The 61,240-nt window shown below is 37.0% G+C and overlaps 2 protein-coding genes across 3 annotated transcripts; both read right to left on the minus strand.

The window, feature by feature from the left end:
* Positions 1–13,366: 13,366 nt before the first annotated feature.
* On the minus strand, positions 13,367–56,608 carry LOC149808303 (retinol dehydrogenase 13-like). Of its 2 annotated transcripts, XM_089975800.1 has the most exons (7): positions 56,410–56,608; positions 52,812–52,930; positions 46,472–46,627; positions 26,128–26,232; positions 23,294–23,506; positions 21,981–22,188; positions 13,367–20,083 (listed from the first exon to the last, which is right to left on the minus strand). In XM_089975800.1, the coding sequence occupies exons 1-7, from the start codon at positions 56,523–56,525 to the stop codon at positions 19,972–19,974; spliced, it is 1,029 nt and encodes a 342-aa protein (XP_089831926.1). In that variant the 5' UTR covers positions 56,526–56,608; the 3' UTR covers positions 13,367–19,971. The 2 variants fall into 2 exon arrangements, with proteins under 2 accessions (XP_089831926.1, XP_089831929.1); XM_089975803.1 differs by lacking the exon at positions 13,367–20,083 and having other exon boundaries at positions 21,977–22,188.
* Positions 56,609–56,856: 248 nt separating this feature from the next.
* LOC149808304 (uncharacterized) lies at positions 56,857–59,407 on the minus strand. Its single transcript, XM_089966736.1, has 3 exons — positions 59,119–59,407; positions 58,091–58,455; positions 56,857–56,862 (listed from the first exon to the last, which is right to left on the minus strand). The coding sequence occupies exons 1-3, from the start codon at positions 59,405–59,407 to the stop codon at positions 56,857–56,859; spliced, it is 660 nt and encodes a 219-aa protein (XP_089822862.1).
* Between the last annotated feature and the right edge of the window lie 1,833 nt (positions 59,408–61,240).

Below are 61,240 nucleotides of genomic sequence, written 5' to 3' on the forward strand. Positions count from 1 at the left end.
TCATTATAAAATAACTGAAGCAGAATTATTAAAATTTACACTACCAGGATTTGAAACCGGCGAATTGATAAGATCACTCAAGGATCTTATCACGGAAAGTTTTTCTGAATTACTTAATGCATGGAGAAAAATAGCCCCACCAACAACTTTTCTTAGATATAATAATGATCCACTCGGCGGTGGAAGACACGTATCTCCGGGAATCGTTAATATAACATCGACAATCGCGGTTAATCTAGTTTGTGACGTAATAGAAGGCAGTTATCAAATAGATCTTGGAAATTCAAATCAAGCTCAACAAGGATACATTTTATATACATTTACACCACAAGTTCCCCCTGGGGATTTGATCGTGCAAGTACCAACCAATCCTGTTTATTTACGCACGCATAATCAGTATTTGTCACGAATAAATTTCAAACTCACAGACCACCTTAATCGCTTAATTGACCTACGTGGAGAAGAGCTTGTGATAAATCTATATGTGAAGTCGTAGATCTTTGATCAAGAATCTTCGATTCTAAGTACCAACTAGCCCATCAAAATTGCAAATTTGATTGGTTTGCATGAATCTAAGTACCAACTAACCCATCAAAATTGCAAATTTGATTGATTTGCATAAATGTAAGTACCAACTAACCCATCAAAATTGCAAAATCGATCCTTTTACATAAATCTAAGTACCAACTAACCCATCAAAATTGCAATAATAATTCAGAATAAATATAATTTCAGAATAAATAATAATTCAGAATAAATATAATTTCAGAATAAATAATAATTCAGAATAAATAATAATTCAGAATAAATATAATCTCAGAATAAATAATAATTCAGAATAAATATAATTTCAGAATAAATATAAATTCAGAATAAATAATAATTCTGAATAAATATAATTTCAGAATAAATAATAATTCAGAATAAATAATAATTCAAAAATAAATAATAATTCAGAAATAAATAATAATTCAGAAAAAATAATAAATCTAAATACCAACTAACCCATCAGAATTATAAATTTGATTGATTTGCATAAATCTGAGTACCAACTAACCCATCAGAATTATAAATTTGATTGATTTGCATAAATCTGAGTACCAACTAACCCATCAAATTCAGAAATAAATAATAATTCAAAAATAAATATAATAATTCAGAATAAATAATAATTCAAAAATAAATAATAATTCAGAAATAAATAATAATTCAGAAAAAATAATAAATCTAAGCACCAACTAACCCATCAAAATTGCAAATTTGATTGATTTACATAAATCTGAGTACCAACTAACCCATCAAAATTGCAAAATTGATTGATTTGCATAAATCTGAGTACCAACTAACCCATCAGAATTATAAATTTGATTGATTTGCATAAATCTGAGTACCAACTAACCCATCAAAATTGCAAAATAAATAATAATTCAGAATAAATAATAATTCAGAATAAATATAATTTCAGAATAAATATAATTTCAGAATAAATAATAATTCAGAATAAATAATAATTCAGAATAAATATAATCTCAGAATAAATAATAATTCAGAATAAATAATAATTCAGAATAAATATAATCTCAGAATAAATAATAATTCAGAATAAATACTAATCTCAGAATAAATAATAATTCAGAATAAATATGATCTACACGTGGTCAGGCCAGTCATTTTCATTTTCATTTTGGATCGTTTCACCAACTAGGTTACTCGCTAGCATAAGTTTTCTCAATAGTCTTATGCGAGTACTAATTGTTTTCTTTTCCTCGTACTCGTGGGATAACAACGATCTAATTTTTTCTACTGCGGCAGAGAGAGGAATGAATTCCTTCACCTGATTATCTTCTACGGTAGCTAGCGACTGAAACATTGCCGATTGAATCCGTTTCATGAGCTTGTATTCAGATGATAGTGTGTGTATTCCCTGGTTTTTACGTTCTTGTAAAATCTCAAAATCAGAAACTATTTTTTCAGGATTTAGTTCATTAGATATATTAATCCCGTTTTCCTCTAGTATTTTGATAGCAACAATTACATCATTGATATTTTCATGGTTCATTATTTAGTATATAAATCTTTAAAATAAAAAAAAAATTATCCCAGAACCCCTATCGAGTCTTTAGCGAGTTCGTCGGGATGTTTCAAGGATGAATAGCTCCTATCGAGTGTATTAGCGAGCTCAGATTATGAATGAAGAGCCCCTATCGAGTGTATTAGCGAGCTCAGACGGCATAAACATATAACTTAATTAAGGAAATGAATATATACAATGATGAATGGATATGAATCTCTATTCGAGTCTTTTAGCAGGTTCAGTGAACGAAATGAAATGAATGAATGAAGAGGCCATTTTCTCCGCTGAGAACCCACCAAATAATCAACCCGTGGGTGGTACAAAACATGTATCAACCACCAGTTGATATATGGGTGGTGTTTCTCGCGGAGAGAGGCTGGCGGTGCCCCAATTAATTATAAAAATCGCTAATATGCGTAACCACCCGACCAATTGTCAGTCATGGGATTCGATCCTGGACCGCGAGCGTCACAGTCCAATACCATACTGACTGAGCTATCGAACCTTGTTACGAACATATGTTTCGGAAGTTAATATATAGCTAAGGAACCAATACAATTCTGAGTTCAAGAAATACGTTTTCACCAAACAAGTTATTTATAAAAGCTGGATTATTTACTATACCACGCCATCTAACTGTTAGATATTTTCATCCTTCCTGTGACTCAGTCCTCATTACGTCTGTTCAGTGGAGAAATATATTTACGAGATTTCCCACTCGTAAATCTGTATCGTGGTCATTGCTAATATTACTCGAACCACACACACGTACATAATTTCTGCACTGAACAAGGAAAATGCAACTGATTTTTAATACATGTATTTCTGTAATCGAGTAAATGCACGCAGGATCCTTGTACTGTTAACCCCACGATCGATACAGACTAGACGCTGGATTCTGCACTCAGTAAGCTGGCATATAAATGTCGGTATATGCTCTGTTGTTCTAAATGTTTCACGAATAGAACAGAAAAATACACGAACTGCATATTTTTGTAAGTTAGAAACCGAAATAATTATGACCATAAAATTACCTCCCTTCATGAGTCAAAAAATAAGTAGTGTATGGGGGAAATACTATGACATAAATTTAAAAAATTAATTCGAGGTGGTGATGATAGTTAACAATCCTGAAAGGTGATTTTCTGTTTATATTTTTTCGATAAAGCGGTTTTATATATATTTTCCGCTACTTTTTGTACTGAATGCGGGTTAATATCAAAATATTTCGCAGCAGCACACATCGAACGAAATATAATTACTTCGCCAGTTTCTGTGTTTGTGGAATTTACCGCCCTTCTAGAAACTGTCTTACATCTTCCTGTATTACCACGTGCACAGTTCACGCTGTGAGAGATAGCTTGTAAATTGGATAAATTATTGTTTTGAGCGTTCCCGTCAATGTGATCGATCACAAGACCGTCTTTGATCACTCCGAAGAAACATTCATACGTAAATCTATTACATAAATAATGTTTCTTTTCTCCCTCGCATGTGAACATTAGATAACCAGTATTATTAATATAACCAACTGGTCTCTTCAACCTGCAATTTCTGATGACACCATTAATATTTGATTCATAGTTTGTTATGACAGGATGTGGGATAAATTTACTTTGCTCCATTATAATAATATTATTTGTTTAAATCATTGTTTGTGTGAAATCTTGATATATAATCCTCCACGGATTTTATAGCATTTTCACTATTATTATTTTTTTTGTCATAATATCTTTTAAGTTCTCTGTATCGTTTACCACCGCACTTTCCGCATAATTCTGTTTTGCCTCGCACTCCAACACCACACTGCAGACATGGTATTGGTCCTAGACTCCCCCGCCGTATGCCCTGTAAGTGCATCCAACAAAATTCACCTCTACAGGATTTATTGCATCGATTTACTGAACCCACCATGAGCCATTTGCATTGAGACATTGTATACATATATTCTTTATTTAAATATTTGTTTGATATATATGAACGAATTCGATAGATTATCCCGAATAAAACCCTCAGGTGGAAATAGATTTAATCTTGACAGAATATCCTCAGACTTACCGATGAAATATTTGGTTGATCCGAAAAACAGAGGTTTGATTAATAAAATTCACGACTCCAAGAAAGAATTTCACACAGATGGTGCATCTCATGTCTGGTCAACGTTCAAGATTATACGCAACAAAAATATCGTTAACGCTATGATGAACGACAAACGAGCAGCAACTATCATTAACTATCTTGATAATCGCAAGTATCTTTTCAGAATAAAATTCGTCGTGTTGACAGAAACAGATGATTGGATTATCCGTGACAAATATGATCCTGTCCACGGCAATAAAAAAACTGTCGTACTAAGTAGAAATTCCAAACCAGGTCTATTGACTGGCATTGACAAACCGTATTATGAACGAGCATATCCCGTGACCGCGGTTATTTATGGAATCTATGTGTTAAATGAAAAACCCAGCGTTGATAAACTATCACCGATGAAACTTTCAAAAATAAATTGTGTGGCTGAACGAGTAACAGAATATTTTACAAATGCGGCCCGTGGAAACGGTCTAACGGATAAAAGACGTAAAATAATAAACACGTGGGGAGATATGGTTAAAGATACCGGTGCGTCTATCAAAGATGTAGCTGGGTTAGGAAAAATATTAAAATTTCCAATAACCTTAGCGACGATAACAGGGGAGATTTTGTATGAATCAAAATATAAATCAAAAGGAGCCTCAATTACAATTATTGATCATAACGCACACGCGTGGACTAACGCAGTAACAGTGTTTCCACGAAATCGAACTGTTAAATGTTATTCCGGAGGTATGTTTGATTTTATTAACGAAATAAGTAAAAACGATCCTGTGTCAGTATGGTTATTTCAGAGTTCTAACGACGAATCAGATATGAAATTTGATCAGTTTGTGAGACCAAATGGCGTTATTTATCGAACAGATCTTCTTCACGAGAAAATGAAAAATCTTGCACTGCAATATACTGATGACGCTGACGAATTATTGAGTAGCTGTTTTACTATTCCGTCAGTTGCGGCTCATTTTGCTAGAGAGAAAAATTCGTGGAAACCAACTCGGTTTGATTTTCTCAATGACATAGTATCTAGTTGTGTCGAATATGGACACGGCGGATTGTGGAATACTAAATACGATCACAGAGATGTTATTTCAGTTGATATGGTTGCGTGTTATCCCGGAAGTTTTCTTGGATACGGAGATTGTTCTGTGTATTTTGAGCGATTCGGTCATCCGACGCATGAAATGACGCGAGTATCAATAAATGGACCATTACCGGATTTTGACCTAACTGGATTCACTCGTATCGAGTCATTCGAAATGTCTAAAGGACTTCATCCAATTTGTTATGTTTGGTTTGGAAAACATTTTTCAGAAAAAATGTGGACACCAATAGTACTATTGCGGTATATGCTTGATTATACGATATTAACACGGTTGATTATAAGTGAAGCAATTATATCATATCGAAAACAAACCGAGGTTTGGTTACCACATTCGGACGAAACCGATTCGAAGGATCTTGGTAGAAAAATAATTGGCAAGTTTACACAAGGAGCGGCATATGATCACAGACGACATTGTGCAATATTGATCATGGACGATACTGAGTTAGATTTTATAATCGTTGATACAACGAAAACAAGAACACGTTTATAAGTCGAGAAACAGTTTTCTTGTCAAATGGAAATAAACTAGGTACAATTGTGAGCTACATGGACGGTGAGTCACCTCAGTATACTCATTTAAGATCATCGATGCTCGCGTATGTTTCAATAAATCTATTATCGATGATAAATAAGGTTTCTGCGCATGCCGTCAGAGTTGCTACTGATTCGTTTTATATAAATAAAAAACATTCAACACTGTTAGAAGGATTAAACACATCGTGGGGTTCGTGGAGAATAAAGAATGAATATATGCTCGATTATTCCGAATCCGCTGATGTTGCGGTTAAAGATATTTACTGTAAAAAATGTCAAACGTTGACAACTTCGTTGTTACCATCGGTATACGATCCAATAACCAGACACAAAACAGTTTATCTAAACGGACCTGGCGGTTCTGGTAAAACCACTCGAGCTATCGAACTATTTCAGAATTCAGATATGATTGTACTAACACCTACACATAGACTAGCGAGAGAGATGAAACAACGCGGTGTTAATTCCTGTACTTATCACAGCTTTTTTCGATGGAAGGGTGATGCATGGACATCTTTAAGGATGGGAGAGAAATACATTCCAAGGATCATAATATGGGATGAGATATGCACTGTACCGCTAGAAACATTAAAAACATTTCTTGATTGGTTGTTAACAAGAAATACTGCCGTGATAATGTGCGGCGATCATGGTCAACCACCACCCGTAGCTGGACCATCTCCACATGATTGGCTGAAAAATTTCGTTGACCACGCTGAAGAAGTATCTGATGATCATAGAGCACTTGATGCAGCGTTGAAGGAATTTAAAAAATTAATCAGACTACAACCGAATAAAATTCAGTGTGAAATAATGCGTGAAATAATTTCAGAAACACCCATGAAAGACTTTCTGCAAACGTGGCGACCAAACGATTTGATAGTTGCAAGCAGAAAGATAGTTCGTGATAAACTTCAACGGGAATTGTTTCAGTTACAACGAGAAAAGTTTCCAACGTTGTCAGTTCCGTTATGTTATCGACCAGCAGATACGCGACGGCAAAATATCGACGTTGATATACCAGGAGAGTCAAGAGGAAAACAGAATCTTGTATTGAATGATATTGTTGCAGTTGATGTTGATGTTGTTGAAGATGCTCTACGTGCTGATAAATCCCCGTGGACGCTTGGATACGCGATGACGATTCATTCATCTCAGGGATTAACTATTACTGATACAGTTGTTTGGATCGTTGATGATCACATCGAATGGTCGAACTTGGTTTATCTCGCAGTGTCTCGAGTTAGAAAAATATCTCAATTGAGACGAATCGTCATGGACTCGTCAGTGATTAGTGATGATATTGACGAATGTCAAAGCGATATAATAAGAAAAAAATTATCTGGTTATGAACAGTGCGATAAAAAAAATAAACGCAATTTTGATCTTTATGTTGATTTTATTAATGCGCTGAAACAACAACATAATAATCATTGCGCAAGTTGTAATTGTATAATGCTATGGCGGTATCTGAAAAATTTACCGTAGATAGAAAAAATAACAATCTTGGTCATACACGAGAAAATATAATGTTGACCTGTCTTGAATGTAATCGACGTAGAGGCGCTAGTGCTAGTTACGTGATCGCGGTGGTAGTTGTGTATCCGTGGGGATTATTTGTAGTTGTTCACGTGTAAATCCACGTTGAGGAGCATCTGAATCTAATCTGTAGATTGCAGGTCTACCTGAGGATCTTGTCACGGTGGATATTTTGTGTGTGGTAACACTCCAAATAGGATCAGTCGCTCTCGCTTTACCACCTTCAAGTTCACCAGGCTCATATAAATACCTGACTGTGACATCACCCAATATTTTCTGTTTTTCAACATCTTTTCGTTGTGTTGGTATATTTTTTTTCGTAATTGCGCTAGTGGGTTTCATGTTGGTCGTTCTAGTAATCTCATCATTTAATGCAGCTATCACGTTTGGTAATCTTGCCACCCATTCACGAGATCTCGTATCCTGAATAAATTCCTTCGCGTACTGATATCCAAATAACCGCTCGGCAAGTGTTCGATTAAATCGCTCAACAATTGCCTGATCACGATGAATTGCAGTATGTCCTCGTCATATTTTGGTATTATGTTGTTTCATCAACGATGATACTGGACCAAGAAATTCCTTGCCAGGATCAACCTGTAGTAGCTGTGGCCATCGTAGACCACCTTGTGATCCACCACCTCGTTGATAAATTCGTTTAAACGCGTCGGCTACCTCAGTTGCTGTTTTAGTCGTTAACGGTTCTGCATCTTTATATCTACTTGCAACATCAACAACAGTGAGCGCGTATTTGTACGTTTTTCTACGTACAGTATCATGTGGTAAAAACAGAATATCAGCTTGATGAACCTCATTAGGAACACTGACACTAAAATGAGCAAATCGAATTTGCTTAGGACGTGGTAGATAAATTTGCCATATTGCCTGCCTGGACAACCACGCTTTAGCAGTAGAATGTTTAACCGCTGCTGCATCAGCGAGTTTACCAATTGCTGCTTTACCCTTCCAGTATCCGATTGGTGAATAATAAATCGATTCCATTTATATATTACCAGCCCCTAGCGCTAATTTACCTTTCATCGCGGATCTTACTAACCAATTAGCTAATGACTCTCTAATATTTTTATTTTTTATGGAATTTAATGCATGAATTAATTTCACATCTGCAATATGTCTATCTTGTAGATTTTGACTTTTATAAGCTACATCATGAACATGACAAGCACGATCAATAGCGTTTACTGGTTCCTCGCCTGGTTTTGGTTGATCCTGATTATCAAGCCTGATATCGAGTCGAGTACCAGGACCACAATAATTATATCCTGGTAGATGTTTTTCTCCGCTGTATTTAGCCCATGGAGCACCTGGAAACTTTGACATCAAATTTGCAATATCACCACCGCGCTTATTAGATAAAAACGAAAATTTCTTTCTACCGCATATAGAACATTTTCCACCGTATGCTATTTTTTTATTTTTTGTTATAACTGTAGCTAAATCAGTAGTTGGAGTTTTAACTTTACAACGTAAGCAATATAAATTCATATATATTTTATACAACATGGATATAATTGATTTCTCAGCGACAAGAAAACAAGAACCTGTCAAGCACCATCCTGCGTTACCAAATTCCATCAGAATGATAATAATAGGACCATCTGGAAGTGGAAAGACACAGCTGTTACTTAACCTTATAATGAGATGGTTAAAATGGGATAAATTATATTTGGTAGCCCCGTCAGTTGATGATCAGCGATGTTATAATGTACTTAAGGATTTTAATGAAAACGCTAACGACGTTATCGAGTTTATAACCGATATTGATGAAGCACCATCAGTTGATTCCATAGATGGACTTATTAATAATTTAGTTGTATACGACGATGTGATGCTGGACAAACAATCAAACCCAGCCAGGATTTTTTCTCGAGGTAGACATAAAAATACCGACATTATTTATGTTACTCAACGATACACACAGATACCAAAAGTGATCAGAGATAACTGTAATATTTTAGTTGTGTTTAATGGCGTAGACACACATATGTTGCGAAATATTCATCAAACCTGGTGCAGCGGTGACATGGATATAATTAAATTCAGAAATTTCTTTTCACAGGGCAAGCTACTCCGCATGGGTTTATAACAATAAATTTACACGATCCTAGAACAAGATATCGTATTGGACTTGATAAAATATTTGGATAAATTAATAGCAGCAGAGGGGGTGATGACCTCAGTGAAGGCGTAATTGCGTAAACAGCATGCATAATAAACTAGAAAAAAATCACCAACGACAATGGAGTAATATTAATTAGAAAAATTCCAAGATTTTTCTCAGTAAAGTGTCGACGCTTTTTATTTTTCAATCGTTCGTAGGAGGGTTTATTTTCGACGTTTCGACGCCTTTCAGGCAAAGGTCTGTTCACCCCCTCTGCTGCTACAAAATATCCTTGAGCTTCCACAGAGACTTGATGACCAAAAAAGACAATCATGCATCTTTTCTGCAAAGGAACATGTCATCCTGTCCAAAACACATCAAGGCTTGCTACTACAAGATGCTCATACGACGCCCACAGCTCACACTTCACTTCTACAGTATATGACCTACACTCCAAAACCAATGCAGCCAAACTAGAAAGAGTCCATAAGCTGGCAAATATACTGGAGGACCTTCAGTGGGAAGACTTGAGAAGCAGACATCAACAGAACAAGGTCATCTTGATGTGCTGGATCATTCATCAACTGGTTGAAATACCAATAACAGGGTACTTGATCACCACAGAAGCATCAACCAGAGGCCATGCCAACAGCTATGGTGGCGCTCACCAGATAATATGTACTTTTGAGAGAGTGACGTATGTAAGGTGAAGTAGTTCGCATTTAAAACATGCACAGTGGAGAGAATGTTTGCATACCTCTATGCTACATTAATGTAATGTGGATGATATTTCTTTTGGATATTGTACTTTTGGAGATTTTACACGATTTAAGCACACTGCTAACTAAAATGACTGCTCCCTTGTGTTAAAAAATCAGTCTGAATCAGTCTAAAGTGCACTATACATAGCAGCTATTAAAATAGGGAAAATGAATTTTGCCAGACTAGACAATACCAGCTTCTGAAAGTGCAATGAATGAATTACCAAATATATAAAATGTAATAAAAGTTATCGGCTCTTTTTTATACAATTTACCTCTGAAGTTCAGGAAGTGAAAATGACCAAGCAGAGCTAGCACTTTTTTGAAAGGTGCACATTTGAAGTAAGGCCAAGCTGTATACTCTATAACCCATAGTACACCCATCAATCATACACCAAAATAAAGGGAATTAAAGGTTCTTTGCATTATACCTAAGATATACAAGGTCTTTTTTAAATAGCCAGTATAACCAGTGAGGAAAGCCGGGGACATTCTTTTTCTTTAAAATCCTAACCCTATGCAAAATGCGAAACTGTATAGCGCCACCTATAGGGTACAATTACTGTTCCGTGGACGTATGTTGGAGTTCCTTAATCCCGACAGGCATCCGTCTTCAGAACTGCTTGCCAGCGATAGCCATTACAATGCCTTCCACTTAAATATATAACGTCTACCATGGCGATTTCGGCCCCATGTCTTAGTGTGTGCTTTGTGTGTTATTTTAACCTGTTTTTAGCTTGTACATGAGCCTTCCTTCACACATGTACATAGTTCAACACAGTGCGACTATGCCTGCATATGTGCCTAGCACTTAATTGGAAGATGAAGATGTTCAAAACATAATGTTATCAAAACCTTTCACCTTCAACTTGATACTATGGATAAAATGTGACAGGTTGGTATTGTTTTGAGGCTAATTTTTTTAATTTTGTCTTTCTTTCAATCCATCAGTACAGGCCAATTCATGTCACTGATATGCACTCAAGTTAAGGTCCCTCAGAGTACCCATTAGATCAGCTCTTTGGACATAAAACTCAAGATGACTGCAAAACGAGTTAGCAGTTCAGATATCATAAACCTTTTAGTGAAAACTGCATGTAGATATAACTATCTCTTTAGAATGATTAGTAATTTGAAAAAATGTCTTTTGTGGCAGTCATATTGGATGTAAAAGGAATACCATTTTCATTTAGGGCTAACTTTAGTATTATTGTTAAAGAGTAAAAAAAAAAAAACGTTTTGTAAAATTCAACAAATAATTTATTTCCCTAGAATACAAAGTCAAAATTTAAAAAGAACTTAAAGTATGTTGAATTAAATCCCAAACAGTCCTAAAATTTCTATTCAGAAGTCCAAATGTATAGAATTCTAACTGAATTCCAGTGGTTTTCCAAATAAATTTGAATACTGAATTTGTTGATGTGCTTGTAGTCTCAAATGTGTTAATGTGCTAATGGCCTGGAATATGGCGACAGTCTTTTGATGTATCACAATAATGTAATAACAAATTTCCTCAACTGAATTCACTATCATTCCAAATCAATGTTTGTGTCCAAGAATATTATTAAGTACCTTGTAATTCCAGTGAATAATAATTTGAATAATTAAATACACCCAAATTAAAAGTGAACACAACAATAAGACAGATTCTACTTCGGATGTTAAGACAAAAATGAGTACTTTTTCAAGTAAACAACGCTGATATAAAAAGCCAAGACACAATAACAGTGCCAGGATGTAGGTCAGTCTCCTCTTCAAACCATTCAAAGTTGTCAGCAAGTTTAGGAATTTCCAAGTGAAAAACTAATATCCTACATTCAAACAGAAGCAAACATGTTTACCACAATTAAAAATCTGAATATTTAATGTATAATCATAGAGACATATTAGATATGTATTACGTTGTTTACAAAATAAATATCACTGGTCAGGTAGGCCATCAACTTGAATTTGGACAAAGGTGAATTGCAAAATCTATACATACCGGTACTTAACATATAATTATTGAGAAAAACTAACAGGCAATACAGATTAATATATATATATATATATATATATATATATATATATATATATATATATATATATATAACAGATGTCAGATAAGTACCATTTTTGTACAAGACCAACAGAGTATCATATTAAGTATATAAGTGAAAACCCCATGTTGATATGACCAGCTGTTTGAGATGAGTAGCAATAACAAGATTTTAAAAATGACTGCCATAGTGGTCATATTGGATATCCAAAGGATTCTCCAACAGGCACCATTTCCATTTAGAACAAGCATTAAGAAGTAGTGATAACAAGATTATCAAGATGGATACCATGGTGGCTATATTGACTGTCAGATCATCACCATTTTCATTTAGGACCAACTATCTATTATACAAAGTCTTGTAATGAAAACCTGATGTTGATGTAACCATCCATTCAGGTACAGTAGAGACAAGAGTTTCAGGATGCTATAGGGGATGCCTGAGGAGCACCATTATTATCAACAAACAACCAGGCATCATAATTAGTCACTTAGTTAAAGTCCCATCTCAATATAAGAATTGATTCAGTCATGACAAAATTTACACCAGCATGACAACCATATTGGATATCTGAGAGGTACCCTTTTCATTTACCAACAACTAAATAAAAAGTCTTTCAGTGAAAACCCCAATTTAATATGACCGTCAGTTCAAAAGAAATAGTGATGACAAGATTTTCAAGATGACTGCCATGGTTGCCATACAGTGTGTTCAATAGGCACCATTTTCATTTATGACCAACTAGACCATGGGATAAATGTATTTGTAAAGTTCCATGGCAATCCTCCGAGTAGTTTAAGAGGAGCAGCTGTAATAAACCTGGGCATCAGGTGATAGAGTGGACGCAAGGCCACTGGATAAGGTATTCTGGTCAATGACTATTAAAGCAAAGGTTAAATCCTTCATGTATATATCAAATACTTGATGTTGGGAGTAAGTTTTAAGTTTGATAGGCTACAGTGCACATTTTCTGTATGTATCCTGCCTTTTATACATAAAAGTGTTGAATTTTCAAACATTGTGACATTATTCACTCATGTTTGTTTGTGATTCATATATTCAATAAAATAAATAAAAAATGGAACATACAAAACCAGATCAATGGTAAATTACCACATCAAATATTTTATTGTTATGCCTAGGAAAAGTGTTACATAGTAACATCTATTTCCTTCTTAGATCTATAATATGTACAAGCACAAAGTTACCACCTGTCAGTATGACGAAAAAGCAATATCAACATGCAAAATACAATCATGATATAGTACTGCATCCAACATAATTTATATTGATAAATGATTTCCGTATGGTATACACTGAATACAAGTCTACTTGTGCACATGTTCGTACCTGAAAACCACTTGTTCCCAACCTTGTTTTGCTGTGGCCCTAAACTGGCCACCAACATCACCTCCCTACCCTTGAGCTAATGTTTTAAAACAAATCTGGATCACCCTTTGCATCATACTGAAGGGCTCCATGACCTTGATCTGGGTTGCCAACTGAGGCTGGGCACCCTTATTTGGGTTGCCAGCTGAGGTTGGGCACCCTTATTTGGGTTGCCAGCTGAGGTTGGGCACCCTTATTTGGGTTGCCAGCTGAGGGTGGACACCCTGATTTGGGTTGCCAGATGAGGCTAGGCACCATTATTTGGTTTGCCAGCTGAAGCTGGGCACCCTGGTTTGGATTGGCACCCTGATTTGGTTTGCCACCTGAAGATAGGAACCACTGATATATGTAACTGAACAAAACACTATAAAAAAGCTATCTTGATTAATGAATCTTCTTTAAATATCATCTTCCCTTCCATAATAATATTAACCTATTATGTTAACCTAATATAGTTAGGGATATAACATTAGGGTTAATATAGTCAGGGATATAACATTAGGGTTAATATAGTCAGGTATATAACATTAGGGTTAACATAGGGATATAACATTAGGGTTAACATAGTCAGGGATATAACATTAGGGTTAACATAGGGATATAGCATTAGAGTTAATATAGTCAAAGCAAAGCTGTATTAAGAACATGATCTTACATGACATGGACATTCACAGTCAGTACATGACATGGACATTCAATCAGTACATGACATGGACATTCACAGAGTCAGTACATGACATGGACTTTCACAGTCAGTACATGACATGGACTTTCACAGTCAGTACATGACATGGACATTCACAGTCAGTACATGACATGGACATTCACAGTCAGTACATGACATGGACTTTCACAGTCAGTACATGACATGGACATTCACAGTCAGTACAGGACATGGACATTCACAGTCAGTACATGACATGGACATTCACAGTCAGTACATGACATAGACATTCACAGTCAGTACAGGACATGGACATTCACAGTCAGTACATGACATGGACATTCACAGTCAGTACATGACATGGACTTTCACAGTCAGTACATGACATGGACATTCACAGTCAGTACATGACATGGACATTCACAGTCAGTACATGACATGGACTTTCACAGTCAGTACATGACATGGACATTCACAGTCAGTACAGGACATGGACATTCACAGTCAGTACATGACATGGACATTCACAGTCAGTACATGACATGGACCTTCACAGTCAGTACATGACATGGACATTCAGTCAGTACATGACATGGACATTCACAGTCAGTACATGACATCCACACAGTACATGACATGGACATTCAGCCAGTACATGACATGGACATTCACAGTCAGTACATGAAATGAACACTCAGTCGGTACATGACATGGACATTCACAGTCAGTACATGACATGAACATTCAGTCAGTACATGACATGGACATTCATGCAGTCAGTACATGACATGAACATTCAGTCAATACATGATATGGACATTCACAGGCACAAGTCACATAGCACCTAAATATATAAGACCTCTCCCTCTCTCAAAGCTCAGGTACACCCAGCTATATACTTCATCAAAGTGTAGAAGACAATGGCACTAATCAAGATGTTCCGATTTCTTTCAAACATAATGTAAGTCAGTTAACAGTACCATACAAAATTATATTCTGTGTGAATTGATATGATTAGGAATCTTATTCTATATGTACACACACACACACACAGGTGGGTGTTTGCATGTGTGCATACACGTGTGTGCATATGTATATATGTTTTGTGTAGTAATATTCAGGAGTAGTAGTGATTGCAACGATTTTGTGGTGGCCATATTGGATGTCAGATCGGGACAATTTTTATTTACAACCAACATTGCAAGAAGTCTTCTGGTGAAAACATAACATCAATATGACTTTCTGTTCAAGTCATGTTGTGTTAACAAGATTTTTAAAATCAGCATGGTATTGTTCTTTTAGGACGAGCTAGGCATCATGGATCTTTAGTGAAAATCCCATCCTGATACAACCCTCCATCCAGAAGCAGCCTGGTGGTGATATTAGATGTCCAATTTGCACCAATTTCACTGAGGATGAAACAGACTTCATTAGAAGTCTTTTAGTTGAAATCCAATATTGATAAGACCTCTCTTTCAGGTGGAGAACTAATAACAAGATTTTCAAGATGGCCATTGTTGTGGCCATATAGGACATCAGATTGGCACCATTTTCATTTAGGACCAAATATACATCATTAGAAATTTTATAGTGTAAACCTCATTTGATGGACCATCTATTCAGGTGGAATAGTAATAAAAATATTTTCAACATGGCCACCATGGCAGTTATTTTTGACATCAGAGTGGCAACACTTTCATTCAGGAACAACTAGACGTCACAAGTTTTTAGTGAAGACCCAATGCTAATAGGACTATCCCTTTATGAGAAATAGCAAAAGGATATTCAAGATGGTTGCCATATTAAACAACAGATCAGCGCCATTTTCATGGGACCAACTAGACACCATAATAAGTCTGTCAGTGGAAACCCCATGTTGATAAGCTTATCTATTCAGGAAGGAGTAGCTATAATGAGATTTTCAAGATGGCTGCCATATTAGACAGAGATCAGCACCTCTTCCATTTAAGACCGACTAGATATGACAAGTGATTTAGTGAAAACTATATGTTGATATGTCAGTTGATTCGGATGGAGTAGTGATAAGTATTCCAAAAACAGCTACTCTTGTTAACATTTTGGATGTCCCAGCAGCACCCTTTTCATTTAGGACCAACTAGATCAAAAGATTAAAGTGTGTGTAATGTTTCAAGGCAATTCCATTTGGAGGAAGAGTGATAACAAACTTGTGCTAACAGGTGGATGGACGCCAGATGACCGACAACAAATCATTCTTCTGGTCTATGATCAGTAGAGCCAAAAAAACCAAATCATATCACAAGGTCTGAAGTCTGTATGTTAAGGTAATGAAAGAGAGAATATGCACAACAAAGTCATCAGAGTGAGAAAAATAGTTCCTTGTTGCCTAACTTCACCTGGGTGGTTCAAAATGATGTATGAAATACTTTCTTACAAGTTAAACAGAGATATCATGCTTGAAGCTGGAGGTAGTTGCAGGAAAACAAAGCCATTACAATGGGGTTAAGCTAACTGTAGACACCATGCTGGGTGTACAGCTTCACAAATGCTGTAACAACTTTAGATATTTCACTTGTGTGAATAATGGATGACACTTGCTTTGCAGGTCTGCCACACACTTTATTCCAATTTCTTGAGAGAAAATGCATGTTAATGGTGATGTAAGCAAAAGATAACTGCATAAATAATGAAACAATGTAGGATATTTTTCAAAACACACCTGTCAATGTTGAATATTTTTCAAGAACGCCTGATGTTTAGAAACTAAGGACAACCTCTTTATTTCAGAGATCTATTGTCACTACATCCCAAAAAAATCAAATTTTGTTTTTGCATCTTGTAAATTTATAAAACAATATTAACAATTGTTTTTACAAGTGAGAGAATGAATATTTTGCATACACTTTGCACATTTAGAACACAAATGTAAGATTTTGTTTATAAAAAGATGAAAGACAATTTTTTTTAAAAAAGTTTAAAAAAATTAAACTGATCTTAGTAAGGTATTCAATATATGATATCATGCCCTTTCCTAGTCAGATGTCTCGGCATGATGTTTCACTAGTCATTGGAGAAAAAAAAATGATGTAATATTGATGATATGTGATACACATACATCTATTATAAAGGCATTAATATTACAAGTCACATATCTGTTATGTCCCTGTCCTGCATAGACATGCAAGGTACAAATGTACAAAGTAAATATTTATCATGTACCTGTCCTGTATAGACACTCAGGCTACATGTGTACAAAGTAAATATTTATCATGTACCTGTCCTGTATAGACATTCAGGGCACAAGTGTACAAAGTACATATTTATCATGTCCCTGTCCTGTATAGACAACTCAGGCTACATGTGTACAAAGTACATATTTATCATGTCCCTGTTCTGTATAGACACTCAGGCTACATGTGTACAAAGTAAATATTTATCATGTACCTGTCCTGTATAGACAACTCAGGCTACATGTGTACAAAGTACATATTTATCATGTCCCTGTTCTGTACAGACAACTCATGCTACATGTGTACAAAGTACATATTTATCATGTCCCTGTCCTGTATAGGTACAGTATTTACTTATGTATAATAAACAAATAAGTATAGTATTTACTTGCATATATAAACAAATAAGTTCAGTATTTACTTGCGTATAATAAACAAATAAATATAGTATTTACTTGCATATATAAACAAATAAGTACAGTATTTACTTGTGTATAATAAACAAGTATAGTATTTACTTGTGTATAATAAACAAATAAGTATAGTATTTACTTCCATATATAAACAAATAAGTACAGTATTTACTTGTGTATAATAAACAAATAAGGACAGTATTTACTTGTGTATAATAAACAAACAAATACAGTATTTACTTGTATATAATAAACAAATAAGTACAGTATTTACTTCCATATATAAACAAATAAGAACAGTATTTACTTGTGTATAATAAAGAAATAAGAACAGTACATACTTGTGTATAATGAAGAAATAAGTACAGTATTTACTTGTGTGTAATAAAAAAAAACAAGAAACTCTGCTGCAATGACAGATATGGGTCTAAGTTCACAGTAAAAACAAAATGGTAGGCATAGGACTTCCACCTAGGTTTAATTGTCTCCCTTGTCGGATTAAACATGGAATATGATGGCTGATTGTATTTCACTCCACCCATATATAATGCGTGAAGAAATAATTTTAACAAAAATTCTGTGGAATCCTATGTTCACCTGCTCTGCCAATGCATAATCCAAAAGCCTTGCAAAGTCATAAGAGCATAAACAGTGTAACAGTGACCTATTTAAAATTTCAGTGTTGTGCGGTACCCTTATGGATGAATAGTTGCATAGAGTTTCATAAGTACATGCAACAGTGTCAGGATAAATGCAAAAATCTGATACTGACTCCTATACCAACAACAATGACAACACTGTTGGGAAAGTGATACCTATTCTCTTAATTATGTTCAAGTGTGACACAGTCTGACAAAGTGAGAAAGTTGTGGATTTGCCTTCCTCACACTCAGTGACACACTATGCCAATGTGAGAAACTTGTGGATATGCCTACCTCACACTCAGTGACAGAGTCTGCCATTGTGAGAAAGTTGTGGATTTGACTATCTCACACTCAGTGAACTATAGATGACATCATTATGTTTATGACATCAGGAATATCTGCAATATTTCTAGCATTTTTTATAATGGCAATATTTTTCCAGAACAAAAACACAAGTTATAACTGTACAAGAAAATGGGTATAAACTAAAATTTATATGTGCTGTGTAAAGTAAAAGCCATATGGGTCATGAGGGTATTCAGAACTAATTCAGTCATGAGTGTCACTTTTTAGAATTTGATTACTCATTATCTTTAAATGGCAAGTATTCACTTCATTTGGATCCTCATACATCCATATTCCCTTGGACTGTCATTATCACACACCTCAAGATATCCATTTGTTAAAATCCATATTAAATTGAATGGACATTTTTGGATTGAGTCAACCAAAAGGTATGATCCAGTACAAACTGGATTGAATATTGCATGCTCTGATGTCATAATGAAAATACCATGTATTGAATGCAGATTCATACTACCATAGTATATATTATGAAAGACCTGATGTTCTCTTTCTTGACCTGAACAACCATTGTAAAAGTCTGTAGTGATCAATAATTTTTTTCTTATAGGTCTTTTGATGGGCATTCCACAATAAGGACTGAATAGACTGTTAAATTACTTTTGTATTTAATTTTAGAAAAACAATGAATATTCAATTTAATTTGCATAAATGTACCTACGTGACCACACTGACATACACTTTAGTGATGCAAAGCTTTTCTATATCCCCTATATGCACCCTATTTTCCACTAATCTTTTCTAATTAGAAATGAGAGAAAAAAATTCCATCGTATGCATTGGTATGGGATAAAGAAATCCCACCCATGGGATCAGATTTTGTTGGCAGTTACCTGACAAAGTTTTATTCTATCCCATACTCTGATGTGCAGGTGAGATTTCCCTATCTCGCACCATTACATACCATGGATGCATTTTGTCTTGTCTATGCTTCTTATTTGAGACAAAAAGTGTATATGTTCCTCATGCAGGAGGAAAAAAATGTACATCTATGAAGAAGTACAACAAAGTGCCAAATCTACTAAACATGCCCAAACTTCTGAATATGAAGCCAATTCAAACTTGCATCCCAAGTTTTTCTTGGTAATTCTGTCTTCACCACATTCATGTCAATCTTCTCTTTCTGACATTCCCTTCAAAACAAAAGAATGAGATTCACCAAATTAGTACAAAAAATGCCACAGAATTTGGAAAAGTTTAAATAACAAATGGCTACATCATTGTTAGAAACAAATATAGTGATTTATGTGTAAACTAATACAATGAAACAATAAACCAGCCCATCTGTAAACTGGTCTCTCTGTAATCCAGCTACCTCTGTTAACTGTTCTCCCCCATCCCGTAACACAGTTTTCTCTGTAAGGCTGTCTCTTGAAACCCAACTTCCTCTGTAAACTGGCCATTCTGTGCTCCAGCTTACTCTGTTAACCCAGCTTTCTCTGTAAGCCAGCTCACTTATATACTGCCTTCCTCATTAGGCTGCCTCTTGAAACCCAACTTCCTCTGTAAACTGGCCATTCTGAAATCCAGTTTTCTCTGTAAGCTGATCTCTCTGGAACCCATCTACATTTGTAAACTGGCCTCTGTAATCTAGCGCCAATGTAACCCAGCTTCCTATCTGAACTGGCTTCTTTCATAAGTATGCCTTCTTGTAATATAGCTACTTTGCAAGCTGGCTGTCATGTAACCTGGCTTCTTCCATACAGTGACCCCCTGTAAACCAGCTTCCTCTGTAAACTGGACCCCATGTAATCAGGCTTCCCTTGTAAATTGGCCTCCCTGTAACTTGACCTAATTCATGAAGTTGGCCTGCTGTAATCAGCTTTCCCTGTAAACTTGCTCCCCATACCATCCCACAAACCTGGCCTTTCCTATTTAAACTGGCCTTCTTGTAATCTAGCTTTCTTTGTTAACAAGTCTCCCTATAATTTGGCTTCTCCACAAAATGATCCCCTGTAACCCAGCTTCCTCTGTAAACTGATCTCTCTGTAACCCAGCCTTCTTAGGGAACTGACCCCTCTATAACTCTGCTTCCTCAAAATGGTGCCTCTGTAACCCAGGTACAACTATAAAGAGGCCACCCCACCAACATAACTGGGCTTCTTAAGTAAGATGGCCTCCTGAAACATGGCTTCCAATGGCACCTATGTAATTATGCTTTCACCATTAAAATACCACTCTATAATCCAGCTATCTCAATAAACAGACCCCTCTTGTAACCCTGCTTCTTCTATAAACTGACCCTTCTGTAGCCTAGCTTCTTTTGTACACTAGTCCCTTGGTACAATGATACCTCTGTAGCCTAACTTCTTCTGTAAACTAGCCCCTATGTAACCTCTCTAACCCAGCTACCTCTGTAAACTGGTCCCTCAGAAACCTAGCTTCTGTAAACTGCCCCATAATGTGGCCTCCTTTGTACACTGACCTCTCTGTAACCCAACTTTCTCTTTAAACTGGCTTCTTTGTAATTTGATTTTCTATGTAACTAAGCCTATAGGTAACTGTTCTTTCTTAATAAACTGACCCCTACATAATCCAGCCTATCTGTAACCATGACCATATACCCTCAGTGAACTAGTCCCTCTGTAGACTGGTCACTTTTATTTGGTCCATCCAAAACCTGTTCTATTTCTAATCAATCCTCTGTATACTGGCTATATTTATAAAACCAGTAGTATTACTGATCCCAAGTGGTCTAGGGAAGTTACACCATATATAAGTTAATTCATTGTCCAAAGAACAAGGATATACTTATCAATAAGATAAAAAATTACTTACATGTAAGTCAGTAGATAGTGTGATATATTGGCAAACTAATACTTACTTTTTTATTTTGAATCTTAGTTAAAAGAATTCACTTTATTTAAATACGATGACTAGAATATTATAATAAGCTCTTCATGTTACTTATCTGATAAAAAAAATTCTTCAACACTAGATGCCATTTAAGACCAGTCCTATTACAATAAGTGACCAATGGGGTTAGGGTTATTATTTTCATAAATTTTCTCAATTTGTACAAAAACTTACTTGTAGTATTGCCCTGAAACATTTTCCAGATTCTCAGATATGGCACAGTAAATGGTGGTCTGTGCTCCATCTTCAGGGGCCTTGGTCAGGTACCAGAAAAATGGAGAAAATCCCAAGCTGATGAAGGCATTCTGACGGAATGGCATGTGACGATGAAGGTTTGTGTTAACAACTCCTGGGTTTACAATATACACAGATACACCAGTATCTGAAATGGAAATGCTGCAAGTTGGAACTAATATATATATATATATATATATATATATATATATATATATATATATCTGTGTGTGTATGTATTTGTGTGTGTGTGCAAGCTGTTGGTCTTAACAACACTTTAAACACATTAATGGGCTAAATCATGCCAAGATAAATGGGAGGTAAGTGCCTTTTCCCAAGGAAGGACACGCAAAGGCAGCCAACCTGGGCAGATATCAAACCCTCTCAATCTCTTTCTCTCACGATATATATACATATATATATATATATATATATATATATATATATATATATATATATATATATATATATATATAAGAGAGAGAGAGAGAGAGAGATATAGAGACATACATACATACCTATCTACATACAGGGAAAATGGGTATTCAGATCCAAACTGGATTGTGCATGAGTGGTCATTTCATATTTCCTAACTTGTACAAGCTCTGATTAAGATTCTACTTATTAAAAAATCTGGAGACATCTTATTCAATAAAGTCCTTAAAATGTTAGTTCAGTATCACCTATATTAAATTTTGATGCCTCTGGCATTATCCTCATGTCATATCATTTTGAGATATTACACATATGCAATAACCAAAACAGCATAATAATACAAACTTGTACATTTCCACTTAAAACCTATATATCTAGATTGGCTGGCTAAAACCTATATATCTAGATTGGCTGGCTAACCCATGTGTGACGTAAACACAATTCTGATCAATACAGACCCAGACTGGTCAATTTGCTGAAAGATTAGGGTAGGCAACTACTCTGTACTATATCTAAAAATGTAGGTATATAATTAAATGAGGCAAACTGGCTGTATTCTATAACTAATGATTGCATACTAAATTGTTATGTATATTTAATTTGCATTGTTTCTTAGTTATTTTATGATTCATTATATGCTAGGGACAATTGTATTACAAGATTATTCAAACTGCCATGGTGGGTAAAGCAATGATGCATCAATCAGTAAGGTTTATTTACAGTGTTTAAAGCTTGTGTAATTGTTGGAAATATATGTATGTCTTGAATAAATACTATCAAAGTTTAACATAAGAATAATCATGTTGAATTTTGTTTACCTTGTAAATGCTGATTCAGGGCTAGACTAAAGGCCATGACAGCCAATTTACTCTGGGAGTATCCTACTCCTGGACTGTACTCACGACTCTTGAAGTTGACATCTTCAAAATCGATCTCACCCAGACTAAATGCATTTGCTGTAGTGTTGATAATGCGAGACGGAGTGGAGTTCTTTAGTAAGTCTAGCAGGAGATGTGTCAGTAAGGCATGGCCTGTAAGAATAAATAAGTACTGAAGCAATTGACAAAGACTGTCCTTTGTGTAAGGGACACCATAAAGTGTAATGTGGCCAGTTACTGTAGAAACAAATGTCTCTTCCTGCTGCTTACAATGTATAGTATACTTTACCACAAACATGGAAACAAAGACCATTACAAAAAGTTACTACTGCAAATTTGAATGTATTATAACTGTTAAAGCACATTCAATCTTTTTTTTATACAACCTAAGTACATTATACAAGTCTATCAATTAGAATTTATAGAATAAATCATACATTTATGACCTATAAAAGTAAAATCTGATGATCTTTCTATACAGGACAAATTTAATATATTGTAACAGACACTGACATTTAAACATGTGGCCATAATGGGCATAAGATCGATCAGCTACTGACCTATTTTGCCTAATAGCCACATACAATTACAGTGGGCAAAGAAATTTGGGTCTGCAGGATGATTTCTGTAGAAATTTCATCCTATACTTTTGACTGCATGCATCAAAAACAATCATTTAAAGTTTTCTTGTTTCATCCATACCTGATGACAAATCAGCACCATCTGTCCGATACCAAAAGGCCAGAATGTTTTCCATCAAATTTTGGCAAGTTCTGTTCAATTTGTTTTTGTTTTAAATAAAGTTGTGTAAATGTTTTCATTTTTAGCAATGATGGCCATATTTGATGGTTGATCAGTATCCTCTGTATAAACTATACGAACCATGCCACAATCGTTTTGTATTAGAATTCGTAACGATCTCTTCCCCAAAATGTATATTAAAGACCTTAATGTCAAAATGTCTTTCTGTCCGTTTTGGTAAAATACTATTGAATATTTCTTCAAAAGAAGTTGTTTAAAGGTATTTTTATTTCTATTATGCTGGCCATATTGGATGAAGGATCTGCATCCAAATAACAAATCTGAAAGGCCTTGATGCCATAATAACACCCCTGCCATAATCCCAGACAGTTTTGGGGGTGGGTAGGGGGTTGAGACCCAAGGTGTTTTGAGGTCCCAAGTGGGATCAGTGCATGTGAACAAAAAGCATGTCATCTTCCAAATTAGAAAATTAGAATAAGCTGTCTTTTCTAATAAACCTATATAAAATTATTAGAAATTCAAACCATAATGTTAGCATTGTCAGAACATTATGATACAGTTTGATCACAAGATATGCTTGTCTCAATAGAAAAATGAACATATATCTAATCTGGGACTGACCATTTCATTTGGACCAGGATGGGGGGGAGCAGGGCATAATTTTCAAGTTTAAGAGGGGCTTTACAGGTAATTCAGTTGTAATAAATGCTTCCATCTAGTTTGGGTGTCAATGCTTTATCAACACAAATAAACAGTACAAACATGAGTGTGCCTTTTGCTGTCTTTTCAATCAATCTCTTTCATTGCAGAACTCATCCTGAAAAGCATAGTTAGTATTTTAACATGATAATGAATAATAACAAAGAGAACTAATCAAAATGTTCAATTCATATTGGTAGTGATCCTATTTTGACACACATACACTCCAAAATAACTTATGTTGATATGTTATCTTATGTACAATGAATTAAACGCTCCCCCTTGCTACTGTGCCTCGCAAAGTAAAACTGTCAAAAAGGAGTTCTGAAATTATATTTACTGGGCTTTGCTTGCTTTGCTGATAGCTTTCTGCTTCCTGAATAATCTTCAAAAATGAATCACGCTTGAACACTAGTCCAACAACTGAAATGACCATGCTTTGCATTTATACAAGGAGTAAAATCAAACTTCATAGAAACACTGCCACTGAGCAAAATTTGCCAATAATCTTTAATACAGACAGCTTAAACATTCTCAGTCAAGGCAATGACATGTAATAACTTTTGTTCGTCAACATTCATCTACCATCTCTTTAATTTGTCTATAACATGAATGGAGTTGTTCCACTTTGTGAACTCTGCCTTGCAAAATGAGATCCCCCACAGCAGTCTTCAAAGGACTTGACAGATCACCTAGTTAAATAATATGTAAAATGGTGGCTGTTTATACCCGACTTCATTGCCTTTTAACTGCCTCTGTAATAATCTGCTGTACTAGCTGCCACAAGGACAGTTTACAGACTGATTATATACTGATGTTTTTTTTTCCTCTCCAAGATTACCAAAAATCATTCATTTTGAAACAAGAATGTGTTGGAGGATTTGAGTTTAAAATATCTTCATTTGAAACATGAATGTGTCAGAGGGTTTGGGAGTTTAAAATATAATTCATTTAAAACGTGTCAGAGGGTTTGGGAGTTGAAATAATTGCAATGATGTGCAAGACATTGTGTTATGGCAGGTATGTAATGATCACTGCAAAATCATAAAAAATTCAAGATTTTTTTGAGAAGTTGTAAATAACAACTGCAAATGGGTAATTTGCAGTGAAATAGGGACCACACCTTAAACTCACTTGGCCTCATGTCCTGATGAGCTAAAATTTCATTTTTCATTTCTATTGCCTGCACATTTAAGTGACTAAATATTGATTTACCTGGCAGTAAATTTGCTTCAAATAATATGTACTGTCTTAAAGGCTAATATTAAGAGAAACTGTATCTTGTATGCAGTAACTAATGAAAACCTAATTACTCAAGAAATTGACTTGAAACTGCTCCTCAAATTTGTCTTCAGTTTCAGCATATGGACACATCATGACACCAGCATTGTTCACAAGTATGTTAAGTTTCTCTTCCTCTGTAATTACAAAATAAAAGATCATATTTGAAACTATAATGACTGCAATAAATATGCAAAAGTGGACAGTCTAAGAATGCTAAAATGGTTTTTCAGAACACAATATCTTTTACAGCAGAACTTGGAAACTCTTTCACCTATTGTGCAGCCATCCAAAATATGTATTTGTTGTGTTTGATTTCACAGAAGCACTGTATCCCAGTTATGCCTCTGTAGGGTTTTCTATACAAATGCCTCTGTGGGGTTTTCTGTATAAATGCCTCTGTAGGGTTGTCTATATAAATGTCTCTGTAAGGTTTTCTACACAAATGCCTCTGTAGGGTTTTCTGTATCAATGCCTCTGAGGGTTTTTGTATAAATGCCTCTAAGGGTTTTCTGCATAAATGCTTCTGAGGGTTTTCTGTATAAATACCTCTGTAGGGTTTTCTATACAAATGCCTCTGTAGGGTTCTCTGTATAAAACTTTCTTTTGAAAATAATACTGTATCATAGCTGGGTTATAACCAGGGTTATAATAAAAGCTTTTTTTGGAAAATAATACTGTATCGTATCAGGGTTAAAAATAAAGCTTTCTTTTGAAAATAATACTGTATCATATCTGGGTTATAATTAAAGCATTCTTTTAAAATTACTGTATCATATCAGGGTTAAAATTAAAGCTTTCTTTTGAAAACAATCCTGTATCATGTCAGGGTTATAATTTAAGCTTTCTTTTGAAAATAATACTACATAAAATAATAGTATTTTTTACACAAACTTGCTGTGGACAGAGCAAAGTTGTACATATAAGTAGTACGCAAACAGCTACTTAAGGCAGCTAGAGTTATACAGGTCTGACATAATAACAGCACTGATGTAATAATGAAACAATATATATAATACATGATAGCATTGACCTGTTGGATTTCCTAATGTAATAAGGAAACAATACACAAATAATGCATGATGGCATTGGTCTGTTAGAATCCCTAATGTAATAAGGAAACACATAAATGACACATGACAGCATTGGTCTGTTAGAATCCCTAATGTAATAAGGAAACATAAATAACACATGACAGCATTGGTTCTTTGGAATTCCTAATATGTTAGAAAGACGTGTGGTAAAGTGGCGACAGAATGATAGATTGGTAAAGTGGTCACAAAATGACAGTGTCGTAAAGTGCTTACAGAATGATAGTGTGGTGTGTGTGATTTAGATATTTAACATAGCTTTAACAATTTTCCAGTCATATCGCTATGATGTCTACAGTGTGGCAGTTTAAAGTGATGTCTAGCACTGGGGCATCATACCACAGACATGTAGCATGATGTCCCACCCAGTAACATTATCCTGACACCAGGCTGACCAGTCCTAACAGTAACCTCTTAATGCTGGGCGCCTAGAAAGGCAGCTGTTAGTACCATTTTTAACAGTCTTTGGTATGACTCAGCCTCGGTTCGAAGCCACGGTCTCCCACATTCGGGGCAGATGCTCTAACCACCAGAGTGGTCAATCATAGTGTGGTAAAATGGTGACAGAATGATAGCGTGGTAAAGTGGTTACAGAATGAGAGTCTGGGGTGGATGCTCTAACCACCAGGCTACCAGAGCGGTCAATGATAGTGTGGTAAAGTGTTTACAGAATGATAGTGTGGTAAAGTGGTGGCAATGATTGTGTGGTAAAGTGGTTACGGAAAGATAGTGGGGGCCCCCGAGTGGCTGAGTGGTCTAAAGCACTCACCGTTACTATGTACTGGCAGCCTCCATTAAGACGTGTAGCACTTTCGACAGAGCAATGTAAAAACGACCATCTTCTACCAGCTATATCGTCATTGTTAGATGAACCACCAATATTACAATTTATGCTGAAATAAAGTTCATTTCTTGCTCTTTTTAACTGTTTGTTTGGTTTGTAGAAAAAAATAAGAGAATGAACAGTAATTTTCATCTAAAAAAAACACAGTTTCATTGTTGGGCACAATTCGGTCAGCTGAGCGCCTCACAGTGAAAGCAAGAAATATTGCCTTCGCTAGGGAAATTCCATTTAAACTCCGAAGTCACCGGGTCAACACCTAAAAATAGCACCACATGGTAGAGCAGGGAACGGCCTTTATTTTCATATAAGTTTGAAATATGTATGTTTAAATTAACTTTTCTTGGTAAGCATTCAAAAAATAGGTTCATTTTTCCGGTTAAATATCTCGGCCATTTTTTAAAATTGATATATGATACCTATATGCGCTGGAAAGCCCAATTTTCGCTGAATTTAATGATATGCATGGCTTCGAGAGCTTATTAAAGGCAGCCAATCGCAAGCGTGTAAACCGCGAGGTCATATTCAAATATCTCGAGTCACGCCCTGTGAGGTGATTCCGAATGAAATGGCTGACCTCTCATCGACAGGTGGTCCAGATTTTGGTCTCGTTTGTGAGAAATTGCAAAGCACATTGGTGAGTATTGTTTTTCTTGCTTTTCCAAACATTCATGAATATTTTCATGCATTTCTTTTATTTTAATTTTAATGGATTAAATAAGATACTCTTCGATAAAATGCGTGTATACTGCGACAGGAAGTTCACAATTAACCGTATGTTAACCTATCTTGCATTCCGAGACTGCGAGAGTGATTCAATTTTAATAAATAGTAACTACCTATATTGATTCGATGAATTAGTAAAATGAGTGAATAATTAATCATTCTGTTCATAAATATTTTGGTTTTTTTTGCTTATTTCCTCACAGTTATTGGACGTTTATAAACCGGAAGTAGGTTTCTGTTATGATGTATTTCTCCGTTCTGTTGTTTTCATCCAAATATTTTTCTTGGTCGAGTTTCGTTGTTATTTTTAGTTGGTCTCTCTGGGAAATCAACACTTTTATACTGTTATCATACACAATTAGTAATTAATCTCTGTATGTCTGTCTGTTTCTTTGCTATAAAAATAAATAAAAAAAAACATTTCCATCCTCCCAATCTAGCAATCAATCATTCAATGTGATGATTTAGTATTGTGTATAAATATATCAAAACGTTTTTTTTTTTGGTAAAGTAAAACAAAACAAAATATGCTCACAAAGTTAAACATTTAAAATTCTACCACCTGAAGATCTCAATCTAGAATATACACAAAAAAATATTAAAAGTTTGATAATTTTTGTTTACAATGTTTAAGTTTCAAACTGTGGAAGAAAAAAAATCAGTTTCCCAAATCTTGCACTGATACAGCAGCAGAGGGGGCGAATCGGACATTTTGTCCAATCGTTATTTTGCTTAATTATTACTTTCTGCACTCAGCGGATCCGGTGTAGTCAGCGCCCGGTAAAAAAAAAACGACGACGTCGTTGGGGGATCGTCCAATCGTCATTTGGTTTAATTAACACCTTCTGCGCGTCGATCCCCAGCGTCGTCAGCGTCCGGTAAGCACATCGACGACCGCGTCGATGTCATCGCCCCCTCTGCTGCTAAGAAGTTATTTACAATGAAAATTAGTTACAATTTAACCGAATATTTGGTCAAGTCCGATACGATATCGTGTCCGAGGATCATGTAAAGTTATCGTTACAAATCCATGTGGGGTCGACTGAGCATGACTTAAAAAGTTTCGAAAACCATTAAAGTCCATGTCACCGCCGCACCATGTCTGCCAAATATTTCGTAGCGTGTGTGTATCAACGCCGTTGAATACAGCAAGAATATTACAGTTGTCTCTGATTACTTTTGGAATCTGAGTGTATCGTTGAGTGACATATATCACGTCGGTGTTTTTATGCCTGCCTCTGGAAAATATCCTAGCTGGGTTTTTTTGATTGTCTAACATAACATCATCGTACACGACTAGATTGTTAACGTCGCCATCAATATCATCAATACCTGGTGCATCATTGATATCTGTAATAAACTCAATAACATTTTTTCAGCGATCGCTGATGCATTCTCGTTAAAATCTTTCAACACCTCGTAGCATCGTTGATCATCTACGCTAGGAGCAACCAAATACAACTTATCCCACTTCATCCATCTCATTATTAAATTGAGTAACAATTGCGTCTTGCCGGATCCAGATGGTCCGATGATAATCATCCGGATCGAGTTTGGTAACGCTGCAACATGCTTAACTGGTTCTCTTGTTTTAGTCGCCGAAAAATCAATTATATTCATATCTCTATACATAAATTATGGATCTATATTGTGTGAAGTGTAGAGTGCGTACTGGCACAAATGATATGACAACCGTTACAACAAGAAATAACAGATCAGCCCTTACTGGTAAGTGTGCACAATGCGGTACAAAGAAATTTAGATTTATTTCTATTAGACCCGGAGATGTTTTAAAAAAAAGCGAGGAGGTGATATTGCAGCCAAGTTATCAAAACTCCCCGGAACCCCGTGGGCAAAGTATCCAGGAGAAAAGCACCTCCCAGGATATAGCTACTGTGGCCCCGGAACACGATTAGATATCAGACTCGATGATCAAAATCAGCCCAAACCCGGTGAGTATCCAATAAACGCTATCGATAAGGCGTGTCATGCTCATGATGTTGCTTACAAAAGTAGCGATCTGCAACAGCGCCATATCGCGGACGTAAAATTAATTCACGCGTTAAATGCTATTCCCGATAAATCCGTCAAAGAAAAATTGGCTTCATGGTTGGTAAAATCGGCTATGAAAGGTAAATTAATGATTGGAAGCGGAGCTTCTCGCGCTGGTAATTGAATACGCTAGCGTTTATAATAACAACATGGAATCCATCTATTATTCTCCGAGAGGATACTGGAAGGGGAAGGCCGCAATTGGTAAGCTCGCAAGCGCTGCAAAGGTAACAAAGGCCACTGCGGCTAATTGGTTATCCAAACAGGCTATATGGCAAATCTATCTACCACCGCCTAAACAAATCAACTTCTCGCGCTTTGATGTCAGCGTACCTAATGAAGTTCATCAGGCTGATATACTATTTCTGCCGCATGACAACGGTTACAAATACGCGCTAACCGTAGTTGATGTTGCGAGTCGATACAAACAAGCGGAGCCGTTAAAAACAAAGTCAGCAACTGAAGTAGCCGGTGCGTTTGAAAGAATTTATCGAAGAGGTCCTCTGCGCTGGCCAAATCTATTACAAGTTGATCCTGGTAGTGAATTTCGCGGCGCTGTTTTATCAACGCTAAAACATCATAGCGTCGCGATACGACGAGGTCATACTGCGCTACATCGTGATCAGGCAATTGTTGAACGATTCAATCGGACTCTCGCTGAACGGTTATTTGGGTATCAATACGCAAAAGAATTCATCCAAGAAAAACGATCTCGTGAATGGGTCAAAAGGTTGCCAGGCGTAATTGCCGCGTTAAATAACGAGATTACCCGAGCAATCAACATGAAGCCCAGCGACGCGATTAAATACGAGTATATACCCGGAAGATCAAAAATAGATAGCGTTTCCAAGCCGATTCTCGGCGATGTCACTGTTAGATATCTGTATGAACCAGGAGAGCTTGAAGGCGGTAAAAAAAGAGCTACTGATCCTATCTGGAGTGTTACCACACATAACATATCAACGATAACACGATCAACTGATAGACCACCGATCTATAGACTGGATTCAACTGCCCCACAGCGGGGGTTTACACGCGAGCAACTACAAGTGATACCTGACGATACTCAATTACCCCCGCGTGGTCTTAACTAGCGCCGTTGCGTCTATTACACTCAAGACAAGTCAACCTCACATTGTTTTTGACATGACCGAGACTGTTATCGATCCTGTCCACGGTAAATTGGCGAGCGTCCTTATCCGAATAGCGCCAACTCATTACACAATTACAACTCGCGCAGTGATTATTCTGTTGTTGTCGTAACGCAATTATTAATTCGGCATCAATATCAAAACGCCGCTGTTTTTTTTTATCCTGTTGGCGGTAACCCGAGAGTTTTCTATCAATGACGCTTGCATCGATGATGTCGTTGTCGTTGGTGACTCCGTCACTGACTCCGTCAATAACAATTCTTCGAAGCTGATTTATCCTCCGTACTCTGGACACTGCAAGATAGACTAGATTTGACCATTCGATGCGATTATCAACTATCCAAACAATTGTGTCCGTGATGGTTAGTCCCTGCGATGAATGTATTGTTGTTGCGTATCCTAGCGTCCACGGGGATTTATCAGCACGTAGCGCGTCCTCGACGACGCTGATATCAACGAGCACAATATCATTCAGCACGAGAATTTGTTTTTCTGTCCGGCCCGGGATTTCAACTTCAATGTTCTGCCGCCGTGTATCCGCGGGTCTATAACATAACGGCACTGGACGCGTTGGAAACTTTTCCTTATGCAACGTAAACAACTTCCGCTGAAGTGTGTCCCTGACTATCTTTCTACTCGCTACAATCAAATCGTTTGGTCTCCATGTTTCCCAGAATTCATTTAACGGCGTTTCCGGAATCACCTCGCGGATTATTTCACACTGAATTCTATCCGGCTGTAATCTGATTAATTTTTTAACCCCGCGCAGTTGTTCATCAAGTGCTCGGTAATCAGTATCGGTTTCTTCATAATAGTCCACAAAACCCTTTAACCAATCATGTGGGCCCTCGCCGACAAATGGTGGTGGTTGACCATGGTCGCCACACATGATCACCGCTGTATTCGCGAGCAGCAACCAATCAAGAAACATTTGTAAAACATCTAACGAAACAGTACATATCTCATCCCAGATGATAACCCCAGGAATAAATTTTTCACCCATTCGATCAGGAGTCCACTCACCGCCGCTGTATCGAAAAAAGCTGTGATAAGTAACGGCGTCAACATTTCGTTGTTTTATCTCTCGCGCTAGTCTATGGGTCGGTGTAAGCACGATTATACTTGCCCGCGTTCGAAATAATTCAATTGCCCGAGTCGTCTTTCCTGACCCGCCACAGCCGCTTAAATAAACTGTTTTGTGTCTACAAATTGGATCAGAACACGGTGGTGCATTAGACCATTCTGACAATTTATCACCGCGTAAATAGTCGTTCTCAACGGTGACATCTGCTGACGGGGAATAATCGCGTCGTATTTCATTTTTAATTCTCCATGTACCCCAACTCTCGTCTGGACTAGTAAACTCGGCTACGTTTTTCTTATACTTCGCGTCTATATAAAATGAATCAACGGCTACTCTAACCGCGGTATCGGGGAATCTATTTATCATCGAGAATAAATTGATAGCGGCATAACCCAGCATAGACGCCCTCAAATGTGGATATGCCGGGCTGTCTCCATCGCCGTAGGTAACAACTGTACCCAACTTTGTTCCATTGGACAAGAAAGCTGTTTTGCAGTTCACGTATCTATTTTTTGCCACTGCGTCCTTGATTACGAAATCATATTCTGCGTCATCTATAATCAGCCGTGAGCAATATCGTTTGTAGTCGCAGTTTTTTCCACCTTGTGTGAACTTACCAATTATTCTTCTACCGAGATCTTTTGCCTCGCGGTTTCGTTGGTTGAATATCCTCCTGGACCATTCGATGATATATTCCTCGTCGGCATCAATGTGTTTTCTGGACTCGTCAATTATGCTATCTAGACGCTCCGGTTCTGGTAACCAGACTTCAGTCTGCGCCCGGTATGATATAATCGCGTCACTGACAATCAACGATACAAGCATGCTACAATCAATCATATACCGTAGCAGCGCTATTGGCAGCCACTTCTTTTCAGACATGTGTCTACCGATCCAAATATAACAACAGCGATGAAGTCCTGCCGCGAACTCAAATGATACTACGCGAGCGAATCCGGTTAAATCAAAATCAGGCAGTGGTCCATTAATAGCAACACGAGTCATTTCATGTCTGGGGTGTCCAAATCGTTTGAAATACTCAGCTGCGGATCCATACCCGAGAAAACTCGCTGGATAACAGGCAACCATATCAACGGAAATCATAGCGTCGCGGTTGTATCTAGTGTTCCATAGTCCACCGTGATAGTATTCCAAACAACTGGATTGTACATCCGGTAGAAATTCCTTGCGCGTTGGTCTCCACGCATTTTTCCTTGCTGCAACATGAGCCGCAACCGATGGAATCGTAAAACAATTTGTTAGCAGTTGTTCATCATGCTCTTCAAATTCCATGGCGGTTTTTTTCATTTTGTTGTGAAACGCTTCAGTGCGATATAATTCACCGTTTGGTCTTACAAACTGATCAAAGGTATCCATGTCGTTTTCAGCGCTGCGAAGTAACCACACTGATACAGGGTCGTTTTTACACAAGCAGGCAATAGCATCAAATAGTTTCCTCTCCGCGAGAAAACCATCCCGGGAGAATTCTTCTCCTAAAAATTCTTCGGGTATATACTTTACTGTTCTATCCCGTGGAAATATTGTGATCGCGGGCGTCCATGCGTGTTCGTTATGATCAATAATTTTGATTGGGGCTCCCTTCGATTTATACTTCGATTCGTATAATACTTCACCGGTTATCGTTGTAACGGTTATTGGAAATCTCAGCGACGTTTCTAATCTCGCTATGTCGCTGATGGTTGCTCCACGCTCTTTTACGGTTAGTTCCCACTGGTTGATTTTGCTACGTCGTAAATCAGTCAATTTGTTTCCTCGACACGCATTTGTAAAATGTTCTATTACTCGTTCTGCTACACAATTTATCCCCGTTGACTGTTTCATCGGTTTCAGTTTTCCGATATCAGGTTTCTTATTTAACGGGTATATTCCATAAACAACTGCTGTTTCAGGATACGCTCGTTCATAGTATGGTCTGTCAATTCCGGTTAACAGCCCCGGCTTGGAGTCGCGGCTGACAATGACTGTTTTCTTGTCGCTGAGAACTGGTTCAAATTTATCACGTATGATCCAATCACCTGATTCCACCCGGACAATGAATTTTACTCTGAAGAAATACCTTTTACCGTCAAGTTGTGATATTATCGTTGCTGCGCGGTTGTCGTTCATGGTAGCATCAACAACGCCATCAATTCGAAATGTTGACCAACTATGAGATGCACCATCACGCTTGAATTCATCGATACAATCGCGTATTTTATTCAGCAGGGTTCTATCGTTTATTAACGCTTTTGGTGTGTCCTTGAGGACTCTATCGAGATTGAACTTAATATTTTTCCGGGGCTTAATTGCTGCCAATCTCTCGAACTCATCCATATAATTAAAACAAGTATTTAAATGAAAGAATATAGTATAATGAATAAATGCAAATGGTTGATGATTGGGTCGACAACCCCGTGCAATAAATCATGCAGAGGTGAATTCTGCGGGTACCATTTACAAAGCGTTCGTAATGGTTCTCTTGGCCCCCTCCCGTGCTTGGTTTGCCACGTCGGTGTAAGAGGAAAATCACAGTTATGTATTAATTGTGGCGGAAAGCGATACAGGGAACTAAAACGCTATTATGACAAGCGAATTAAAAACGCCGTCATTGACCCCACCGCCGACTTCGTCATCAAAACCCCCCAAGACTATGTTGAAAGATTTATAATTAAACCAAATAATAAATTAGACAAATAGTATTATTATACAAATGGACCAAGAATTTCAGCCGCATCCTGTGCTCGTCAATTACGAGGCATCTCGCGACGGCATTGTTAGAAACCGCAAACTGAAGAAGCCGGTTGGTACCGTAAATAATCACGGGTATTTGATGTTTGGTGCCGGGGGAAAAATTTATCTTGTTCACAGGGTGGTATTTGAAGCATTTAACGGATTAATCGAGAATGGGCTTGTGATTGATCATATTAATAATAATAAGACTGATAATTCTCTTATAAACTTGCAAGCCATCTCTCAGAGTGAAAACAATAAAAAAGGCCAAACCGGTAAATACCCAAAGAAAGCAAAACCCGTAAAGTCATTTGATACAACAACTCACGAGGAAAAAATATTTCACTCCATGCATGCGGCAGGAAAATACTTTGACATTTGTAGAGCCTCAATACGAAAAGTAGCAGAACGAGTATATCAAACAGCGATCTCAAAAAAGACCGGGCATAGAATTCGATTTTCATATATAACAGAAATTAGCGAGTGACGAAGTCACCGTGACAAGGCCACCATGACAGTGTGAAACGTTATTGTCTGTTCCGGAAGAAAACAAAGTATGAACACCTCGGAATTGATACACGGGGATTTCATTTTTTTTTTATTTAAAAACAAGATGTTTTATAAGAATAATGAATATCGAAGACATCAATAATATATTAGCCGAGATTTCAAAATTAAAAAATCAAGGAATTGAATTATCTGATGGTCTCGACAGTGAAAAAATATTATCCGATTATGAGATTATTAACGAACAATCAAAACGGGGGCGTTTTACCCTGGCCCGCGAGTACTTTTTTATAAAACGATTACAACATACGATCAATGAAAACTTGTACCACAATGACGCAAATGCATTCATTGGACTATTCACTGCCGTTGAAATAATACGAAAAAAACTCGGACGTGTTTATGAACGACGCCGGGAGATTTCTAGCAAGATCAAAAACATTAGAAGGATTATAGACGAAAACTCCGGCGAGAAATTAGAAATTGCTTCGCAATTGCAATAATGGTAGGCGAATCACTTACTACTCGGCTAGCCAGAGAGCGGCTAGCAGCGCTTAAAAAGTTTATACCGTTACGAGACAGGGTCCGAGAACAACTTCAAACGCGGCAGCAACTACAAACCGATTTTACTGTTGGAAGCGAACAACTCTTTGCCCCGGTAACTAAAGCGACCAAAGATGTTACGGCGGCAACTGTGCCCGTCCTCGATGCGCTTGAAAAGATAGCGGCTCAGACCGAGCAAACAAAAGAGTCTCTGGAAACACTCCCTGCAAAAATAGCGGCTGCTACAACACGGAGGCCACCACCACTCGCTATAACCGAACCACAAGAACCCTATGTTACAATGGCCGATGAAGAAGAACTAGGCGCCACCGCAAGAGAACCAGAAGAAGAAATACCGGAAGAAATACCGGAAGAAATACCAGAAGAAGAAATACCGGAAGAAAAAGAGGGGGATATACCCCGTAATGTACTCAAGAAGAGCACAATAGATGAAATTAGAGGCTTCAGCCATGAAGAATTAATTAATTTTGCTGCCAACAATTTTGCTAAGAGCATACGAGATAAGAAGCATATCAATAGCGGTTACGAGAAAAATATAAAGTCGTTAAAGGATTGGACAAGAATGGTGTATTTAGCGAGTAAACATAAAGATGCATTACCACCGCGTGATAATAAATATATAATATTCCACAATAAAGTAAAAAGTATAAAACCAAAAAAAGGAAAAGGATACTCTGTTGGTAAAGAATCCTACGGCGTTACCTGTCCTGGTAGTGTTCTCAGTGATATATCACGGCTAGAGGTACTAATTGGAGGAAAACGAGCCGGAAATAACTCTCCGGAAATAATCAATGAGGCCGCTGGTATTTGCAAGCGGTTATTTGCAGGCGGTATTATGGACATTAATGCATATCGAACGCTCATAGACGAACTCGTGGATGATTAAAAAAATATAAAATTATAAAATTATAAAATTATCGTTTTTGTTAATTTTTAACCGTTTTTTGACTGTTTTTGACCGTTTTTTTGACTGTTTTTGGCCATTTTTTGACTGTTTTTGGCCATTTTTTGAGGGCAAAAACCCAAGGAAATCATTTAGAGAAAATCGATGTTTTTCTGAAAAATCGAGAAAAAAACGACTATAGGCAACAAAAAACGACCAAAAATGACTAAAAATCAAGAAAAAACCAGAAAAAAACCAGATTTTTATCGAGGGCAAAAACCCAAGGAAATTTTGATAAAATTTATTCCGGTTTTTGATTCGGTGGGGGGGGGTGATCAATCACTGGTGATCACAATCACTGGTGATCACAATCACTAATTGGAAAACTGGTGTTTTTATAATAAAGATGATCATACACTACAACCACGATAAACCAGTACTCGTCTACGTGGTAAACTCGCGATTGCCTGTTTACCGCGCGTACTATGGAGATGGTCTCGGTAGCACCATTGCGGGGTTATTTACAAGAATGGCTCCAAAAGTAGCGCCGTTAGCCAAACAATTAGGAATGAAGGCTATTGATGTTATTCGTGATAAGGGAATTAGTGCTATTGGAGATGTTGCCGGAAAGGCGCTTTCAGCCGCGCGGGACAAACTAATGTCGTTGGTGAAATCCAAGAGATTTTCAAGAAAAAAACAAAAACCACCGGTGATGCCATCAACGACAGTGATGCCTGCAAATGTCAGTAAAGTAATAAATAACGCCGTGGAAGAAAAACTAGAGTCGTTGGCGACTTCGCCATCCGCCGATGCGGCAACCAACGCGCTCATGAACGCGATAGCGGGAAGTGGTCTACGACGAAAAAATCGCAATTGAAAACATCAACATGATAAATAATAAAATGTTTGCGCGTACCGCTGATCCCGCGTTTGATATGGACGCCCCAGTGCGCAGGGATGATTCTGTCCGTGATTATCAATATTATTCTTATTATGCAGCGCAACCTGACCTACGATCGCGAATTGAACTTCAAGTCCAAGATACCAGTAAATATTTTTTGCCGTGTGAAGCGTTTATCGAAATTGAGGGAGAACTCGTGACAAATGCCGCCGATAATGCACCATACGCAGATGACCATCGTGTTCGAGTTGGCTTCGTCAACAACGGTATCATGGCGTTATTTGAGAGCGCCAGATATCTTATTGACGGGCGAGAAATTGAATCAATAGAACGCGAGGTTGATGTTGCAACGACGATAATTGGGTTAGCGAGATACTCGGATGATTATACAAGATCGGCGGGCCCATCTATAATGTTCGCAAAGGACTCCACCGATAACGCTGACCATCTTCAGTACGTTAACGTGCTAGTGGAAAGAGATACCGCAGTTGACCCACAGGCTGAAGCAAATAACCCAGACCGCAGAGCAAGACCAGGCGCTAATTTCAATATTATAAAAAGTCTTAACGATAATTACAATATGGGATTCGCAACACGAGTAGGGATGTTGCAAAGACCACGCCGACAGTTTTCATGCGCGATTCCACTCCATCACATATTTGGATTCTGCAGAAATGTTAGAAAAGTCATCTATGGGGCTAAGCATACAATTGCCCTGACGCGAAGGGGCGATGATAACAATGCAATATGGCATGCTGCTGGCGTCGCTGCCGGTAAAGTCGTTTTAACTAAAATGGCATTGTGGATGCCGGTGCTGACTCCATCAGTTACCACGGAAGCACGATTGTTAGCATTTATGGAACGGGGGGGGGGGGAAATCGTTGTTGAGTTGGCTAGCGGTAACAACTGATGCTAAAGAGGATAACGTCGCCAATACGTTTACATGGCACTTGGCATCAAAACAGGGTGTTTCAGCCCCGCGTCATATATTCATAGCGCTACAGAATAGGGAACGATTGGGCAGTCAAGAACGCAGCCATATGATATTTGATCAATTAGGAGTCAGGGATGTTTCGCTGAGAATAAACGGACAACAGGAACCATCCGAGGATATACAGCTTAATTACGGCGACAACCATATCGCACGTGTGTATCATCGATTGCTGTCATATATGGGTCGTGATCAAAACGTCGACACTGGTTTGCAAATATCACAACTTGATTTTAAAAACCTGTATCCGATTTATTATTTTTCGCTGGAACATCTTGATTTAACGAGACAATCCGTCGTTGATATACACTTCCGAGCTCGTATAGCCCCGGGTGGTGCTAATTACAGAGCGGTTGCTGTCATCCTCAGCGATAAATCAATGCTGCTAGAAGGCGTTGGTGGACGAATGAGAATCGTTGATGCGCCAGTGGAAAACATGTAATTGAAAGCATAAACGCGTTTACAATAAAATGTCGTATAGTGTCGTCAGTGTAGAGTTGACTGATGGTCAAGTCAAGAAATTACGATCAAAGTCGGCTAAACAATGTGGAACCACAATAACGCTGAAGCCGTCACAGATGGCAGGTGGTAATCATAAGATATCGTTGACGGCGCGTCAAATAAAACATTTCAATAATGCGATGAAGAATAAAAAGGGTGTTCAAATAGATTTCTCGGCCGCAGCAATTAAAAACATGGAAAAGACCGGTGGGATATTTCCGCTGTTAGCTGCGATTCCGGCATTGATTGCCGCGGCCGCACCAGCAGTGGCTAAGGCGGCGGCGTTAGGAGCCGTTGGTACCGCGGCGGGAATGGCATTAAAGAAGGCAACCGGGAAAGGCTATTAAAAAAAACGATCCGTGGCCGGAAAGGGTCTAAGACTACCGGGAACCCCGTATTCATGGTACTCGGGAAAGGGTCTAAGACTACCGGGAACCGTTTATTAACTCAAGAGTCTATGACTCCAATGTCTAATTTTGATTTAATAGACGCCGCAAACGCGCTAGCGATAAAAAACTTCAGGGGTGTTTTTATGAGAGATCAATTACCGGCGGCACCAAGGAATATTGAAACCGGCATAATTAACCTCGATGGGTCCTCTGGAGCGGGAACTCATTGGGTTGCATACGCGATTGATCCGCGTGCGATCGTCTATTTTGATTCATACGGGTTAGCTCCGCCGAAAGAGTTCATGCGGTATGTCCGGGCGTGTTCAGCCCCGGCGTGTTCAGCCCGGGTTTTTTATTCCACGCTGCCAACACAGCAATTAAGTGACCCACCGATATGTGGCCGTGAGGTATTGAACGTACTCGCGGCGATTTCATCATCACGGAAACCACCTCATGTGGTTGTAAACGAATACACTAGTGGGGTCGTAGAGGCCCGGCGGGTTAATTAGAAACGCCGTTTTTTTTACAATAACGATGATTGATATCTGGGGACGACCGGTTTCGGCGCTGAAAGAATCCAAGGAAACGCCCGCCACCGATGACATAAAAAAACTAATTGAGGATGAAATCGCTGATACGTTGAATTTAACCAGTGTTGACCCAGGCGAAATAGTTGTATTTCAAGACCGCCAGGGTAAATTGAAATCCAGTAATGTGTCGCTGGATGACGTTTTAATACGACAGCGTGATGCCGCCGAGGACGCTATCGCGTTGTATACCGGCGACGGACGACTCAAACCGGGTGAACATCTATCGACGATAACATTAATCCGAGACGGTTTTACAAGGTTGGATAAATCGGTGACCGAACTTGACGCGCAGGTGAAAAAATCTATCACCAATATACAGCTCACTACCGCTAGTTTTTTCGGGACCCCGACGGTAACCGAACCGAATCTTGCGGGGATAAAAACTACTATTTCGGAGTTTACAACGCTGTCGGGTCAATTTCACACGTTGCGAAAAAATTTTAACAGGGTCGATAACAACTTCGATAAATTCTTTGGTAAAAAAAATACCAAGCTGGATGAGATTACAACAACTATAAATGATATCACTGCGTATGGACAGAAAATAGTAACGCTCAAAACCGAGGTTGAAGCGAACAAAAAAAGTATAGACTCGCATGGACGGGAAATAGAAATACTCGCTGTTGGTACTGCAGTGAGCAAACAAAATATCGACGGGCACACACAGGAAATAAATACACTCATTACTAAGGTTACAGCGAACAAAAAAAGTATAGACGGGCATACACGGGAAATAGGAATAATCAAATTTATTGTTGAAGCGATTAAAGACGGACTACCGAGAATAACAAAGCAACTCGAAAAAATAAAAACCCCTCATAAGAACATCATCAACACAGTATACACAATTCAGCATGGATCATTCGATTGGACTCCTACACAGAATACAGTAGATATCACCGCAACTGTTAAGGGCATTTATCGATTGACATTGATTTCGGCGATGCAGTTTAGTATATCATCGTCGAGTTCATCCGGGTTTAACAATACAGTGTCAACAATCATTGACAAGGACACAATTGAACGGTTTGTGATTAAGGCCGTTGATAGCAGTCTATTTAGGACAAACATCACATGGTATGTGGAATTTGTAGCGGATCTAAGTAATTAAAAACACTAGCTCTTTTAAAATAAAAATGACCACCAGGGTAATTGAATCAGAGGTATCACCGACGTCACATCAATATCGATTCGATACCGCAAAAGAATTCTCCGCGAATTTGAAAACGCTTTCCGAACAATACCGCGCAAAAATAAAAAAATACCGCAGAAAAATAACCACCATCGACGCGGTCGTGTACTCGGTGTCGGGTATAGTAGCCGGTACCGGTGTTATTTTATCCACGGTAACCACGATAGCCCCGATCGCTGTTCCAATCGCTATCTCCGCGATGACAACAATTGCTGGAGTCGCCAACGCAATCACTAGGAAGATATCGTGTTTTCAGAAAAAAACTCGACGAGTATACAGTAAAACATCAAATAGTATCCGACGCGTACTCGAAATTATCCGGGTTGATCTCATTATCGATTGATAATTTGTTCATATCCGATGTTGAATTCTCCACGATGGTCCAGTTGTATAGCTCCGCGATGTCAAAAATCGAGGATTTTCAACTGGAAGCCGGAACCACTTCAATGGGCTCTGGTTGTTGAAATTAGACACTAAAAACAACGAATAATAATAATGTCGCTGAACCCCGAAGGGTCTCAATTACTTCAGCGGATCGCGGAGAATACCACTCCGGTACAAACAAATATGATATCGATAACGTCAACGAAACCCGAATTCAGTGTGAACTTCCCATCGCCGGTTCCAGTAAAGGAAATAGCGCTGGCAAAATTGCGAGTATATCACAGTTGGCCTAATATCCGAGCGGACGCATTTAACGGACAACAACCTAATAACTCGCTGGTTTTTGCATGGACAAATAAGCCCGATGGGACCCCAGACTGGAATGAGGTTACAATACCAACTGGGTCATACCAAATAGAACAAATCAATAAGGAATTTCAACGCAGGATAAAATCGATCACAGGAAAGGAATCAAAAATCGCTATTACGGTTCATGAACTGACGTTATCGTCGACGATTGAAATAAGCACACCGGGGTATATGGTTGATATTTATAACAGTTCAATAAGAACCATACTAGGATGGCCTAAGAATCCACCCGAGGACTTGCACACGAATGCGAAATCGTATCATGAAATTACCCCCCGGTATCTAGATAAATTATTTATTATAAAAAGCACGTTATTACCCAGTTGGTTTATATTTCAAGACGGAAATGCCATGAAGTGGGAGTTTCATCATGACAAAACCCCTGAATCGGTCGTCACATTAACAGTTAATTTAAATGATATCACTGATATTTTTAGCGAGATTAATCGTATTTACCAATCACAACTAGAACAGCTACGGGAGACAAAAGCACGAAAACACGTTGAGGTGTTAAATCAACTTATATCCGACATGGAATATATCAATGAACGATTAGTTAAAATGATATCCGATAGAAGCGATAATGATAAACAAAAATTCCTAACCGAGTATAATATCACAGAAGCCGATTTACCCGATTTCAAGTTTCCAGGATACAACGCGCCAGAACTAAGAAAGTCTCTTAATGATTTTCTCGGTCCATCAACTTATATCCTCAAACACGATAACGGAGATGGTGGTAGGCATATTGCCCCGTACAACGTAAATATCGCATCAGTGATAGCGATCAATCTAGTGTGTGATGTTATCGAAGGGAGTTATCAGGTGGATACCAAGCAATCAAATCAAGCTCAACAGGGATATATCCTTTATTCATTTTCACCAACAGCCCCTCCGGGATTTTTGATCATTGAGAGTCCGATTAATCCGGTCTATATGCGATGCCATAATCGGTTTTTAACGAGAATTAATTTTAGAATTACCGATCAGTCAAATAACCTAATTGATTTACAAGAGGAGGAGTTAGTGATCACTCTGTTTGTAAGATCATAGCAGCAGAGGGGGCGATGACATCGACGCGGTCGTCGATGTGCTTACCGGACGCTGACGACGCTGGGGATCGACGCGCAGAAGGTGTTAATTAAACCAAATGACGATTGGACGATCCCCCAACGACGTCGTCGTTTTTTTTTTACCGGGCGCTGACTACACCGGATCCGCTGAGTGCAGAAAGTAATAATTAAGCAAAATAACGATTGGACAAAATGTCCGATTCGCCCCCTCTGCTGCTGATACAGGTCTTATAAATTATTAACTGTGCTGTTTTGCATGTTTACAGAGAATGAAGACTTCCACCGTATGTCTACATGGTTGATTAAAAAGGGCAAAGGAGAAAAATAGCCCTTGAGCATCAAGAGCAAGATGTCATCACCTACAAGTTTTTGATCCAGCTCCATCAGCTTAAAAGTAAATTTCCGGTCACTTCTGATCGAATTAAAGAACTTTTTGAAAAGATTTGCTCAGCCTCATGTCAAGATGATTTTAGGCATACAAATTTGCAGGAGGAGATACATCATGAACTGACAGCTGCTGCAGGAGCAAATTTAGAATCAATTTCTGAATCAGATGTTTTGTTGTTTCTTAAAGTTTTCCTGCAGTATTTGTTTTATTGAGATTTTGATATTGTGCAAAGCTGACTGGGGATTTTCCAAACAGACATGACATTTTGATATTGAATTTGTTATATAACATGATTTTTTATATTTCAATAAAATTTTGTTATTGGTTGTGCAGATTTTACTTTTTTGTGTGGTTGTATGTTGACGTCATGTAAGTTCTGCCCAGGGGGTAGGGAGATGTTTTTTTTTAAATTCTTTTAAATCCACGGAATATAGAACCATTAGATAGATTACAGCAATCTCAACACAATAAACCTTAAATTTTAAAAATTGATAAATAAATGGCCAAGATATTGAATTTTTAATATTTGCGGCTGTATTTGCCGCTGACGAGTTTAGTGAAGATCGTTAATTTGGGGGGTCTGCTACATTGTTATTTCCGATAATTGAGTTCCCAAAAAAACTGAGCAAAGTCTCTGTATAGAATGTGAGAGATCTGGAAAGTTCCAGACTTAAACTGCAATTAGTTTCGATAATATCAACTACTTAATCTGGCCATTTATGCAATTTGACAAATTTGAAGAAAATCTCTGCATTTTATGAAGAATATTTTTACTCATAACTTTTGAACCAGACGAGGTAGACATGTAATCTTTTTTTTGTTCTTTTAGTTTTATAAAGATCTATGTATTGGTTATAAAATCCACACAGAATTTCTAAGTTGAAATTTTGGCTGTCAGTACATACCGTTACCAGACCTGCCAACCCTGCCAAGTCTGTCTTAGTAAGGGAGTTTATTTTTTTCTGGAAGGTTGACCAGTTTTCAGTAAGGTGTAACAAAATATCAATAACTGCTACTGTAAAGCTGGAAAATGTAATTAAAAGTTTGACGCATCGATGATAAACATTATGTTCAACTGAAAAGTTTGTAAAGTACATGTGGACTTTATTTACCACTAGTACAGTTGCACAAACTCTAGTTCCAAACCCTATGCAGCTCAATGACTTGTTGCTATCTCTCAACTTGACATAATTCTTGGAAATTGTTTTCCATTTCACATGATCATGGCAATCAAATCTCCTGCCATGAAACATACTCAAATTGACACATGATGTCCAATTTTCATAACTGTTTCCTTTCCAGCTTTTATTCACAAAAATCTGAGTACTCCTTTTTATTCTTGTGTGTTGATTAGTAACACTTTTCAAGAAGCTTATTCTTCCCTTAAACATGCATCCCTTTCTGGATGCCATTTTTAAAGATTCTATAATCAACAGTTTGATCATGCAGATGTTTCACATGAACAAATAGGTGCAGTTTAAAGCATCTGGGGTGCTTTTGTAAAGTTAGTCTGGTTCCCAACTAATTTGACTAATTCTAAGATGAAACCTGGATCCAAATAAAACACGGATGAACCAATTATCCCGACTTTTCGGCAACAGTAATTTTTTTTGTAGTTTTTGCTAATATGCCGTAAGTCTGTATTTTAAGGGTAATTTTCATAAGACTTATGGCAAAATTTTAAGAGTTGGCAGGTCTGTGTTACGGATCACTACCATCTCACCTCTGTCTGCGTGGGTTCGAGTCTCGGGCTTGGCCAATGTGGGGAAGTGAGAAAGCTTGCCAGTAGCTTCTCATGGGTCGGTGGTTCTTTCCCAGGTTTTCCTCAACCATTTATACTGGCTGCCATGTATAGCCTATCTTGTGCTGAAAAATGGAGTTAAACACAACAACAACAACAGAATGATAGTGTGGTGAAGTGGTTACAGAATGACAGTACGGTGTTCTACATATAAAATATTGTACTTACTCTCCCTGAACTTGTTCACAAATGCTCTTACAGACTTGAAAGAGGCAAGGTTGCATTCTTCAGCAAAAATATTGATATTCTTGGTCTTTTCCTGGATCTCTTCCACCACCTTCTTACCCTGCTCCATGTTCCGACACGCAATATACACACGGCAGCCTAAAGAAGCCAGAAAAAAGATTCATCGCTAAATGTACACCTTGCAGCCATTATAAGCCACACAATGTTAAGCCAAATCAATGATGTAGTCATGGTTACATTGGTTTGCCATTAAACATGCAAGAGGAAAACTGCACACAAAAACAGAAAGAAACTGCACATTAGCACAGCTAAGGTTATTTTCCTAAAAAAATATAATCAACCACATATATAGCAAAAAAAATGAAAGAAATTATTTTTTCATCCTTTAATTCCATTCTATTTTTGGAGCTGTTACCTTCCACAAAGTATTTCTTTTAAAATGTCTTTCCATCATTCTAGCATCCATTTTTAATAAACTCACCATTGTACTCTTATGTCAAACTCTGCAATGCCAATTATGTATTTATGAAATTTAATATTTAATTTACACTGAACTAATTATTTTTACTGGCACTGGATAAAAGAACTTCATATGTATATTCACTTAGCTCTCAATGAAAACTTAGTTTCATTTGATGCTTGAATGATGATACTAAAATGGTAATATACACCTAATTTTATTCAAATCCACTTACCAGTTATAATGATATGGCAGATTAATTTTAATTTCAAACATTCATGTTAAAAGACTGGGCAACAAAACTGACCATATCAGTAAGTTGCATCCAGTCCATCATAAACACAATGGTCTATTGAAAGTTGTGATATTGGTAAGCTGCATCCAGTCCATCATTAATACAATGGTCCATTGAAAGTTGTGATATTAGAAAGTTGCATCTAGTCCATTAGTAATACAATGGTCTACTGAAAGTTGTGATATTGATAAGCTGCATCCAGTCCACCATTAATACAATGTTCTACTGAAAGTTATGATATCAGTAACTTACAACCAATCCATCAATAATACAACAGTCTATTGAAAGTTGTGATATTGGTAAGTTGCATCCAGTCCATCATTAATACAATGGTCTATTGAAAGTTTTGATATCAGTAAGTTGCATCCAGTCCATCATTAATAGAAAACGTTTACAAATTTAAGGACATCCTTTCTTATCCATTGTAAAGTTGCAAAGAAAGCAAACTTTCAAGAACAAGGAATTTTCTATATATGAACTAAAATAAATTTGTCACATGTCATTTATTTTCCTTCATTATCTTGAAATATTCTCAGCACTGAAGTTAAGTGACAAGTATTTGCTGACTTGACATAAAAACAGTAGTCTATGTATCTTTTTCAATGTCAGTAACTAACTACATTCCATTCCAGGCATTAAGAATCTTCAAATAACATTCTCTTAAACACAATTCATGCCAGGCCCAAAGCACATAAAGTTGAATCTCCAGTCCCCTACACTATCATTGATTTGCATTATAACTTAGATTGTTCTAGAAATGAACTTTGACCCTCATCCAGATACTGATCTTGTGTCTTAGTTTATTTTTATATATAATCTTGTTTACTGAAAATATTATTTATTCCTACAATAACATCTGAGCAGAATTCAATCACTGTTGTGTTAAGTATTTTGATTTTGGGTAAAATTATTTAATTCAAATTATTCTTGTCTGCAAATACAAAGTGCTCTATAATATTCTTGGAAAGAGACATTAACTGGGAATAATACTGAATTCATACAGGAGACAATAAGAAGGAATTATAGTGAATTCATACAAGAGACATTAACTGGGAATAATACTGAATTCATACAAGAGACATTAACTAGGAATTATAGTGAATTCATACAAGAGACATTAACTGGGAATTATAGTGAATTCATACAAGAGACATTGACTGGGAATTATAGTGAATTCATACAAGAGACATTAACTGGGAATTATAGTGAATTCATACAAGAGACATTAACTGGAAATTATAGTGAATTCATATAAGAGACATTATCTGGGAATTATAGTGAATTCAAACAAGGAAACCTAGGATTATATTATTGTTATTCATCAAAAGACTGTTGGCACATCATTACAATTCAGGCCATTGATATATTAGTAGATTAGAGGTTACTGGCCACTACAGGCTCATGAACACCTTCAATGTTAGAAATTATTTGGAGTATCACTAAAGTTTATTCAGAACTTGATTCATTAGGACTTGTGCCAGTAATATTAGGATTATGTAGGTTTGAATTCACAATACCATAAGTTCTTATATTTTCACTTTGCATTCTAGGTAAATAAATCATTTGTTGATTTTTACAATGCTTGTTGCTTCTCACTCTTTTCTATTAACAGTACTTATTTTAAGTCGATATGCATAGGAAAGCTGTAGAAGATAACAATTCAAAAGCTGAAATGAAATCATAAAATAAAAAATAATTCTGTTTTCATTTTGCCAGGCTGTTTTGCTACACTCCGTGTAACGTGATGTCATTTTGCCACCATCACTTACCACAAGCAAATTTAGAATGGATTTCCCCACTTTATAATTATCACAAGCAAACAACTTAGAATAGATTTGCCCACTCTATAATTATCACAAGCAAGCAACTTAGAATAGATTTCCCCACTCTATAATTATCACAAGCAAACAACTAAGAATAGATTTCCCCACTCTATAATTATTACAAGCAAACAACTAAGGATATATTTCCCCACTCTATAATTATCACAAATAACTTAGAATAGATTTCCCCACTATATACTTATGACAAGCAAACAACTTAAAATAGATTTCCCCATTCTATACTTATGACAAGCAAACAACTAAGAATAGATTTCCCCACACTATAATTATCATAAGCAAACAACTAAGAATAGATTTCCCCACTCAACAATTATCACATACAAACAACTTCGAATGGATTTTCCCCCTCTATAATTATTACAAGCAAATGACATAGAATGGATTTCCCACTCTATAATTCATCACACTGTCATACATGAATATTGCCAGGTGCCTGATTAAAGTATGGATGAATTTTTAATTTTCTACATTAATTTCTCTCATATTATCAGCTACTGATTCTGACACTAATACCCATTATCTGTAACCAAGTAAGTTCCTCAAGAGTAATTATGTTTAGTGTGATCACAAAATTTATGGTTTTTACCATAATGCACAGAGACATTGATCAAATGGGATAATCTCAAAATCAGTGCAAATCTCGTGTGAAACTATTATTTCTGCAGTAAGAGACCTAACTCTAAACAAATATACACATTTAATTTAAATATTTGAAGTTATTTTTAACTTTCAGTATATTTAAGATAATAATATTAAGTTTTAAGCAATAAAGAAAATTGCTTGAAATACAAATGGAATTAATAAACAAATAAATATTAGTCAATCAACATATGATTTACAAGTTTTAGGGTACATTTTGCCTGAGGACACTTAACTCAGTGCCTTGCAACTTTGATACTAAATTGCTTTCTTAGATTTAATGTTAATTTCAGACCTCTCATTCTGCTGTCCTGGTTATGATGCTAATGTTTGCTTTCTAATTTTATCATTATAATGAGAGCAAATACTGGTCAGAACTGAGTTTTTCTTGACGACCATAATGTTCCCATTGTTAGAACTGTATCTGATGTTTCTGACCGAAAGATATGCTTGTCTCTACAGACACTGAATATGCATCGCTTGGGACTGACCATTTCATTGGGGGAAGGAGTGAGGAGGGGTTATAATATTTTCAAGTTTAAAGGGGGTGGTAGTTTACTGCAGTAATAAATGCCTCTGTCCAGTATGGGTGTTAGTACTTTATAAACACAAATCAACTGTGCAAATATGATAATGTGCTTATTATTGTCTTGCAATTAATCTATTTTGTGGCTAAACTCATCCTGAAAAGCCTGGGTTAATTAATAGTCCATATTTTGACATGATGAAGATAATAAATAATAATAAAGGGAACTAATCTGAGTGTTAAATTCAGCATGTCAGATATATTACAAGTGGTGCTCCAATTTCAATGGACTATGTACAGAGTGACTTGTGCTGATATGATGTTTGCATTATGTGCAAAGAATTACATACTTTCCCTTGCTGCTGTGCTTCACAAAATAATTTAGGCTTGGCATGCTTTGTCGATAGCTTATTGCTTCCTGAATCACCTTAAAAAATTAATCACACCTGAATACTATTTAGACAACTCCAACAATCATTCTCTGTATTTTTTATGATTGCCATGATTCAAAAATTTGCCAATAATCTTTAATACAGATGCTTAGACATTCACATTCAATGCAATAATAACTTTTGTTCATCATCAAGCATCTTAAATCTCTTTGATTTACCATTAACTTCCCAAGAATTGGGTTGTTCCATTTTATAAACTTTACCTTAGCAAATTAGCACAATGTGTTTCACCACAGCAGTCTTCAAAAGACTTAACACCCTGACCCAAGCTATTGTCAGCCATCTAATACATGAAATGGTACTTGTGTGTACCCAACCTCTTTGCATTTTGATTGATCCTGGGATAATTTGCAGCATAAGTCGTACAAAGGGTAGTTTTACACAAGCTCTAAGCAGCGCTGTTTACAATTTATACATGCTACATATATTGAAGTGGTAGTTTTGTTTTGCTTTTATTTATGTTTCTGGTCAAAATTACTGAAAATTGTGCTTTTTGAAACATGACCTGGTCATTTGGTTTGGGAGTACAAAAAATAGTGTTTATAGCATGTCATCTTATGCATACATGCTAACGACCAGAGTTATAATTGCTATTACAGTAGCAAAAAATGCATAATTTGGGTGTAAAAAGTGTAATGAATATAATACATGCCAGAATTACATCACGTATGAAAAAGAAACATTTATTTTTGCTACTAACCTGGTTCTGCAGCTGGTCAAAATTCTTGTCACAAAGGGTAACACAAAATGTACTGAAAAATTATTTATATTCAGCACTCACTTTAAATTGTCTACATGTGTAACTTTCACTGAATGACTGAGAACTGGAATTTTACAGTGAGCATGATCATGTGCTCAGTGTGCTGTATTAAATTACTCTCATATTCTTCATCTAAAGTTTGTAAAGCAGTGTTGATTTGTCCTTTCACTGATCTGACATGTTTTGTAGTTTGAAAAGAACTATCTGTTCTAATATCTTCCATCTTCTAACATCCACAACTCACTTATAATGTGGCATAATTTTCTTTAAAAGTATACACTGGTCTGCTACCTAAGTAGCTTTATCAATAAAATTAATCTGTGCACAAAGTTCAAATTTGAAGAACCCATCTATTTTCTTGGAAATGGGTAAGATATGGTTGCTTTACATGGCAAATAATAAAAGTGCTCTTATGCTATTCTTAAACAGCTGTTATCTTTTTAAGAATATTCTGAAATTTATGTGAGTGGAATTAAAGAGAAGATAATAAAAATAACAAAAAATACTTTTATTGCTAAAAAAAAACAGGTGGGGGTAAAATATGTGACCCAGGACGTGTGTCGTGTACCAATGTGCATGTCTGTCATGAATGAGTGAGTGAGTGATCGATCGCGGTGCATGATTCCCATGCTTCACAAGTATTAAAATCAATTCCCCACCAAACTAACAAAAGTTTCTGGCATTCCTACTCTAATTCTGGAGACAGGCAACACCTCGAGCAGCACAAGTTGTGAAGATGAAGAGCACTTGTCTTTCACACAAGTGAAAGACCAGAGATTGAATATAATTTGGAAAAATTATACAATTCTAGTCTGGTTTATTTTGTTCCATTTCATCTCGTAATAAATCCCACAATCAACGAATGTTATCATTTCAACCCAAAATAAAAGACAGCTTACAAATATAATCTGGTGAAAAAAGCATAATGATTATGCCAAAAATGTTATGGTTGGCATGTATGGTTAAGGCATGTATGTATCAGAAATCACTGCTGTCATGTAACTGGTCAGTTCACAGCTGTGGTGGACAGGTGGGTACAGTGGCAAGATCAACTGCATTGGGATACACTGAATGGATCCTGAATTATGTAGGTTAAAAAAATACAAAAGAAAAACTAATTATATGTATGCCATTTCTGTAGATTTTTCAAATGTATATCCAATGAATGAAGTGCAATAGATGGATGGACTGACAGACAAACAGGGTGCTAACTATAGGGTTACCTCATTTTGATGTAGTAAGTTCTTAAATACCTCCATTCTGATAGCAAATGCTTCAAATAGCTGTGTTTTCAAATCACTAATCAATATTAATTATTAAAAGAGGGCTAATTTGATGCTGTTTACCTCTCCTGGCAAAATCTTCTGCCACATGTTTTCCTATCCCAGAAGTAGCTCCAGTTACTATGGCAACTTTTCCATCTAACTTGACTTCACTAAAACATCTGGCACCACGCATATACTGCCTGCAAAAGTATTGGAGCATGGTAAAACCAAACAGTACTTAAAGTCAATCTGAATAGATGAGAAAAGTTTGAAGGTAATGGTTGTTCACTTGCTAACATATAAAACATACTAGAATATGTCTCACAGTTCCACAGCTGCAAAATGAATTCATTATCAGTGTAGTATTGCATACTTAGTTTAAGACCATAGAGTGGTAATAACCTACAAGCAAAAAGGGTCAATTGGAAAATGTATGTGATTGTTTTGGACTTAGTCAATTTTTAGAAACATTTTAGGAACTGTCAAAAACAACTTTTCTTTACGTGGAATTTATTAAATATTTTGCCCTATATCATGGAGGTGGATAGAATCACCGCAACTGAGAGTGAAGGATTATCTTCATACCCTTTCTTGTTCTGAACAGAGATAATCATCAAAACAGGAACTAAAAATCAAAGTTAGTTAAGGATCTCCATTAAGAAAATTGCTAACATGCAGTCCAAGGATCTAATATTCTAATAGAGCTCAGTGAATATAGACTGGCTGATAGCCACAGATATTTTTTAAATGATTAAAACGGAACGGATTTTGAAAACAACTGCTCAGCTACAGAAACTGTATAGCACTCTGTCTGCGTGGTTTCAAGTCTTAGGTTCGGCTAATGTGTGTATGTGAGAAAGCCTGCCAGTAGCTTCTCATAGGTCTGGTTCTTCCCAGGGTTTTCCAGGGTTCATCCCCCACCAGTTATACTGGCTGCCATGTATAGCCTATCTTGTGCTGAAAAATGGCATTAAAGCCTACAACAACAACAATAATAATAATTATAGCAAGCATAGATTAGCAATTGTAGCTCTGAAACTGTAATTGACATAAACTTTAATAAATGAATTACAATTTTCAGGCAAGCTACAATTTTTGTTTACAGATGACTAATGCACATTTGTTGATCCATTGTTATAGGAATGAACTTACAATTGACTAATGGCATGTTTTTTAACTCAAATACACCCAAGTATACCCAATTACACTAAAGTATACTCAATTAAACTCAACTATACCCAAAGAATACATTTTAAAAAACATGTTTAATATAATACAAATACATTTTTAAATACATGTTAAAGACAATACAAATCTCTTTGCAAACAAATAAGTCTCCTTTTAGATAATTGAGTTTGCATTAAAAGGTCCTTTAAAAGTTTGTAAAGGCATATGCTCTACAGTTATTTTACCATATGGTACTTCTACTCATTATCTCATCCACCATGTTGTGCCCTTTGAAGCTGGCCTATCAACTCTGCCATCCATTTGTTCTCTGCCCGATTTGAAAACCATTGTTTTCTCGGGGGTTTTATGCTAAAGAACACAGACTGTAACAGAATTTTCATAATTTTTTAAAATAAAAACATTATTGGTAATTACTATTAAAAAAATGTAGTCCTGTACAATATGTTATATACCTACTGTTCTTAAACTTCGAGCTGCTCATTATGATAAGAAAATTATATATTGCTGACAAGTACCAATTTAACCCAAACCCAATAAATATGTAATTAAGTATTATCAAAGAATTGATAACTAGTGTTAAATGCTTGAATAATATTTTTCTCCGATCCATGAATGTAATCATACAGGCAAATAACTATTTATTCCAGTACCTCTTTACTTTGTTCATCTTTGTTTATTAAATGAACAGACGAAATCATTCATCTCTACTTTTTTAAAATTATTTTACATCTTAAAAACTTAATAATATACCAATAAAAAATATAAGCATCAACATAAGTATCACAATACAAACATATCAATACTTAAATTGTTTCTTTGGTGGGATTTTTTTTGTTGTTGGTACAGTTCTTTCATGATCTGCATGCACTATGTTCAATTGATTTAGAGGAGCAAATTCTGTGGCAGTTTCCAAAACACCAAAATACCAACCTTTCTGAATACAAAACAAATTGTTTTGGCATTGTAAAAGTTATTAAAGAAATGACAATAATTGTGTCCAGTGAAATTTTACGGAAACAACTGCTGCCCAATGAATATTTTTGGAAGCCAACATTTTTTTTTAATAAGGAAAGTAATTGCTATAACTTTCCTGGCATAAGACAAAGTGGCTTCTGCAGTGTGTGGTCTATTTTAACATCATCCTGTCCCTGATATGTTAGAGAAAATACACTTAGGAATTTAAATATGGCTTCCATTGTAAAGCATAGCCGAGTTCAAATGAATTAGCTATCAACAAAATACAGGCATATGCTTCTGTCTTATAAATCACATTGTTTTTTTTGGGAGGGGTTGGGGGGTCACATATGTGAATATGATTTCACCTACTTAGAGAATAAAAAATGCATACAAATTAAATAGTTCTAGATAGTTCTTATAGTATAATTGTGTATAATCAAGTGTAATTGTGTATAAATGGGTGTATATGATGGAATACTTTTTTGATCCATACTTATAGAATTTTGTGCATAAGAGGCAAGTCAAAGTTTTCTCCGAGTCTTCCCCTCAATTTGTGATATCTGGACATCTATACTGGGGTGTACAAACCAATATAAATATCCAAATATAAAATCTGTACATCCCAACGTTAGTGTCCAAATATACATAAATGGGACAGGAAGAGTCAGAGGAAACTCAGACAAGTCATACAAGTGTAGTGAATAATGAATTTGTATATTCAATAATTATATGCATCTTCATCCTAATTTGTTTACCACAAAAATGATACCTACAGAACTTCCTATGTATGTGTCTATCCACAATGAGCAAAGAATGAAAACAGAGACCACATTTACATTTACTGGGCCTAATATAACTTGCTGCCAGAAAAGTACTAATTATAAACTACCCTCCCCTTGTCATACAATGTAAGACATAGTACATGTTGTTCTTGTTTTAGTGCTATCACCACCACCCCAGAACAAAAATATCAGGTGATGTGTCTTACGTTGTAGGACTGCCACCAACCCACCCAACCTAGCTTGATTTTAAATGTAACTGAATAAAGAAACACACATAATTAAGTTTTCAAACATAAAAACGTCTTATAAATTTTCAAAAACTGTTTTCTTGGCACAGTAATGACTGTTAGTTAAATTTTAGACAACGATGAGCCCATGTGGCACCCCACCACTCCTTTTTATCTAAACAAGTCAAAAATCGGGATCATACATCTCTTGTACATACTACATCTGTTTCAATGATACTATCCACCTATTTCTAAATTCATTATAACTCATAGTATTAGCTCTGCTGTAATGGTCAGAGTGGCAGGAAGAATTTTTGTTTCGGTAAAACCACAGGAGTCTGACATTTTATCAATAAAGTACGGCGAAATCTCTGACAAGATGAAATCACCTTATCGGTAATATAAGTGTTCATTTATATTACCGATGAGGTGATTTCATGTCAGAGATTTCGCCGTACTTTATTGATAAAACGTCAGACTCCTGTGGTAAAACCTATGACGTCTTCAACGAAGTCATACGCGCACCTGAAACCGTATAGAAACCCTCCAGCAAGTGCAATTATTATTGGCCACCAAGACTGAAATATTTTCTCTGGGTCTGGTAAACCTTCTGCAAACATCGGAGTTTGCTGATGCGTCATAGTTTAATGTTTAAATTTTTGTTGGTGAACTAACTCTACGTTTTATGTACTGCATAAGCACATGGCTTGCCACTAATTCAATCAACTAGGCCTAGACTGATTCCCGTTCCCGTTTTAGAAAAGTGAAATAAATAATTATACAGCTCTGCACATACGCAATACCAGATACAAGAATGTGCCACGATAGATTTAGAATTGAATTAAATTTCCTTGATAAGAAAATATATAATATTATTTGTTTGATAAGAAAATATAGAATATTATTTGTTTGATAAGAAAATATAGAATATTATTTATAAAATATTTGCGCTGCCAGTAGTTGATTAAAAAATTAATACTACAATTATATTCTGTTAATATCATAAAACTATCAGTTTTGCCAGTCACCCCTACCTGGGTATAGGCCGCCCACAAAAGATCGCCAGAGGCTTCTGTCCTGTGCCATCCCCTCGAGCTGACTCCAGGTATGACCCATTTTAGTGATATCCACCTCAAGGTCGCGTCTCCAGGTGTTTCTTGGTCGCTCCTTCTCCGTTTGCCTTGAGGGTTCCACCTCAATGCTTGTCTGGTAATGTTGGCTGGCGGCTTACGTAGGGTGTGTCCGATCCAACCCCACCTTTTCTTCTTGATCTCGTTCTCTGCCGGAAGCTGGGAGGTTCTCTGCCACAGGTTGGTGTTGCTGATGGTGTCTGGCCAGTGGATCTGGAGAATTCTTCTTAGGCAATTGTTGATGAAGGTCTGAACTCTATTTACGGTCGGCTTGGTGGTTCTCCAGGTCTCTGCTCCATATAATAGGACTGACTTCACGTTGGAGTTGAACAGTCTGATCTTGGTAGTCAAGGAAATTTCTTTGGAGCTCCAAGTGTTCTTGAGCTGTATCAAAGCTGCTCTCGCCTTTCCGAAACCTTGCCTTGACGTCTACGTCTGTGCCACCCTGCTGGTTGATAATGCTGCCTAGGTACGTGAAGGACTCCACCTCTAACGGTGGGGCTTCCATGTAATGTGACTGGGTTGCTACTGACATAATTGATCTTGAGGGTCTTGGTCTTTTCTTTGTGGATGTTGAGGCCAACCCATGCTGATGTGGCTGCCAGTACGTCGGTCTTGTCCTGCATTTGCTGCTGACTATGGGACAAGAGCGCTAGGTCATCGGCAAATTCCAGGTCCTCAAGCTGACTCAACAATATCACTGAATCCCATTTTTCCGCCCATTCATTGGTGGACGTCTTCATAATCCAGTCGATGGCGAGAAAAAAGAGAAACGGCGACAGCAAGCAACGCTACCTCACGCCAGTCAGCACTAGGAAGCTGTCTGTGTGCTGTCCTGAAAGAATGACTCTGCAGGACATTCCGTCATAAGCGTTCTTGATCAGGTTCACCAGCTTGGTTGTAATGCCATAGTGGTGAAGAAGTTTCCAGAGTGTCTCTCAGTCCACGATGTCGAATGCCTTCTCATAATCGACAAAGTTGATGTAGAGCGAAGAATTCCACTCCAACGATTGCTCGACTATGATGCGAAGAGTAGCTATTTGGTCCGTACACGATCTGTTCTGCCGGAAGCCCACTTGCTCGTCTCGTAAGTGTGGGTCGACAGCCTCTTTCATCCTCTCAAAGAGGACCCGGTTGAAGACTTTCCCTGGTACTGACAAGAGTATGATTCCTCTGTAGTTGACGCAGTTGCAGTGGTCACCTTTTTTAGAGATCTTGATGAGGTATTCTTCCTTCCAGCCAGTCAGTATTTCTTCTTCTGCCTCCCAGATCTTCTCACAGAGGTGGTATAGCATTTCCACTGAAGCCTCTAGATCTGTTCTGATGGTTTCTGCTGGGATGTCATCAGGTCCAGCTGCTTTGCCATTCTTCAGCTTGGTGATGGCTTTCCTGATCTCGTCTCTGGTGGGATTGGCACAGCTTATGGGGAGATATGCATTGGCTGGGTGGAATTATGGGGGATTTAGTGATGCTGGCCTGTTCAACAGTTCTTCAAAATGTTCGGCCCATCTATTCATTTGGTGTTCTGTACTTGCTGTGGTTTTTCTCTGATTGTCCTTTACGGGTCTCTCTGTTTTACTATACTTGCCGGACAGCTTTTTGGTAATGTCGTACAGCTTCTTCATGTTTCCACTTCCGGTCGCCTATTCTGCCTCTGTTGCCAGTCCTTCGACGTAGTTTCTCTTGTCTATCTCGATGCTTCTTGTTACTTCTCTGTAGTAGTCAGTGTACTCTTTTTGTACCTTTACTTTTGTAGTTCTTGTCATACTGCTATTTACTGCCGCTTTCTTCTGTTTCCGCTCCTATATTTTGTGCAATGTTTCGGCTGAAATCCATTCTTTCTCCTAGTGCTTTATGGGGCCTATTAAATCTTGGCATGTTGATTTTACTGCCTCCTTAACTTTCTGCCATCTGTTGTTCGCATTGTCTTCCTCATCTTCAAGAAGTTCTTGTAGCACTTGGTACTTGTTGTTAAGCGTCGGTTTGTATTCTTTTTTAGTTTTTGCATCTATCAACAAGCTGATGTTATACTTTGTTTTCTTCTCTTTTGTGCCCATCCAGTTCTTCTTTATCATGTGGGTTCTCGTGTGGGGAAAGATGGTACCCCCGATGACCAGGCTGTTCTGTGCACAAAGGTCTGCGAATCTCTCTCCCTTTTCGTTCATGTCGCTCAGGCCGTGGATCCTCATGGTTTGTTCGTACCCTGTGTTGTCTGACCCAGCTTTGGCATTAAAGTCACCCATGAGGATGTTGATCTCTTTTTCTGGGAAGTTATCTACTATGTTCTGTAGTCTGTTGTAAAACTGGTCTTTTTTTTTTTCTTCACCGTCATTTGTTGGAGCGTAGCACTGTATGACGTTCCTCTTTATTTTCCTCTTCTTGGTCCTAAACATTGCCCTGAGGATTCTGGGCCTGTGTGGTTCCTATCCTATCAGTGCATTATATGCTTGCTTCGAAGCATGAGCCCCACCTCTGTATATGAGGCGCGTCATCTTCGTTATGTTCTGAATACAGTAGCATTTCTTCTGGCATGAGTCTTCTTTGTCCAGATTGAATCCATATTGTCTCGCTAATGTTCAGTAGGAATAGATTGTAGTTCCTCGTCTCTGCTGCTACCTGTGCTGTTTTTCCTGCCTCGTACGTTGTCCTCACGTTACATGTTGGGATGTTAATTCTCCCGTTTGACAGAAGGGTGGTCTGCTCTATAACTTTCGCGGGCTTTCACCATATAGCGTCACAAATATCATAAAACTATACAACTATATTTGTCGACCCGTTTCAGCATTATTTAAAAGATATGGTATAAAAAAAAGAACTGTACATGTGTAAAATAGTTCCTTAGAGATGTAAAAATAGCATTTAGTATGTTTCATGTATATGAAAATAAGCATTATACTAAAACAGTTGGTCATGCTATATGCGATTCATCCATTTAAATCACTCCCCTGGTAATAGTATCTGTAATTTTAAATCACTCCCCTGGTAATAGTATCTGTAATTTTAAATCACTCCCCTGGTAATAGTATCTGTAATTTTAAATCACTCCCCTGGTAATAGTATCTGTAATTTAGTCTTCAAAAGCCTTGTCGAATATGTATCTATCTGGAGAATAACTTTATGCATAAAATATTATACTGGAGTGTATATAGTTATGGTGACCTTTAAAATCTGAGTAGGGAGTTCCAGCTAAGGGCACTAGCGCGCGCGCACACACACACACACACCAAAATACAAGTCATGAATTTAACCAAAGAACATCTTTACCGACTGTCAGCCATTAATTTGCATTTGGCTTTTGGCATAGTTGATAGTTCTGCATGTTTTCTTTATATTTAATGTTTTTCCCCCAGCACAGATCGTCTTCTTTCTGTATAAATTAGAAAGTTGATTTTAGGTTTTCCAATGACATTTCAAAATTTTAACATGCGTTTATCTATATGTTATTGAGCAATGTTTGTCCACTGGTTGATATCGATTAAGTGTCTATTGTAATTTAAAGTTACCCTGATCTGTTATCACTCGACATCTCTCTGATTTCTTTCCTGAAACAATATTATACAGTATTAATATAACGTTTGGCATTACCGATACATTCCATTCGACATCCGACTTCAAAATATGATTACCATTCTCAGAGTTGTTGATATTTTGCTTTTCTTGGCAGGTTCCATAACCTGTTCAGGTGGGAAAGGTAGTAGTTTATTATCAAGGTATGGTCTGAAATTTACACTGGCAAGCTTTTCTTGATATCAAAACAATCCTGTATTATATCACTTCGTGTGTTGCATGTGTGTAAATCTGTACTTTCTACTAAACCGTCCTTTCCAAAGATTTCATCCATTATTTTCTCTCGTACTGATTTTGGATATCCTACTTGATCTTCCACACTTCAAGTATCGGGTACACGTCACATGAGTGCATCTTAAAAAGCAACGTCAAATTGGGTTCTTAAACGCTAACTCGTCCAAGTTGTCGAACTAGTACGCATGAATGTTGGTCCAAAACATGTTGGACAATCCATGCTACAAATGGCTGAAACGAGCTTAATGTTAATAAAAAGCAATAATCTGAAGGGGGAAAAATCATATTGAATGACAAATTTACATTAGATTACTCCAACAACTTGTTCTGGCACCGGACCATGTATATCATACTATATGTATTATATAACGACAAATTACCAATATATATTTGTAAACGGTCAGCGTGATATGGAATTCTCCTAG

The sequence above is a fragment of the Sinohyriopsis cumingii genome, chromosome 1, assembly GCF_028554795.1.
Source record: "Sinohyriopsis cumingii isolate HCF-2022 chromosome 1, ASM2855479v2, whole genome shotgun sequence".
Classification (NCBI taxonomy): Eukaryota; Metazoa; Mollusca; class Bivalvia; order Unionida; family Unionidae; genus Sinohyriopsis; species Sinohyriopsis cumingii.

What these genes read in the sequence shown, in the direction of transcription:
- LOC149808303 (XM_089975800.1), bottom strand. Translation starts at nt 56,525, where the DNA reads ATGACGCATCAGCAAACTCCGATGTTTGCAGAAGGTTTACCAGACCCA. An exon ending in CCTGAATCAGCATTTACAAG is followed by an intron (nt 22,189 to 23,293) that starts GTAAACAAAATT and finishes TTTCCATTTCAG; the next exon opens with ATACTGGTGTATCTGTGTAT. An exon ending in GTTTCAGGGCAATACTACAA is followed by an intron (nt 20,084 to 21,980) that starts GTAAGTTTTTGT and finishes TTTGTTTTGAAG; the next exon opens with GGAATGTCAGAAAGAGAAGA.
- LOC149808304 (XM_089966736.1), bottom strand. Translation starts at nt 59,407, where the DNA reads ATGTTTAGGACCAAGAAGAGGAAAATAAAGAGGAACGTCATACAGTGC. An exon ending in GAACAGCCTGGTCATCGGGG is followed by an intron (nt 58,456 to 59,118) that starts GTACCATCTTTC and finishes AATTCCACCCAG; the next exon opens with CCAATGCATATCTCCCCATA.